Here is a 53,157-nt window from a genome sequence, read left to right on the forward strand (position 1 = left end):
ATTCCTTGTATAGACACCACACTAGAGATTGGCATGCAGACTCTTGGTCCATCCAACACAGCTGGTTTGTTCTCCAGCTGTGAAACAGATCTCTATTTCTTCAATTGGGATGTACATGAGGGGCACACACTCTCAGAGCTGCCATCTTGTGAAGAAGCTCTTGCTGCATGCAGAGGCCACGTATATGTGCTCCACCTGACAACTTCCCTACTTGGGTCCCAACCACCAGCCACCATCAACCACCAAATATCTGAGTGAACCAGGTTTCAGATGATTTCAGACCCCGCCCTTGAGCAGCCCCAGGCTTCGAATCTTCCAGGTGAGGCCCCAGATATGACAGAGCAGAGATAAATCATCCCCACTGTGACTGTGTCTGAATTCCTGATCCACAGAATGGTCAGTAACATATTGCACTTTAAAACTAAGTGCACTATGTATTGTGCATTAGGACCAGATAATTTGTGTGTATCCTTAAACATTTCAGTAACACTCAGATCATCAAGAGGCTCCCACTAGAAGAAGCACACCAGAACCAAGACCGACAAGGGGAAAAGCAAAATCAACTCACACACCTCATCAGGGCATTAACTTGGAGACCAGAGGCAAAGACCTTGCCATTTAAATTATTTCTCTCATTTGTTCTACAGGAATGTGTGTAGCTCAATTCTTATAGGTTAAGCATATGAGTGATGGATTCCACCACAGGAGCTGCATAAGGAGTTGGAGCTTGATAGATGATAAGCTGGTTTTTCTGGAAGGACATGCCAGGGTTTGTATGTGATTGTCCAATGCAGCTAACAGTGAACACACTCAGAGAGCATCGGTCATCCTCCTTGGCAAACATGAATGGCAGGCTCTGGGGAGAGCTGTGCTATGTCAAACGATGGTACAACCACAGCAATACCGCTCAGGATAGTCCACCGCATACACCTGGTGGTCAGTGCCATAGATGTAGTAGACATAAGTCTTTCCTTGGTACCAGTAATGAACTTCTGTGAGGGGGATCAACTCAATGGTCTGGCGCTAAGGAAACAAATAGCCAAGGAAAATGTCAGCGTTCTATTCAAGTCACTCACCTGCTCAAGAACTTTCAGTAGCTCCCTACTGTCTGTGGTATGAAGATCCTGCTCTGGAGTTGGCATTTGATATGGTTTGGCTCTGTGTCCCCACCCAAATCTCACCTTGAGTTATAATAATCTTCATGTGTCATGGGAAGACCCAGTGGGAGGTAACTGAATCATGGGGGTGGGTTTTTCCCATACCATTCTCATGATAGTGAATAAGTCTCATGAGATCTGATGGTTTTATAAAAGGCAGTTCTCCTGCACATGCTCTCTTCTTGCCTTGCCTGCTGCCATGTAAGATGTGCCTTTGCCCTTCCTCCACCTCCCGCCATGATTGTGAGGGCTCCCCAGCCATGTGGAACTGTGAGTCCACTAAACCTCTTTCCTGTACAAATTACCCAGTCTCAGGTATGTCTTTATTAGTAGCATGAGAACAGACTAACACAGCATTCTACAATCTGCTACAATATGCCTTCAATCTGCCTTTCTAGATGTATCTCCTACCGTGCTCCTTCATGCGCCCTAAGCTCTGGCCAAAACTAACTTCTCATCTTTAGCTACCATTTGATTCTGGGTTTCACCAAGTGGGGACAGGCATCCCCAGGGGAGTTCCAGGGTGTATGGACAGTCACCAGCCAAGTAGGACAACTTCCAGAAACATTAATTTTTAGATGGAGTGCTGGGGGACAGTGGAGGAAAAAGTCAGTTTAAACATGTGTATATTAAAACAACCATAGAGGTATTAGGAAGTGGTTTATAACATTTGAATCAAATTTTAAGATAAAACATTGACCCCTAAGACATTTGAAAGTTTAATGGGCTGTGCCAGGCTATTTTCAGGATGGAGACCTCATTCCCTCCCACAGGGTGGTGCTAAGTCGCGCATTCTCTGGCCCCTCCTCTGAGAAGTTACTCAATAACTTTTTGCAATGATGAGGCCCTAAACAGAAACAGCAGCCTAATGTTGGGAGCAAATATTAGGCTCCCATCTGCACTGGCTTCTAGTGTTGTTTTGTTATTGGCAACTACACTACATAGTTGAGGTAGGAATGTTGCTCCTAATCATTTAAGCCAAGCTTTCTTGTGGACTTACTGTGGGTCAAGCTCTGTGCAAAAAGCCCTAAGTTCTTCTGCACAAGCTGCTCTCCTGTCCCAGAGTCAGATTTGGGGACCCAAACCCAGGGAGAGGTGGCATGATTGGGCTGGGGTCAGGCCCTCTTTACTTGCAGGGAATTCTTCCTGTTGGGAAAAGAGCTCCAAGTCCTCTTGCTGTAGTTGATGGCTTGAAGACCCTAGGGAAGAGGCAAACCAGGCCTGGTGGGGGCCTGAGGCTGAAGCCATCTGGCTGTTTCGACTTCTCTCTCCATCCCTAGAAAAACTGCCCTGGCTATCCCTAGAGATCTGGGCAGTGGGGATGTATTTTGAGAGGTAGGCCCCCGTTCTGTCATAAGAAAGGCCAAGGGCAGCACGACATTGCAGAAGGAAGAGGGGAATCAGAATCAGGGCACGAAATTTCCACACAGCTTTCCGTGTGATTTTGTGCTCCAGTTCTCTAGGCCTCAGTTTCCTCATCTGTGAAATGGGAGTAAAAACTCTTATTTCACAGAGTTGTTGAGATAACCGAATAAGACCCTGGCGACTGAGTTTTCTTCATATGCCAGAAACTGGAATCCAAATGACAATTTTGGAAATAAAAGGTGGAAGATGCCTCTTGAAATTTCAGGCAAAGGACCCCAAATAGGGACTAAAGGGCACAAGGAGATGGGAGTCAATGTCAGTGCTCAGAAGGCCTGGACACTGAAGTCAAGGCTACTCTTGTTCCCAGAATTTTCTATTAAGATCCAATGGTGAGCATGGCAATACCACCACTCCCCCGCCCCAACCTCTGCAACCCCCTTGCCTCCATCTGCTTCTAGCTCAAAAAGTCTCCAAGTTTGAGGCCACAAATTGCTCAAGACATCAATTGCCATCAAGTGGTCATCATGTAATTGGCTGTTTATCTGTCTGTGCAGCTCAGCCCCCGCAATAAGCAAATTCCAGGTCTCAGAGTCACGGCCATGGCCAGGAGATGTAATTTAGCCACCTATGCCCTCATGGTTGGATTTCTGTTCTAACTTCTCCATCTTGAATAAAATATTTGCATGAATCTTTGTCTACAGCTCTAGGACCAAAGGCAAAATCAGAAAAAAGATTCAGAAAAGTGACCTCCACTCCCATTATACTCCTTTTTAAAGAAAACTATGTATTTGCCCCCTGGTTTGCCCTTCCTGGCTCCAGGATTTGTTCACAATGGCTTGTATTGGCAGAGGCAGGGCCTCAGGAGACCTGAGTTCTAGTCCTGGACCTGCCACCAACATACTGTGTGACTTGGGACAGGTAACTTCCCCTCCTTGGGCCTCAGTTTCCCCAGCTATCAAAATATTGAAAAACTAGAAAGTTTCATCTAAAAATCTGGACTTCAAACAGTCTGGAAACACTGGGTCTTGTGCCTACAGAAAGCTGAGCATTGACTGGCCCCTTTGAATAAGGCTCTGTCACCGCCTCCTTACTGCCTAGCCCTGGTAGGCATGTAAGTTTGCAGTGTCTGAATTGCTTGATTTCTCAGTCCCCTTCCAGCTCCAAGATGGTCCATATTCATTTAGATAAAATGCATCTTCTCTCTCCTACAAATCAGGGAGATGTGCAGAGAGAGAGAGAGAGAAGGGGAAATGCTCATTGCAAAGGGACATTTTGAGCACCAGGTATCAAACACATTAAGATGGTTTTGCTGCAAAACCCTCTGATGTGCTTTACTGTCTTTTTTCACAGGTGAAGAGAGTGTCTTTGAAGGACGGGAGAAGTGGCTGGCCCAGGGTCATGCTGGGATGCAGGAAATGCAGGATCTCGGCCCAGTCTGCAAGGCTCCCGTCCTGGCTGCTGAGTCCCACTTCATGCAGCTCCAGCAAAAGCATGTTACCAGGCCAAACTCCCACCTTAGGACCCCCTGGCAGGCTGCAGCAACAGTATAAGGGGCCGCTCAGGGCTGCTCCTGGGGATATAGCAGCCACCACCGCCACCTTGTGGCTGTCAGGATACAGCGGCCAAAACCCCAGAGGCTGGGAGAAGACAGGCTCGGGTTTGGGAAGTGCCAGGGCCTCAGAGGCAAGCCAGGCCTGTGACCTTCAAACTCAAGCTTTTCCTTCCCCTATCTGAACACCAGGGAGTCAGAATCAAAATCTCATGACACCACATTCGTGCTTGAAACCCTGCAATCGCTTCCGGGAATAAAAATGCAAACTTCCCCCCTGGCCCAGGGTCCTTCCTTCCTCTGCGTCTTGCATGCCCTACCCTATGCGCTGGGGCCTTAGGTCAGGCCCTAGCCCTTCCCAGGCTCCTCCCCCTGGGACCTCCCTCACTTCCACATCCTCATCCTTCCACTCTGACATTCTCAGGAAAGAGGGCTCAGCAGCCCAGGAAGAGAAGTCAGAGCCAGATGGCCCCTCACCCCCAGCTCACCTGCTGCAGGACGCGGGCACGGGAGGCCAAGGCAGCGCTGTGCTCTGCAATGCCCCTCTGGGAGGCCAGCGAGATGTCCTGCAGGGGGAAGTCCACGATGGGGTACACCTGGGGGAGAGAGCGAGATGCGGACCACCTGGCTGCCGCACCTGGAGCTTTGGAAGTCAATGAGGCTGGCCAGAGCCAGAGAAGAGGGCCGAGAGAAGGCCCCATATGGTGGTCTCAGGAATTTCAAAAACAGGAAAACAGGGGCCTGCAGTCAGAGAGAGAACCCTATCACCTGCAGCCCACTCGATCCCCCAGCTGCGTGCCTCCTGTGTGCCGCGCATCGTGCTAGGTGTGGGGCAAGGCAGTGACCACAGCAGGTGTGGTCCCCATCAGTGTGGACTTGTGGGGTCTGTACATGTGTAGCAGAAGAGGAACTCAGATTCATTTCTCATTTAAACATTCAAATGGCCCACTAAGGGTCAGGCACTCTCTGTGCGCTGTGGATACAAAATGAACCACAAATAAGCCCAGGTGCTTGCACTCAACCTACAGAAAGTCCAGGCACTGGGGCATCTCCTCGGTCCCCAAAGCCCCCTCATCCCCTCCTGCCAGGCTTGAAAGCCTTCCACATATTAAGGGCAAGCGTAGCCCTCCCCTGGGGCTCCCTGTTCTGCCCCTCCTTGTGGAACTGTGGCCCCTCCCTCCACCCTCCTTCTAAGTGTCCACCTGGGCCCAGTGCTGCTGTGGACGCTGAGGGTGAGACAGCAGTCAGAGCTCAGCACCAGGCAGGGTCAGCTCACAGAGCTGCCAGCAGCCAGTGACACCTAGGGATGGGCCCCAGTCTGAGCTGAGCACAGGGGCAGGCCTCTAACTCAAATGGAAGAGCGGGGTACAGGGCTTCTGGTGGGGGGGACGCCTGAGGTGAGCCTTTAAAAAGCCAAATTACTGGAGCAAAGAAAGGGGCTGACACCCCTCCCTACAGCTTGAGGACCCCACTCAGAAGTCTCATTGAAGCCAATCTCTCTGCCAAGGCCAACGGCAAGAGTGAGAAAACCTTTTCTGCTAAGAACCAAATAGTAAATATTTCAGGCTTTCAGACCCTGTAGTCTGTCATTACCCAGCCCTGTCCCACCATCAGGAAAGTGGCCATAGACAACCTGTCAACAAATGGGTGGGACTGTGTTCTAATAAAGCTTTATTGACAAAAGCAGGCAGTGGGCTGGGTGTACCAACCCCTGGCCCACAGGACCCTCTCCTCTGGCTGAAGGCACCTCTCACTTCTGAGCTCCTAGCTCTGCCCTGCTCACTGCCCTCTGCCATTCCTCAAGGCCTCTGCCCCACTGTCCCCTCGCTCCCACACCACAAGGTCCACTCCCCAACTGCCCTGCGTCCAGGTCTGTGCCCAAGGTCACTTCCACAGAGAGGCCTTTTCCACCTCCAGCTGGAATGACACTGCCACCCCTCCCTGCCCCTTACCCTGCCTGAGTGTTTCTCAGTGCCCCTTCACCATCTGACATTGCTGTAAAAGTGTCCATCATAGTCCCCTCACCAGACTGTAAGCTCCATGAGGGCAGGGTCCTTGTTTTATTTGCCATGGTCTACCCAGGGCCTAGAATAGTGCCTAATATAGGAGAAGGGTCTCAAGGTTTGTGGAAGGAAGCAGGGGATGAAAGAGGAAGGAAAAGAGTGGGGAAGAAGGGAGGAGGGAGGGAAAGAGAGAAAGAGGGTAGGAGGAATGAAGAATGGCAGATGGTGGGGGAAGGGGAGGTGGGAAGGACAGAGGGTTGAGTATGTAAAAGTCAAAAGAAAACTGACAGCCCCCAGGCTCCCCATAGCCTCATCCATGTCTGGGGAGCTCTGCTCTTACCCAACCTGTCCTTCCAGGGAATGCAGACTGCACACACAGCCAGCAGCTCCAGGCCCATGAGAGCGGAGTTTCCTTTGTTCCCATCCACAATGCCCTCTTACCACCGAGTTTTCATCCTTAAAGAGGTTTTCTCCTTTGGCTTTAGCAAGGAGCTCCCTGGGGCAGTTGAGCCGATGTTCAGACACAAACTCAAACAGGCTGTTCTTCCTGGAGGGAAGGAGGATGAGGGATGAAAGCACACAGTGGCAGGTTAAGAGCATGGCCTTTGCAATCAGACAGACCTGGGGTTGAGGGCTTGAACTGCTACTGGAGGGACCTTGCAAGAGTTCTGTAACCTCTCTGAGCCTCAGTCTCCTCGTCTGTAAACTGAAGCTAGTAAGGATAGTGACAGTTCAGCTCCATTACCTCATTTCATCTTTGCCTGCAAAGCACTTAGCAAGGTGCCTGATACAGGAGAAACCTTAATGCGTGGAAGCCCTGGCTGACTTAGGGACATAGCAGGATGCTACGGCTCTCTTCCTACAGGAAGGGCTCAGTTGTCGAGTGGCTGCCGCACTGGAAAGTGGTGATGGCAGAATTTGAACTCAGGTCTGTCCGTTCTAAAGCCAGTCGGCATCCCACAACCCCACACTTCCTCTTTCCAGGGAATTCTCCCACTTCTAAGTCCTGGCAGGTTCTTGTACTGTGAAAGCCCCAAACAAGCAGAGTTTCTCTGCAGAAGCCAGTCCAGGGTTAAGTCCCTCAGCCACCCCCACATGCCACAGCATTGAGACACTGCCACATACCACATGATGACAAGCTGGATGAAGTGCAACAGCTTCTTCTCCCCCTTGCAGGTGGCGCAGGTCTTGTTCCCTCTCCCTGAGCAGGTGCTGCATCTGAGAAGGGCACAGAGTCGGTACCCCCAGATCAGCTGCAGGTCCTGGTGGCTTCAAGAGGCTCCCACCTGCACCTCCTTCCTCCTGAAGGTAGACTGTGGTGAGCTTGCATTGTTTGTATCTGCCCACCACCTAGTCCTCCTTCTGCTGGCAGTACCCCAATATCCCTGTGGGGACCACCCTTCCCCCACCCAGCTCACATGGCTCTAGGGCCTACCCAACCCCTTCTGTGACCAGCTTGGGACCTGGGACTGGTCAATGATCTTATTCCATGTCCCTGGTCTCAGTGGCTGATACAAAGATGAGTACATGACCCAGGCGAGTGCAATGAGATCTGCCCCAGGATGTTTGTCAGGACTATCAGGGAAGGGACATCTTTTCTCCTGGCTTGGAGCTACTAGTGGTCTCTTCTGCCACTACAAGGAACCCCCTGCCTGAGAATGAAGACCACACAAAGGAAAGCAGAGTAAGAGGTGAAGATAGATTCCTGGTGGCGTTGTTTAAGCACCTGGATCCAGCTGGGCCTGAAGCCATCCCTGAAATATACCCCTGGTCTTCATTCTTACCTAGGCCTGTAAATTTAATTTTTTGCCAAAGCCAATTTGAATTGGATTCTTTTCACTTGCAAATGAAAGAAAAATAAGCATCTTTTTCCCAGTCAAAGACTGTCTCTACCAACCACAGTGGAAGGTGCACCAAAGCTTCTCCAACTGGCTTGTCAGAAGGATGGCCTGGGCTTTGGTGAGGCAAACATATCATTAACCAACCCAACCTTGAGTATTTTCACTCCTCATGGTTTCCTGTTTCCCTTAAAAATTTATAAATACATTAAAGGATAGGATTTACAAAATGCAATGGCCCAGTGTTTGCAAAGCTGTGAGCAGTGATGAAGCTTTGTTGATTGTTTAGTCAATCAACCAACTTTCCTTGACTCCTCCTCCTCCATTCAGACCCCAAAATGAGTTATAAATAGGGGCTTGCCCAGGACCTGATCCTCAGAGAGTTAAAAATCTGGCCTTTCAGGTGGTTTTTGATATTCACTTCCCCACCCATTGGCGGGAGAGGTCTCCTTTCCTGGTAACCCCGTCCCTGTCTTTCCTCCCTGAAGTGCCTCTTCTTCTCATCCTTTCCACACATATATTGCGTGACAAGTTCCAGCCTTGTCCAGAAATGCCAGGCCTTGAGAAAAGCTCACCTACTCTTCAAATAACCACAGAGCACCTACTATGTGCAAAGCTCTGGGGACACAGCAGTGATGAGACAGACGGGTGCCTATTTGTCTTTCAGATGGGCAGGCAATGAAAAGCCAGAAAACCAGAAAGCACGAGCACTGTGGTGCTGGGAGACACTCCTACCTCCGCCTGCCGGACCCGGCACAGAGCTGACACCTCCGGGACTGCCTGGCTTTGCGCTTGGCTCCGCAGCAGGACGGGCACCGCACCTGCGGACACACCACTGCCTCAGCCCCACCGGCCTCCCAGGAAGCAGGGCCAAGGGCAACCCAAGACCTGGTTCAAATCCCAGCCTGCTGACCTTCCTCCCCCTGGGCCTCAGCCCCTTCATCTGCAAAATGATACGGGGTGAACATGAGGTATCTTTGGATTCTTCCAGTTGCAGCTTTCAGACTCCACTCCTTAAGATCCCTGTTTCTTCTGAGACATCAGCCTCTCCTGCCTCTTCTCTGATCCCCACAAGCCCCCAGACCGGACCCCGACCAAGTGTTGGGAGGAAGCTGGGACAGAGGCACTGGTCAGGGGCCTGGCACTAGAGACAGGGGGCTCCTTTTGAGAAATGGCCCCAGAAAAGGCCTAGGCTGTGCTCCCACAGTTGGCTCATGTGGGCTCCAGATACATTCCAGGGAAAGCCTGAGGGAGGTGGGAGGGGAGGAAGGGACAGAGAAGACAACAGGGAGGGAGCCTGGGAAAGCCACTTGAGGTGGGTGGCAGGAGTGAGGACTTGGGAGGAAAGAGAAAGGCCAGGCGAAGGCCACTGCTGGGACCCACAGGCAGTGCAGGAGTGAGCAGGGGATGCAAACCCAGCAGACGAGGGGTGAAAGGGCTGGTGGAGAAGACAGTTCAGGGTAGCCAGTGTCAGAGCATGGCCAAAGCAAGAGGCTCAAATCAGGACAGCATGTAACATGAAGAGTTTGGTTTTACCCCCTGGGATGATTAATAGGCCTGAAGGTTTCTGAAAAGACAAGTAAAGCCATGACTAATGCCACTGAGGGGCCTGTGCTGGGTTAAATAGTGGCCCTTCCAAGTTCAAGTTTACTGGAATCCCAGAGTGGGACCTCATTTAGAGATAGTCTTTGCAAACGCATTTAGTTAAGATGAGGTCGTGTGATCAGGTAGGGCCTAAATCCCATGATGTGTTCTTATTAGAAGCCCATGTGAAGACAAAAAGCCACGCAGGGAGAAGGCTGGGTGACAAGGGAGGTGGGGACTGAAGTGGCACAGTCACAAGACAAGGAACACCAACGACAGCCCGCAGCTGCCAGAAGCCAGGGAAGAAGAAGGGGATGGCTTCCCTCTCAGTGCCTCCAGAAGAACCAGCCCGGCCCAAACCTTGATTTTGGACTTCTGGCTTTCAGAACTTTGAGATAATAAGTGTCTGGGTTTTTTGTTTGTTTGTTTGTTTTGTTTTGTTTGTTTGTTTGTTTTTGAGACAGTCTTGCTCTGTCACCCAGGCTGGAGTGCAGTGGCACAATCTCAGCTCACTGCAAGCGCCACCTCCTGGGTTCACGCCATTCTCCTGCCTCAGCCTCCTGAGTAGCTGGGACTACAGGCGTCCGCCACCATACTCAGCTAATTTTTAATATATACTTTTTTACAGAGATGGGGTTTCACTGTGTTAGCCAGCAAGGTCTCGATCTCCTGACATGGTGATCTGCCAGCCTTGGCCTCCCAAAGTGCTGGGATTACAGGCGTGAGCCACCATGCCCGGCTGTGTCTGTTGTTTTAAGCCTCCCATTGATGGTCATGGCTTATAGCAGCCAAAGGAAACTAACTCAAGTGTCCTGTCTACTTTGTCTCTCCAAGCCTTCCAAACTTCACCTGCTCAGCACCCACCACCCTGTTCGACAAGCGGAGTCGCTTGTTGGTGTCCCTGGCTGACAGGGACTCCCTGATAAGAAGAACCCCAGGCCTTGTCCTCTTACAGGACCTAGAGGCCAGAGTCAAGCAGGTATTCGTTGTATGTTGGTAGATGGATAAGAAAAGAAGAGAAAAATTAAAATCGAACTGTCAAAGTGAAAGTGTCATTAGAGACCACCCAATCCCACTTTTTCATTTTATAGATGGGAAAATGGAGGCTCAGAAAGGGAGGATGACTTGCCTGAGATGACACAGTTGCTGCAGGGAGCCCCAGGCCACCAACCCAGCCCTCTGTCCCCAGGATCCTCCGCCACCACACCCTCACTGACTCACCCAATGGTTCACAGATGACTCACCGTGCCTGCCCCGTGGCAGCCGCTGCACTTGTACCGCCCACGCCCGTGGCATTTGTGGCATTCCTGAAAGTGCAATGCTCTCCTGGGATCTAGTTTCCCAAGGGCCACTTCTCCCACACCCATGACATCACCATCCAAACTGGAGGTGCAGCGGCTCAGGACCAGGATAGGAGGATGGCACAGGAAAGAAATGGCCCTTCTCATTTGACTACAATTCCAGAAGACTTGACTGCATCAAGAGATTCTGTCACTATTTCCTCTGAGCCCCAGCCCAGTCTGGATGCCAACAAGGGGAGACGTGTCTGGGAGCCCCACATCCTAACTCACACTCTACAGTTTCCTACCGGGCTGAACCGCAAAGGCTGATGGCATTTGCCCATAAGGTAGCTAATGTGGTCTTTGGGAACAGAAGTCATTGAAAAATGGACAGGATTTTTGTGAAAGGCAAAGAGCTAGCTAATAGTATTTAATCACTAATTTAAAATAGCCTTGCCACCCTTGAGAAAGGATTAGAACACTTTCTTGACCTCTCAAAATCCTCTTTGTCTTAGAACTCTATAAAAACTTATAGACCAACATTACACCCTTAAATCCAGTCCGAAAGTGTAAAACAGGCAGCAATCGGAAGAGAACACAATATGAGCTATCTCATTCACGTTTTTGTAATCCACTAGGCTTCTCTCCCTTCATGCCATGATTATATGTCCATAAAGCAGGATGGAATTCAGATTCTGTTTCCTAACTGACTCTCATGGAAAATCCCAGCAGAGTTTTAAGTTTTTATTTTATATAAATTTCATTCAGCACTCCAGCTGCTTAAGCTAAAGTAAATTTTTTTAAAAATGAAAACCACACTCAACCAATCCAGGAATATCACTGCTCACTAAAGCTGGTGACAATTTGTAAATCGGATGATCTGTTTGCTGCCTGAACACTCCCAGATTTGCTTGGAATTTTATTTGGGACTACATTCCATACACCAGGTTTTATTAAATTATGTTTATTTATAACCAAGAAACGAAGCACCGGCCTGATTTTTGGGTTTCCCTTCAAAGGGTGAGTTTGAGGAAACATGCAGTGCCTGGAAAGCCTCTCAGGGAGAAGGGCAAGTTCTCCGGAAATCTTCTTACCTTGACCAGTGATGAGTGAGGGACCTGGAACTTCCTGATGTCTTCCTGAAACATCGGGGGAACCTGAACCTTGATGTCCCAGAGCCTGGGGGAGGCGCCTCTTTGCGGCCCATCCACAGAGCGGTCTGATGCAGAAAGGGGTCATTGTAAGAATGACAAAGGGCAGCAGGGATAAACTTTCATTTATCTAGCAAACAGCAGAGAGCCTTCACTTGGTACCAGACATGAGTCTAGATCAGGGCTACAGGGATGGGTAGTCAAAGCCCCCCTTGGAGGCAGTGATTAAGCAACCAAGATTTAGAGAGAGACAGATCTGGGTTTGACTCCTGGCTCTTTTATGTCCTAGCTGCTTGACTTTAAAGAAGTTTCTTACCCTCTCTGAGCTTCCATTCTCTCATCTCTAAAATGGGGATCGTCATGGCACCTACCATACAAGATGGTAGTGAAAATTAAATGGAAGAATGTGCATAAAATTCTTAGCACCAGGGCTGGCACATACTGAGGGGCTGATAAACAGGAACTGTCATCATTATCGTCACCATCCCCTTCACCATCCCATCCTCCTCCTCTTGCTCTGTTCAAGGAGACAGACAGCACCATCACAATAAGATGTGATAGGATATGATACATGCTTTGGACAAGAGTTTCACAAAGGGCTCTGAAAACTCAGAAGACTGGCCCATTCTGCTGGGAGGGGAGCAGCAGGAGGAGAAATCCTGAAAAGCTTCTTAAAAGAAGTGACACATGAGCTGAGTCTTGAAGAATGGACCTGAGTCTTGAAGAATGGACTGGTAGAGAAAACAGGTAGGACATAGGTCTTCCCAAATAGAGAAACTTAGGCTTCCGGTGGGGGCTCAGCAGAAGGTGGATGGCAAGGGGAACGGGGAGCACAGGGGCTTAGAGGTTTAGGAGGAATTAGGGGTGGCATGAGAGGGTAGGGGAATGTTTAAACACACATGCTGCTTTACAACCTGGCCCCATGTGGCAGCACCAGACTGTAGCAAAAGCAAACGCTTGGCTTTTTCAGGACCTCCTGCCTCCTGGGCAGGAAGAGTTTACTAAGATCAGCACTGGAAAGTCTCTGAGATGAAAGCTCACCCTCTCATTTTGCAGGGAATAAGGAAGCCAAGGCTCCAAGCAGGAGACCATCTTATTTAAAATGACTGCCTGAGCCAAGTCCTGATACTTTCCACCAGCACCCTGACTTATTTGCCCCCAATTAAACTAATTTCAGACAATTCACTTACTAGTAAAGGGTTGAAATGTCCACTCGCTTATCCTGGATTCACTAAAGGTCTCTAGTCGATACTAAAAGGAAAAAAAACAGCATGTTCACATTCGTGCCCCTTATGAAGGCAGAGCATTATGCAAAAAGAGGAAGCTCTTCCCCTGCCAGGGCTCAGTGGGGAAACTGAGAGATCCACGCACAACACCCTCGGCTGCTGGAACTGGCTGACAACAACGATTTCTGTTCCACATGCCCCCAGATGTCTGCCGGGAAGTCAGCCAACCCCAGGAAATCTCCCCTAACAGGCTCAAACTGGAGCTAATTCAGTTCCCCATGAATTTATACAAAGATTCTATGAGACAAGCTTCAAAGTAGTAGCTGTCTTTGATAGCTGGAGGCCCCTGGAATCTATGGCTTTGGGATTTCCCTTGTGGAGGAATTTATCTGCCTGATATCAAAATCTTCCTTCTTGATCTTCATCCACAGAGTGACAGAATGGGAAGAGGTCTTGGACATCCCTTGACCTCTCCTTTTACATATGAGTAAATGAGGGCTCAGAGAGATCAGCTGATTTCCTCGAGGTCACACAGCCACACAATGGCCACTTCTTCCAGATTCCTGCTTTAACCACTGCCTGCAAGGCTCATCTGATTTCTGCGCAATTATGTGCTCCTCAGAGGACGGCTGGATCAGCAACACTAGAAAATGTGAACGTAAAAGCTGCCCCTCTGCTCTGTCAATAGAGGAGACAGAAGTGCCTGCCAGAGGTAGGACTGCCCTGCAGCAATGAATAAATAATTTCTTGGCACAGTCATGATTTGGGGGAGGCAGAGGGAGCTGAAGTCTAGTGGCGGGTAGATGAACCTTTCTCAGCCCATCCCTTGTAGAAGTATGGAGTGAGGACATAGGCTTTGAGGCTACCAAATCTGATTTTGAATCTCACCTCTCTCACTTCTAGCTGCATCTTCTTGGGCAAATCACTTTGCCTCTTTAAATTTCTAATTTCTCATCTGTAAACCAGTGACAGTGATGCTACTGTATAGGGCAGCCATGAGGATTCGACAAGGCGTGTGTGTAGCATGTACTCTATGATGCCTGGCATGTTCAAGTTTGCCAGTGGTGTTTGCTGACACCTGTCCTTTTTTCTTTTTTTTTTTTTTTTTGAGTTGGAATTTCGTTCTTGTTGCTCAGGCTGGAGTGCAATGGCACCATCTCGGCTCACCGCAACCTCACCTTCCCGTTTCAAGCAATTCTCCTACCTCAGCCTCCTGAGTACCTGGAACTACAGGCATGCACCATCACGCCCAGCTAATTTTTGTATTTTTAGTAGAGATGGGTTTTCACTATGTTAGTCAGGCTGTTCTCAAACTCCTGACCTCAGGTGACCCACCTACCTCAGCCTCCCAAAGTGCTGGCATTACAGGTGTGAGCCACCGCACCTGGCCTGACACTTGTTCTTTTTATTATTACTCACAGTCACAGACAAGTCAAGTTGCAGATGGGATTCAACGTCACCATCGTTCACACTCACACACACTGCCCCCAGGACTCCTTTCCCCTGGCTACATCACACAAATAGCCCACCACTGTCCCAAAGCCCCCAGCCCAGCAGCCCCTTGGCCAAGGCCCCCCACCAGCCCTGGCCTCTTACCCTGCAGAGGGTCTGCTGATTCAGCTCCCGGATGACGAGGTCTCCAGCCACTGTGCTGCTGTAGCAGCATTTAGAGTTCACGAAGCTGAGGAGGGCTTCCCGGGCCACCTCCTCCGTCATCACAGGGACTCTGCAGGGGACCAAACAGAGAGGCAGGGATTTCTGGGAAGGGCCCGTGGGCTCATGCAGGCCAGCCAGACTCCTCAATGTGTAGGTGAGAAACTGAGGCCACAGTAGTGGTAAAATGTAAATCCCCAAGCCCCATCCCTGGAGGATCTAGTGCAGTAGGTCTGGGGTGCAGAGGGTGCCCTCTAGGGATCCTGATGCACTGCCAGGGCTGAGATCCTCAAGGAAGGCTTCTGTGCGGCAATAGTGACATAGGAAATGCGCGCAGTCACACAGCACAATCTGAAACTCACCTGTGTTCCAGGAATGAGGACCAGGACCTTTGCTCCTGGGGCCTCCCCAGAGCCTCCAAAGGCGGGAAAAATGTCTGTCCTCCTGGAGAAGGGAAAAGTCAGGGGCTGGACAGCCCAGGCCAAAGGAACAAATATTTGTGTGGTGGAAGAAGGAAAGACTGATTGAATGTGAGAAAGAATAGATGAAGAAAAAGTGATGCATTTAATGCATCTAATGCAAAAAGGATGGGGACTCCAAGACCAGCGCCATCTAGGTCTTAGAGGGACCTGTCGTGGCCATGAACTGTTCATAGACAGAAAGCCTATGCCCTGTTGCTTCCTATTTCCACCTACCCTTGATGAGGGGCTTCCCAGGGTCCCCCAAGGGAAAGGGGAGCTATCTCAGCACCACCTTTTTCCAGAGACATCCCCCCAACCAGCATAAGCCCTAGGAAGAAGCCCAAAGAACCAAGCCCCCTTGGACTTACTGCCTGCTTGAAGAAGCCAGTCATAGCCAGGCAGTCTCTCCAGGAGCTCTGTGGGGGCTGCCAGAGGACTCTCAGCCTCAAAACTGAGGTCTACCACACCTGCAGAAAGACAAGCATTCCTGAGCCTTGGGCAGGGAGGGGAAGGCTGATGAGGGTTTCACAGGAAGCTGAAAAATGAGGGTGGGTGCATTATAAAAAGCCTCACAGTTTAAGCCAGACTCACTCTGGCATCCTTGGGACACAGAATACCTCTGCAGGGCAGGTGGTGGTAGCAGCAGTAATAATAGTGATGAGAAACATCAAGAATGCCAGCTCCTATTTGCTGGGTACCTACTCTGTGAATATGCATTATTGCATTCATGAGTCTGTAATTCACTGTGGTGAATTACAGATGGCCATGTATTCTTTGATGCTTCCTTTCCATTGAACCTAGGAAGATATGTGATTGCCTCAACTAAGAGAATATGGTGGAAGCATTAAAAGATTGCAACTTCTTCTGCCTCATGGAACATTTGTCTTGGAACCCTGAGCTTTAAGTCAGGCTATTGTGCTGGAAGAACCATGAGGAGACCCTAAGACTACATGGAAGGAAGTCCAGTTGAGTTCAGCCTTCCAGTCATCACTGCCAAACCAGCAAAGCCATCCTGGACTCCCCAAGCCATATCAGCCACCTGCTGAATGCCACTGGATAACCCTAATCAACACCATGTGGAGCAGAAGAATCTCCTGGCTGAGCCCTACCCCAATTCCTGACCCACAAAATCATGAGATATAATAATAACATTGTTGTTGTTTTAAGGTACTGAGATGTGGGGTTATTTGTTATGCAGCTTCCTCCAGTGGACAATCTTTGCTCTGGGATTCCTGGCAGACCCGACCAAGACTTTCTTGGAGCCACATGGAGTCTGAGACTACTCCTGCTTAGTCTTCTTCCTTCCCTCTCTCCCTTCATAGATGTCAGACTTGCACTGCAGTCTGAAGACATTCCCTCCTCTTTTCTCTTCACAGGTATCTTCAAGAAACCCCTTGCACATCTAATGCCATCTTGGTGTCTGTTTCATAGTTGACCCAAACTGATACACTAATGCCTTCCCCCATTCTACCAATGAGGAAACTGAGGCTCAGAAAGGTTGTGACTTGCCCAAGATCATACAACCAGCAAGTGGTGGGTGGAGCTGGATTCAAACCTAGACTCGTCTGACTCCAAAGTTCATGTTCTTTCCAAGTACAGACAGTCCCCAACTTAGGATGTTTGGACTTAATTGATTTTTCTGCTTTTTGATGGTGCAAAAGCCATATGCATTCATGATAAACCAAACATCAAATTTTGAATTTGGATCTTTTCCTAGGCTAGCAATAGACAATATGATACACTCTTGTGATGCCAGGCAGTGGCAGTGAACCACAGCTTCCACTTCACCACTGCCTTGTGTATTAAATGCCTTCTTGACTCTTCTGATATTTTCAATTTGTGATAGGTTTATTGGGCCATAACCTCACTGTAGATTGAGTAGTATCTGTACTTTTCATGAGGCAAAACTACGAAAAAATCATTCACTATATATCTGTTTTCAAAACCTCATCCTAGCCTGTCAGGTGTGACATAGATACATAGATAGGTATGGCCCTGAGATGCCAAGGAGGAAAACATAATATAGAAACTGGCCCCTGAAGCACTGGATGGTTCATGAAACACCTTCCCACACCTGTTGCCTCATCCCACACTCCCACCTGAGGGTGTGGAAGGCAGCACTTCTGACCCCACTTGACATGAGGCACATGAGGCTCAGAGAGATTACTCCAGTAATCCTAGGTCACACAGCTGTGGAGTTAGAGCAGGACAGAGGTCCCAGAGGCCTCTGGACCAAGAATTCTAGTTCCAGCCCACTGGGCCACCCCTTAAAACTGTTCCTATAATCCCTCACACTGGGGGACAAGAATCCCTTGGCTCTGTCTAGCAGCCAAGTCAGTCACAGGAGTTGACTTCAAATGGTGCCTGTGAAATGGTCATGGAAGGGGACACTGTCTCAGTCACTGAAGCAAACTCAGGTCAGACTTCCAGCTGAACTGCCCCATCTCCTAGAGCCTTTTTTTTTTTTTTTTTTTTGGTGGGAGGAACCTATTTAAAGACTGTAGCTCTCTCCCTTCACAAAAGCAAAAATAATATGCCCTGTCCTTTCAAGTTTAATAAAAACAAAGACCAGACAATAGCAAGTTTTGTTTTAAATGAGACCAACCTAGGCTGATCTGGAAGTGTAGCTGTCAGCAGGTAAGGAAGGAGGAAATCTTGAAACACATAGCTGAGAATGATACAGGGAGTGAAGTGTCATTAAGACAAATGAACACTCCCTTTTGCCACCTTCCAAATTAGGAATGCCCCTGTCCTCTGAGAATAAGAACTATTATCTGCATCTCTAAGGTTTTTTCTCCTTGCAGAAAACCCACAAAGGAAAGTGGATAGAAGAAGGTTCATGATGTAGAGAGTACCTTTCTAAGCAGGAAAACCCACCTTTGTAAGCAAATGGTTCTGCCAGGAAACAGGGGAGAGATCTGAGATAGATGTGGCTGGGATACAAAGTGACATCATCCCAAAGCTTCAAACTGATGCCTGCCAATGTGCGTTGAAATCTCCAGTGTGACAGTTCATCTGGAATTACTATTAATATCTTGATCCTCAATATTGCTTTGCTTCTAATTAGTTTAGTAGCATTTGAAGCTATGTTAGCCACCAGGGACCCAAGGGTTAGCAACAATTATCTATAAAGAGCCATGTGGTAAATATTTTAGACTTTGCAGGCCGTACAATCTCTGTCTCAGTTACTCAAGTTGGCTGTTGTAGGCTGTTGTAGTGTGAAGCAGCCATAGTCAATACACAATTGAATAAGTGAGTGTGGCTTCGTTCCAAGAAAACTTTGTGAAAATAGGTGGTGGGTCCGATTCGGCTCTCTGAGTCATGTTTGACCCATCCCTGACTTAGACACTCCCCTGTGTGTCTACTTGGACATTCCCCTGGGAATGGGCTTGAGGAGATCAGAAAGGTAGAAGCTGAAACCTGAGCTTTTCTGGGGCAAAGGCCCATGCATGTCCACTGTAGTTTCTGTCAGCTCCATTATCAGAATTAAAGATCAAGTTCAGGGCTGGACTGTAGCCCTGAAATACATGGCCCAAGCAGTGGAGGAAGGAGGGGATGCCCTTAGGACGAATGAACACCCCGTCTCTACCACCTCCCAAATTGAGGATATCCTTGTCCTCTGACAATAAGAAATACTATCTGCATCTCTAAGGTTTTTTCCTGCTGGTAGAAAATCTACAAGGAAGGTAAATAGAAAAAAGTTTCACAGATGTAGAGTGCCTTTGTAATTAGGAAAACACATCTTTTGGAGCCAATGGTCCTGCCACATTTTGACCGGAGTCAGAAACCCAGAGGCAGCATGGTTAGAAACATGGGTTCTGACATGTCACCTTGGGCCCAGGCTCTCCACATGATGTGACACCAGGTAAGCCACACATCCCTGTAGAACTCAACTCCCTCCTTGCAAAACAGAGCAGATGATATTAATACCCAAGCAATGAGACAATGTGTGCATAGTCCTTAGTCCTGTGCCTGGCCTATAACAAAACCCAGTCACTGCCTTGAACCAGAGGAGGGTGGGTCTTCCTCTTTCTTTGTGCTCATTTAAACCAGGAGACAACAGTGAAAATATCAAGCATAGAAAGACTGTCACAGCCCTGTCCCCTGGGAATGGCCCCCCACCCACCCAGAAGTCTTGGGTCTGCTGGGGCATCAATATTCCTCTTGACAAGAAGACAGGGAAATACCATGCAGCTGCAACGTCCTGCTGGAAACCAAACAAAAGGAGCAGGAAGAGGGGAAGAATGAGAGGCGGGAAACTCAGACTCCATTCCTCAACCAGAAGCCACTCTGACCTCTCAGGGCAGCTACAGTTCGTCAGAGCTAAATTAATCTCGCCATTCTGTTATGTACAAAAATAAAGGACTCCAGACTGAACCAAGGAGGATGTGTCATTTCCTGTGCAGATCTTGACGGGCTCAACAGGGAATGTGGACGTCAAGGGGCATTGTGTGACACCCAGCATGGGGCACTCAGAAGGGGCTACCAGCCACATTGCTGTTCCCATGGTGTTGCAGCTGAGTTTCAGGCAGTTGTCCAGCTGGGCCACCCCGCCCTAACACACACATTGTGTCCCATGGCTTCCAAAGGGACAATGTAGGCATGATCTCCTTTGTGCTTCATGATAACCAGTTTTCCCTATTTCAGAGAATGAAATGAGGCTCAAAGATGTGGTTTGGGGCAACTTGCTCACACACGCATGGCAGAGATAGAAATTGCACTTAGAGCTCAGATCCTGTCTCTAAGCCCAGTGACCCTTTTACTTAGCTGAACCCCCTTTGGCTCCATGCAAACAGCATCAACTGAATGCTGAGAAGACTTTGCAAAGACAGTCGCCAAGGTAGTGTTTCAGCTCACCAGTCACAAGATATTTTTCTTTTGTATAGAAAGGAATTTTCCTTGTGGAGAAAGGCATTATTAATGGGTAACTCCTTTAATTTTCTCTTTTTAAAAATGTCATTCCTTTGACTTCAGATGAGAAAGGAAATCAATGTCCTTTGCCCCTAATTCCACATTAATCATCTTAAAAGCACTGAAGTGTGCCCAAAGGGCTTCCCATCACCATCTTACTTGAGTTTGTTTCATACATTGTCTCCTTTGACAGGTGCGAGGGCCCCTTTTGGACAGGGGTCCCTCTCTCGTATAAGAAAAGAATGGCATTCAACACTCAAACAAAGAATGGGAATACAACAGGCACACGTAAGTGTTAGGGGAACAACAAACCTACCACAGTGGGCATATTGTCGATATGCACAAATGCCTCATGATTTGAATTATATTTGAGATGATGCCAAAAACATTCAGGTGGTCAAACTCAGACACACAAAGTACGGTGATGGTTGATAGGGGCTGTGGGGAGAAGGGAATAAGGAATTATTTAATAGAGACAGAATTTCAGATTTACAAGGTGAAAGGAGTTCCAGAGAAGGATGCTGGTCATGGCTGCACAACCATGTCAATGAACAGTACTACTGAAATGTGCACTTAAAAATGGCTAAGATGGTAAATTTTATGTCATGTATATTTTATCACAAATAAAAACAACTTGAGAAAGAGAGAGGTGATCATAAGAGAAAGAAAAGAAAGAAGTTCTGTTTTGCCATAAAGAATAAACAAATAATTGGCCACACTAGTTAAAGGACTTTCTAGCAAGACCAGAAAACCTGATCACATCATCCCCTCACCTAACCCCTGCAGTGACTCACTGTTACCCACAGCTAAGTCCAAGCTCCTGAATTTGGCAGGTAATATCCCTACATTAGATGGCCTTTACCCCCAAGAGAGGAAGAAAGGATTCTCATCTGCCCTCATGCCAGGGAAAAGCCTCCTATGGATGCAGACCAGGGTGAGAGAAGGTAAGGCAGCTAACTGTGGAAGGAGGCAACAGTAGGGAAGAAGAACAGAGAGAAAAAAGGAAGGAGAGAGACAAGGAGAGCAGAAAGAAAGAAGGAAGGAGAAAGGCAAGCCTGCTGGAGAGAGAAGCATGAGTACTTGGTTTGAGAGCCATTGAAAAAATATTTGGAGGAGCAAATGTTCACCATGTGGTGAGACCAACATCAAGAGAAATGGGTGAAGAGTTTTGCTTTAAATTGGGAGAAGTTTTGCTTTAAATTGTGTAGGCCGCCCTGGGTTGCCAAGCAAGAATGCAGCAAATATTGCAATTTTTGTTTTCAATTATTTGAGATTGTTATTTGTCAATATTTTTCAATTATTTGGAATGTGAAATTAATGCTTCTTAGAAAGTGTTGTGATGCCAAGACAGGGCCACACAGGGGCTGGGCTTTCCAGAGGTGCCCTGTGGCTTCATGATACAGACATTTGTACTCACCCTCACACACCCAGTGCCATTTCCCCAGCCCTGGCTGGGGCTGGTCCTGCCCGTGGCACCCCTGGGCACCCCCTCCAGCCTGACTTAGCTTAGACCTCACCATCTCCAAAGGTGTCTGAGTGCAGCTCCCTGTCCTGTGTCCCTTAGCACTCCATTCCACTTCTCCACTGTTGTTTTGCCAAATGACTTTTTAAGAATCCTTTGTAAAACATCCATCTGGGGTCTGTGTCCCCCACCAGACTTGGAGTACCCCAAAGGTAGATCAATGTTTTATTCATCCTCATTTTCCCAGCAATGAGCATGGCACAAAATACTTAACCCACTATGCAGTCTCTGGGGAGGAAAAATCACTCAATTTTTTAGGGCCTTGACTTCCTTTCCCTAAAAGTAGGGCTGAAGGGAGTAGGGTCACTGAGAGGAGCAAATGAGACAATGCATGAGAGGGGACTCTGGAAACTGATTCAGGAGAGCCCTGGGTATCCTGCCTAAGCTGTAACAATTTCATTAAAGCATTTTATTTCTTACTCCTCCCCAAAGTAGATGCTGTATCTTCCCATTAGGGGCTACCAGAGCTACTATCCCCCTCCAGAAGTATGCAGCCTGTGGGAAAGACCAGACGGGCCCCTAGAGGCCAGGGCTGACCTAGCTGGGAAGGCTGCATTCTCGTGGCATGCCTCCATCCAGGGCATGTGTGAAAAACACTGAGATCTCGTATCAGTCGCCACTGCTAATGGCAGCTTGGTCCTTGCCAAGAAGTCCAGCACCCTTTCTGACCGAGATACACGGAGAGACTGAAAGCTAGTCTTGGTACTGAAAGCTTGCCATCCCTAGTCGTGGAAGGCAGTGGCATTCTAATGAACAAGCTTTCTGGGAGCAGAGCTGGCCGGGGTACCAGGGGAGAGTCCCAGCTCCTCAGCACTGGGTCAGGGGTGGTGATGGCAATGTGGCCTCAGATCAGGGCTCTCACTCATGAACTCAACCCTGCCCCCGTCCACAGGGACTCATGCCCAGGAGTAAAAAGGTGCAACCCATGTCTTATAGTCCTAGACCAGAAAAGCTGCCTCCTAGAATTACCAGGGGCTGCATTTATAGACCATCTTACTTGAAGAGGCTCTTGCTCACCATTTCTGGAAGAGTTTCAGTCTGCAACCAAAGAAATAAGTTCCATCACAAGAGATATGGTATACAGAATAAAGGAGGGGTTCTTTTCTCTTCTGCTCTGTGCTAGGATGCTACACTTAAAGAAAAGAGTGATTACATCTGGGACTGTTGAAGAAACAGGATCTGGTTAGGCTAGAAGAGAAAAGACTTACAGGGCTCTTATTTTAAATAGGGAGCAGACATTCTGAGTAGACTTGGGGCTGGAATCAAGACCAAAAAGTAGAAGCTCCAGGTAGAGAGATAGCGAATCACTGTAAGAAAGAACTTTGGACAGTCTTGGCTGTAAAAATAGGACCAGCCCATCACTGGAAGTATGCCAGCCAAAGTGGGAGATGCTGCCCTAGTCAGGGATGCTGTCACAGACAGTCAGCACCTGAGGGTGATGATCAAAGGCCTCTGAGGAGACCTGCACGTGGGTGCCACATCCCAGAATGTTCCTATCCATGCACTTTGGTCCCAAAACATATCACTGCGGGAAGGTTTCCTCCCTCTGAAGTCACTCACATTATAGACCTGAACAGTGAGGGGACAACACTTTAGTGCCTGCAAAGTTAACTCGATTGGACAAAATGGGCAATCACCTCTCCCCTAAACAGGTACATTTAAATTATGTAAGGCCTGTAGCGGGCTCCCTTTCTGACACTTTGGGGGTAAAAAAAGTCTACCTAGTTTCTGATTTCATTAACTTAACTTTTTCTAAAAGCTTCCCTGGGTGCCCCCACACCTTGCAGTGTACCCCAAGTGCTCACCTGAGTTCCATCACATCTGAGACCAGCACTCAGCATGACCCTATGAAAGACTCAGGGTTGCTAGACTTGTAATGGGGCCAAAGATTTCACCTTTCTCTCACCTTGCTCACCAAAAGGCATGAGGTCAAAACAGGAACTTCACAGGAGATAGTATTTCCCATTAACAGCCGTTTACTTTTAAAGTTCTGGGGACCTGATCGTTTCCTAGAGTCAATATTGACTGCATGTCTACTCTGGGCTGGTGATGTATTAGGCACTCACTTTGTGGCCAATGACTCTTTGATCAATCTTGCAAGATGACACCATCCCTTTAAAAAAATTATGGGAAATGAAGTTCAGAGGGGTTAAGTGACTTGAGCAAAGTCACCCAGAATCTAGGAGGCAGAGCATAGGTTTGAGTCCATATCTGACTTAGTCCATTGCTACTATGAGAAACTCTAACCATAAATGGACAGACTGCTAATAAACAGTGTTTTGAAGAAAAAAGATTGCATTAGAATATTATTTGAAGTTTATTAGAATAAGAGTATGGATATACAATTTCCAATATATTAGAGGTCAGATTAAGTCCTCCTCCAATACATGCTAAAATATCTCCAGGCAGTCTTCCACTTCAATATGAACAAAGATTCCAACAAAACTTAAATTGAGCTCTCTAAGTTTAGTATAGGTTAATTTCATATTCTACTTCAGGTCTAAAACTTCAAGCTTTAAGACACCAACATTAAAGACAAGAAAGAGTATTATGCCTGCAAAGACGCTCTGATGTCATCAAGTCTGGTGACTACGAAGGTGTGTTAGTGTCGTGGGTCTCTCTGGATTCAAACAAAAGCTACAGACCTCTGTCTACATTCCCCACAAAGCATGTTCAGAAAACACTTTGCCCACACCCTCGTGGTCCTCAGATTGAGACCTCCTAAACCAATCTCATTTTATAGATGAGAAAATTGCAGCTCAGAGAGGTTAAGTGATTTGCCCAAGATCACACAGCCAATTCAGAGCAGAGTCAGGACTTGAACCCTGGCCTCCCACTTCTCAGTCTCCTGCTCTTCCCCCCGCCCCCCCAACACCATCCCACTGCACTGCCTGTTTCAAATTCAGAATCAAAAATTCCTTTTTGAAAACATAGCACGTTTCTTCCTGAAATATCACTTCCTTCTTCATGTTTTAAATAGCCCTGAGAATCCATTGTATTTCTGTCCTGGTAGTGACAGGATGGGGTCACCTGGGCTATGTTTCATGAGCGATAATGAACGAGCCAGGTCTTTGCCAGAGAAAGATCATGAGTGAAGACTTTTCCCAACCTTTCTGTAGAGTTAACCTCATCTAAGAACTGAATCCAATTGTGACTGAAATAAGAATCCTGAAAATCTCACTTATATTTGGCTGGGAGCAGGAGATACTGTCAACTAGAGAAAAAAAAGGAAAAAGAATATACGGTTTGCACAGTGTCACTGTGATAGAGAGAAAAGTTCTCAACTTCGTCTTTCACCTTCCTTCTCCATTGTCCAAAGGCACATAACAGAAGAAGAGATTGCAAGCTACAGGTAGGTTTTACATATGAGAAGAAGGAAGAAAGGGGTGCTCTCGGCAACCCAGATGCAGACCCAGGACTGCATTTAGGGCAGATGGAAGAGTTTACCCAGTGCTAGCTACAGAGCTTATTAGAAAAAACTATAGATACACAACTTCCAACATATTAGAGGTCAGATTAGGTCCTCCTCAAATGCAGGCTAAAATATCTCCATACAGTCTTCCATGCCATCTTCAAGGCTCTACTTACTGTCATCTTCACTCAGATCCCTGTCCATGGTCCAGACGTCCTGCCAAAGAGATGTCTGCCCTTCTAGTGTGCTTGGACCGATGTGCTCTGATGGACCACCCTCAGGCCCCTCCCAGAACAGCAGGCCCATTGTTACCAGTTTGAATACAACAAAAGGAAACATCTATACCATTCACCATAGCAGCTGCTCGGCACCCAATCTGCCGGGTTCTGGGAGCTCCTCTTCCACAAGAGCCTTCTACTGGCCAAGCTCTTGTGGATGCTTCTAGTTACTCATGTCCTCACTGCACACCTTTGAGAGGGGCACTGGTATCATGCCCATTTTTCTGAGCAGGATGATAGATTCACATCCTCATCAGTCTGACTCTCCAGTCAGAGTGCCTGACCACTGAGCTACTTCGCCCAGCTGTAGGAGGCAGAGTCCTAAGTAGGAGGCAGAGTCCTAAGTATTGTAGGGGGCATGCAGAAAAAAGGTCATAACCACAAGGAGAGTACCTCCCCAAGGGGGATATTATATACAGATACTCAGGCTGGGCAGGGCCTCTGAGGTCTTGAGCAGCACCAGCCTCATCTTCCTGGGGAAGAAACAAAGCTGGGATTGTGAGGCCACACTGCAAAGCCACACGGTACCCCATGGGCAGAGCTGGCTCCCAACCCAGCCACGTGGGCCACTACTGTTCACCACACCAGCCTTGCCCACTGTGAAACATCTTTGGATTTGTAAAAGATCTTTTCCTAAACCTTTTCTATTGGAGTTTGACACCCCTTCAACCTCAGCACTTGGAAGATCATCCTCCTCTGCATGAGTCTAAACACAGAACTTATGAGCTGGTCCCTGAGGCTCTACGGGTCCACTCCTTCCACTGCATTCTTGGTAATCATTCCTCTGCAGCTGAACCTGGGGTTCTCTGGCCAGGGCAATGAAACTGCCCTATGCCTTGACTTCCCTATCCCAGCAATGCACCTGGGATGTGCCATGATATTCCTCAATGACAACCTGGGATTGCCTTCACCAGGGAAGCATCAGGACTATTTTGTCAGTGTCCTAAAGTTTGGCCTGTCTGGAATGGCCACACTGAACACAGAGATGGCTCCCAGCTGCTCCGTAAAGTGCGTGTCTTTATTCTCTCTACTGTCTTCACCCTCGTCACTGAATGCCCATCGCCGATAGCATGCAAGTGCAACTTCAGCATTATTCACAATTTCACAAACACTTTAGGTGACTCAGTCCTCACAAATAGGTTCTTATAGCTGGTAGGAGCACTGGATTTCTGACCCTTGAGAGTCATATAAATTTCATTACTGTGTATACACAAGGAAGACCATGATCCTGAGGAAGAAATGTGGTCTTTTGATACCTTTATACATGAAGCAACGATTTTAAGCCCTTATAGAATTGTCCCCATGGTAAATAGGATTATCATTTGTGTGCCTTTCTCTGTGTGTATATTTTACCCTAAACATGTGTGTGAGCATCCATTTCTGTGTCTGTTTATGCGTGTGTTTGCATATGTGTATATATTTGAGCCAAAACATGATAAATGATAAATTAATGACAGAATACTTGCAATTTAACTAAAACAATATACCACCATTATATCTTGAGTACTTCTTAAGCGCAATATATGCTTACCTAAAACCCTCTTCAGCATTTAAAAGGAACAACCACAGAAAATTCTTTAAATGTCAAATTGAACAAAATGTTAAAGAGAATTGAGCATTACAAGGACCCGAAATCTAGGCTGCAAAAAGGTAGACAACTCTGGGCTGTGTCTTCGTAACCAGGGAGCGGTGATCAGCAGGAATGACAGTCATTTTCTGAAAATTACTTAGGTCACATAATAGTAAGTTAATAAAAAGCTCTTAAAATGCATGGAAGATGAACAAACCAACAGCTAGACCTTTCTAATCTTGCTTTGGCACCAGTACGGAAGTGCTGTCTGCAACAGTGTGCTTGAGTGACTCGGGGCAAATAATGTACCCATCAACACCTGACATCCGTGGTGTCAGCAGGAACAAGCAGCATTAGCTCTAGGACCCATAATAGTGTGAGACTAGTACTGGTCCCTGCCTCTTACTATAATAGAATCAAAGGAGGTTGGGGTCAGGGAAAAGAGGCACCCACGCTGTGCCTGACATCTGACAGTCATTCTGCCTCCCTGCTGTTGACGGAAAAGAGTGGGCTCTGAGAGCTCCTCCTGAACTGGCCCTCAGGGGTCCACGAATATGAATCATTGCACACCTTGTGTACTGCATGTGCTGAGTGCTCATGAAACATTTGTGAAATTAGCACAGCTGTCCAGGAGCTGACTCTATCCATTGATTGCTGTCTGAGAACGTTGTTTGTTCTTGGAAATAAAATCTATGTAATCTCACAGGTGGGTGTCTGTCTTGGGATATGTCATGGCTGCAGGAAGGATTAGGGTACTGCAGAGCTTTAGAAGGGAATCAAGGAACCACGTGGTCGGACTGCAGTTGAACATGATAGTGAGGGAAAAGCCTAGAAGCAAGGCTCAATAACTGTCTTCAAGTATTTAAAGGGGCATGTGGGAAGGCAACAACAGAACAGAATCTCAGGACACCTGTCTTTCCATGAGCAGGCATGTGGAGAGCTGGTCTGGAATGGAGATCATTTTCAGCTGAACAAAGAAATTTTCTGTGAGAAGAGTTTCTTATCTTTGGACTGAGCCCTTCAGAAGAGTATTAAAGCAAAAGCTTGGTGATTAAACGAAGTGGGATGTGGGCAGTAGTAGAACATCACAGTCTATGGCTTCAGAGTCAGGGTAGACTGAGTTCAAAGTCCTAAAGTGGACACGACAGCACTGCAGCCTCTTTCCAGATCATCCCTGAAGGACCGTGGTGAGGAGAGGTACTCCCAGGGGGGCAGAACCTTGAACAGTGCCTGGTCTGGTTATTTCTTTTTGTCTCAGAGACGCCGGCTTCTGTTCAGCTCCTGTTGGATGAAGGTCTCACCCCACCATCTACAGAGCCCTCACTCTCATTCATCCAGTGAATGCTCCCTGCACATCCCCCAGGAACCGGGCCCTTCCTCAGGCCCTCTCAACCCAACTGAACCTAGAGCCACCCAGAACCCCCACAGGAGCCAAGACTACCAACAAAGGAGTTCTGCCCCAAAGGGCCTGGCAGCCACGATAACATTGTTGTTGGCTTATCTGCAGCCTGGGTGGATGGAGACCAGCGGTGCCCATGGCGTGAATCGAATATGGAGTAGAGGAGAATGGGCTTGATACAAATAAGAAACTTGTCCAAGTAAGAGGTCTCAAAACACTGTGCCTGAGCACCCTCCTCTCTCTGGGAGCCAGGGAAACTGGCACATCCCTCCAGGCCCAAGTCGTGGACTTCTAACTGCACAGACAGAAAACAGGGACTGAGATTTTTTGATGCCCCCCAAATACCACAAAGGAAAGGAGATGCTTTCCCAGATGCTTTCTCATTTAAACCTTCACAACAGCTCCGTAAGATAGATATGGTTCTCCTTATAGACGAGAAAACAAGGGCTTAGAGAGGTTGAGTGACTTACCCAAGGTTACACAGCTCTGGTGTGGCAGAACCAGAATGAGAGTAAGTTGGCACCAAGGCCCTAATGTAGATGAAAAACAATTCTGTGCATTATGTGTCATTGTAAGAAGCTGGGGGAAGGAGCGTGGCATGGTTTTTACTGACCTGGCTACTTAGTGGCTTGGCCCGTGTAAGTCTGGCTACCCAATCAGCTGAACGGAAAGCAATGGAGGAAAGCTGAGAAACTATGATGCCTGCAGGCCAGCGGCCTTCAGGAAGGTCACCCTCCACCTTTCCCTTTCCTAACCAAGCCTGAACCTTTGTCTTCTCAACAACAGCAAAGCCACACCAGTGCCCCCAATCCCGAAGTCTTTCTGGAAGCTTCCAATGAGTGCTCACCAAAGCCATACTGTCTTCTGTGACTCTGCCCTAGGCTTCCCTCTGTCACCTCCTCCAGGCCCCAGCACCCCTTCCCTCATCCCCTTGACATAGCTGAGGCCCCTCTTGGAAGCCTCCCAAAATGCAGCTGAGGAAATGATGAAACACAGCACAAAAATTAACCTTGACCCTGGACACATCGCAGCTCCAGGATTCCACCAATCCTGATGCTCCAGGAACCCAACTCACCAACTTTCTTAAGAGACTCTGGCCGGCCCCCACTGTCTAATGACGGCCTGGTTGCCTTCCCCTGGGTGCTTTAGTGAGTGCTGGGCTGCCCTCCCAGGTCCCCTCAGGACTAGAACCTCATCTCCAGTGCCTGACCAAGCCCTTCCCTGACTCACCCTGGGCCTTCATTCAGGGCAGCTCTGAAGAGCTGCCCTGCTCCTGAGCCCCTACCCTCCAACAATGGGCGAGACCCTCATCCTGACTGCAGTGCAACTCAACTCCTCCCTATGCGAAATCCTGCTGCCTTTGCTTCCTCACAGGATTTGATCCCAAAAGGACCCCCAGCTAACTTCCCACACACAAAGTTCCTCCTTCTCAAAGTCTTCTTCCCAAGAACGCTGCCTGCAACAGGAACTTTCACCACATCTCACCACATCCAGGGCCCCAAGGCTCCTGCAGTTCATGGGAATGGCAGGAATTGCATTTCTCCTCATTCCCAGAGCAATTCCCAGGGGCGGGCAAGGTGGGATGGTGGCTCCTCTCCCGCAATCTCTAAATATCAGGGTGTGCCTGTCCATCCGTGCTCACTCCCTCGGTGACCTCCTTCGGTGTGATGGTCGTCCTCACACTGACCATTCCCAATTTCTGCCTCTGCCTGGACCTCTCCTCTGAACTCCCGACTCCTCTATCTGGCTGGGACATCTCCCCTCTGTTGTCTAACAGACACCTCAAGCTCTCTGTGTGTGTTCAACGCTGAACCCCTGGTCTCCACCCGCTTTCACTCCCCCTTTTCCTCATACCCCCATTCAATGTCAGCAAGTCATATAGGCCTGGGTCCCTTCCCAGTCTGCTTCCTTGCTCCCACACGTGCCTGAGTCCCCAGCCCTTCTCACCTGGATTGTTGCAGTCACTTCCTCATGTGTCTGCTAGCTGTTGCCCTGGCCCTGACAAAGCCCATGCTCATCTCAGAACTCAGACTGATCCCTCTACACCTGTAAGTCAGGAGATAGCCCTCCTCTGCTCAACACCCTCTCTGGCTACAAAATCACTTGGACTGAAAGCCAAGTCCTTGCCGTGCTCTGCGAGGGACACTCTGCACCCTTCCTGCCAATATGGCCTCTGCCTGCTTCCCTTCAACCCCACCAGCCTCCTCATCGTTCACTGGTCACACCAAGCACATTCTCACCTCAGGGCCTTTGCACTGGCTGTGCTGGTGACCTGGAATTCCCCTCCAGAACTCCACACAACCTGTTCCCTCACCACCTGCAGGCCTTTGCTCAAATGTCACTCTCCCAGGGAGGCTGTCCCTGGCCCCTATTTAAAATTGAACACCCTGCCGCCACCACCAAATCTCCAGTCTCAAATTTTCTTTCCTGCTTTTGTTTTTCTTCATGGCTCTTACTTCTATCCAACACATTAACTAACTTATTATGTGTTTTGTTCAACACCTGTCATAATCCGGATGCAGGCTACCAAGATAAAAACCCAAAAAGCATATTTTTCTCTGTTTAGTTCCCTGCTGTATACTTAGCACTGTGAATAGGGCCTGGAAAATAATAGATGCTCTATAAATATGTGACGAATGAATAAATAAATAAATATACATTTTTTATTATTAGGCAGGGACTTTATCTTCCCATTGTCCTGGACTTCTAAACAGTTTTCTTCAAAGATATGCTTTGTTCCAACTGTGGGGAAACTGACAGAAAAAAAAAGGCAACTAGTAATTTTTAAATACCAGTTTGTCCCTGTTTCTAGACACTCACTTCTTCAAAAACAGGAATCCAGTCTGAGTGCCGCATTATAAGAATAGCAGGAAGGAGTTCAGTTTGACCATGTAGCTCAAAGACTTAATGAAGGATGCCTCCCTGGAAGCTGGGACTACAGGAAGCTCCATCCCGTGGTTGAAAAACTGACCAGTGACCGTTCCTACTCCATCCGTGGCCTGGACTCTGAAAGACATTTCCCATGGAGCTCTTCTGTGGGTCAACGCAGATGCTCCTGGGGGCTTCAGATTAAACCAACTAAAACAAGTTTCTGTGGTTCTGGCTGCTGTCCTCACTAGGCTAGAAAATGGGAGAGGTTTTAAATCGTGGCTCCTGGCAGGCAGGGAGAACAGAGTGGCTTATTTCCAGCAAAAGGCAAAGATGCTAATCTCATAATGCAGAAGGCTGCCTGCCAGCAATTGCACGCACATTGCACAGTCCCTCCGTTTCTCCCTTCCTTCCTACTAATCTGATCCATTTATCTGCAAAACCAATTTGGAATTTTAAAAGGCCAGTCTATTTGGTCACTGAAATTTTCAAACACAAATTCAATTTGCTTTGCAAGGCACCACCAGCCTTCCCAGGCCACGGGACAACACTAACTTCCAGTCCTTGTGTTTGCAGAGGGTGTTTCTGTCATAAATGTTTCAGGATCCAGCCCACTGCATCTCTCTGCTATCTCAGCAAGAGGGGAGGCAAGTGAGGGAAGCCATCATTGCTGATGGTGAGCACTTGTTGGCACCTCAGAATTCTTCTTGTTCTACTTCTTCACTGTGCACACGGGGAAACCAAGGTCAAGAGAAAGGAAGGGACTTGTCCAGGCTCCCATGGCAGTGAGTAGCAGACCATAGCCCAGGATTTCTTCCAGGACAAATATGCTTTGCATGTTGCCCTGAGGTCCCCAGAGGTGAAGTGACTCCTGAGGCCACACAGAAAATTGGGAGCTGGAGTAGAATGAGGCATCGTGTATTTTTTTCACACATTATTAAGAAGCTTTAGTTCCTTGCAGAGACCTTGATGGGTACCAGAGTGATAAGTAACATCAGACATAGCCCCATTACAGAGTCTCCCATAAAGCCAAAAGTGGCAGAAATGATTTTTTCCTCCATCCCCTGATGTTAGGCCTCCCATCTAATGTCAACTGGAGAGACAGCCCTCAGCAAGGATGGACATGTTCCCACGGTTCCAGCCTAATTCTCTTTTTCCCCGTGCCAGCTCCTCCCCTCCTCTGCCTCTTCACCATCATGCCCAGCCACACATACAGGAAACTCCTAATTATCCTCAACTCCGGTCTCTTATCTTCCCACATACACACACCTGCCAATCTCTCCTCCCTCCATCTCCGTGGCAACTGCCTCAGGCAGGCTTCCACTCACTCCTCCATCCTGGGGTCTCTGCCCCGCTCCGCACCTGCTTAGCACTGCCAGCCAGTGGGAGCTGTTCTACAGCGTGTCCTGCATGCACAGTGATGACCAGGAAACGATGGAGGTCAACCATCCATCTCCAAAAGGAAAATCAAATGATCACATGATCAGGATGACACACAGTGACCACAGTGTGACAGAACTCTCCCACCTTTCCTGTTGAGTCCTTGATCCAAGCACACAGAGTCCTCCTTGGGATGTCTCTGATCTCCCTCCCTCTGCACCTGTACCACAATCTCCCCCAATCCCAGGGTTTCAGGGGCTCTGTGATCAGGAGTAGCCTTATGGACCATTTACAGAAATGACTTTACCAGCTCTGGATTTTTCCCAATAAGACATCCCAAGGCAAGCAAACCTTTGTGTCACTAATAGCAGCTGCTTTCCATGGCATAACCTCAATGCTTATCATGTCTACCCAGACTGTCTTCTATTCCTGCTGCTCAGAGTCTCCCTCCCAAGAAGGCAGGATAAGAGAGAGGAAAGAAAGGGGAAGGGTGGAAAGCTTTTCCTGCCTACTTAGATCTGATTAAGTCTCCTGCTTCAAATCTTCTATGACTCCTTATTACCCTAGGATGAAGTCCAAATCTTCAATCTGCCTCCAAATGGCCTTTCCAGCCTTAGCCTTCACATGTTTTCCCCTGATATACCTATACCAAGTTTTATGCATACAGTTTCCCCTATTTGAAACATTCTCCTACCATTTTCTGCCTGGCAAACTTCTACTCATGCTCCAAGGACCATCTCAGATGCCCTCTCCTCTAGGAAGCCTGACCAGAAACAACTGTTCTCTCCTCTGTGTCTTCAGGCCACTCTCCACAGGGCTATTATTTATGAATATAAGCATGTGACTGACTCCCCCTTTCCCTCAGGCCATCTCCCCAGGAGTGGGGAGGAGACTGGGCTCCTCTTTGTTCTGGGGATCGCCACCTAAATGGCCTGAGGCTCCGCCATTGTACCTGGCTTCCAGAGCCAGTTCCACATCCACTTGGCGAAAGAGAATCCACAACCAAAAACTCAAATGACAGCCACAAGAATGGACACCTTTTTGGATCTAAATTAAGAATCACACGGAGATTTAGTGTCGTCCAACTCAGACCTGGTCATCTATCTGGCTGGACATGAAGCAGGTCAATGTTAATCACAGACCTCAGAGCAAGAGGCAGGGGCCGCAGACGTCATCTGCTTCAAACTCTCTTTCATTGTCCTCTTTTATTTACCTTCATCATTATTTTTTATATTTATAAAAGAAATATCCTAATCCTTAAAAAATCAAAGTTTTGAAAGATTACTAGCTAAAAACTAATGGTCACCCCACTTCCAATGTCCATATGTCTATTTACATGTAAATCTACTGATAAGTGTGCATATACTTAGAATTTTTAAAAAGCATAAATGAAATCATGCTATAAATACTGCTCAATCTTTTTGTTAAAAAAAAACACAAAATACAATATGGATATCTTTCTGTGTCAATAGCACACACAGTTTTATCTTGTTCATTTTATCGTTGCTGTAGTAAATTTTACATTTAGCACAAAATCTGGTTTAAATTCAGGCACTGGGCTAGATACTAATAATATAGAAATAACTAAAATATTGTTCACAAGACTTTTGTTTTTACTGATAATTTTTGAATGAGATTATTTTTCTTTGTGTACATTTTACGAAATTATAACACACATCATTTAAAAAGCATAAATCTTAAGCACACAACTGGATGCATTTTGACAAAGTAAATGTACCCGTGTGACCAAAACTCAGATCGGGAACAGAACATGACCAGTTCTGAAGCCACCTCAGGCCACTTTCCAGTACTCACTCTCCACCTCCCGACCCTCCCACCACACCCAGTGGGAACCATTCCCCTGCCTGTAATACCATGGCTCAGTTTTGCCTGTTGAACTTGATATACTTGGACTCAAACAGCAGGCATTTATATTAGTCAACTCAGGCTGCCATGACCACAGAATGGTGGCTTAAACAACAGAAATGTATTTTCTCACCATTCAGATGGCTGGAATTCCAAAATCAGGGTGCCAGCATGGTTGAGTTCTGGTGAGGGCTCTCATCCTAGCTTGTAGATGGTTGCTTTCTTGCTAGGCTCTCATGTGGAGAGGAGAAAGAGAGCAAGCTCTCTTCTGTCTCTTACAAAGGCACTAATCTCATCCTGGGGACCCCACCCTCACGATCTCATCTAAACCTAATTACATCCTGAAGACCCCATCTCCAAATATCATCACACTGGGGGATAGAGTTTCAACAAATGAATTTTTAACGAAAGAATCTGGCTTCTTTCACTCAACATCATGTTTGTAGAATCACCCACGTCATCTCAGCCTCCTTTATTTCTAACACTTCATAGTTTCCCATTATAGGAATGTATCATGATGTATTTAACCATTCTCTCAATAGACACCCAAATTGTCTCCTATTTCACTACAGTTACACTATTGTGCTTTAAGATAGCCTTGCACTTATGCCTGCACATGTGTATGTGTTTCCATAGGGTAAATTAGTAGGACTAGAACAATATCACCCCACTTTACAGATAGATACTGGAGCTCCAGGGAAAATATAAATACCTCAATGTCTCAGTGGGTGTCTTCCCCAAGGTCTCAGTGTGCGGCCTTCCCAAAATCACAGTATGTGGTCTTCTCCCACAGATCTCAGGGTGTGGCCTCCCCAAGATCACAGTAGGTGGCTTCCCAAGGTCTCAGTGGGTCATTCCTGCCCCCATTAGTCCCCACAACCTCTATCTATTTCATCCCTCTGAAAATATTGACTTGGAATTCATTATGCACACAAACTAGTTGGAATCCCAAACATGCCTTGAATCAATTTTCTGATTGACGTCAATGAATGAGCTGACAGCGTGGAGAGAAAGCACCATTTCTTTGTTCAGAGCCAGTCAGCAAACTGATAACACAGCCTCTCGCTCTTCTGTTTTTGTCAGAAGAATGATTGAAGGTAGAGTAGAAGACTCGGGAGGCAAACACACAGGCCAGGATTTCAAAACCCGTTCTGTTCTATCCTAAGTTCAGAACACTGGGGAATTTTTCAGATATCTCCACTTTTTTTTCTTCTTTTCCTACCACTGTGGAATAGGGGATATCGACTTTCAAAAGAATATTATTCTAACTGAATATAAGCCTGTGTTGCTATGAAAACAAAGTTTCTAGTTGTTGGGTGGTTTGTTCTGTTTTTTAATAATTTGTGTCCCACTTCAACAATAACCAAGGGAATAAGACTTTAAGAAAGAGAGAGAGACAAAGAGAAAGAGAGACCAGGTTTGTGCAAATCTCAAACAGAACACACCCAACTGAAAAGCCTTCATGCTTAGGTTCGAAATTGAGAAACTTAAATCTCTGACAATATATACTCTCCCTCTTTTCCATGTTCTGCTAAAAGCAGCTAATTTTCCCATGAACAAGTCTGGCAGGAAAAGGAACAAAAGGTTTGGTCCAGGACACTTTTTACTATTTATTCCTCTAACATACAGGAAATGAGACCTCCTGGAACCTCGCTGCTGCCTGCCACCTGGCCACCTCTGCCCAGTTTTGTGTTCCAAGCCTGGCACAAAACTTGCTTATGGGTTGATCATTTCAATTCTTGGGCTCTCAGCCCCTCTTGACAGCACCAGGCGGTCGCTGACTGTGACTCAGGGACAGAGCAACAGCCATTCCACAAACAGTCATCATGCCCCACCATGTGCCCTAGGCTGGGGACACCACTGGGAGTGAGGAAGACACAACCTCTGCCCATGTGGAGCCAACATGACGGAAAGGATGAAAAGGCCACATCATCTCATTCAGTCCTCACTACAACCCTGTGAGTTGAGAATTGTTATTAGTCTCAGTATATAAATGAGAAAACTGAGGCACAGGGAGGAAGTGACTTGACCAAGCTCCTATAGGTGGGAAGTGGTGGAGCCAGGATTTGAACGTGGGTTTTTCTGGCTCCCATGATGTGTCTGCCTCCTCTTCCATGGGATTTACCACTCTGTTTCATTTTTTGGTTTGTTTGTTTGTTTGTTTGTTTGTTTGTTTGAGACGGAGTCTCACTCTGTCACCCAGGCTGGAGTGCAGTAGCACAGTCTCAGCTCATTTCAACCTCCACCTCCCAGGTTCAAGCAATTCTCCTACCTCAGCCTCCCGAGTAGCTGGGATACAGGCACGTACCATCACACCAGGCTAATTTTTGTATTTTTAGCAGAGAGGGGATTTCACTCCTCTGGTCTGGAACTCCTGACCTCAAGTGATCCTACTGCCTCGTCCTCCCAAAGTGCTGGGATTACAGGCATGCGCCACTGTGCCTGGCCCACCACCCTGTTTTATAAATACCTCCTTTCTTAGCTCTCTTTCCTGATTGACTCTAGACTTCAGGATAGCGTCTCAGGCATCTTCACATCACTAACACTGCACTTTATGAGTATTTGTTGAATAGGTGGGTGGATGAATAATCAATCCAAAGGGTGGTACAAGTCATGGAAGGTTTGGAGGCAGAGGAGTAATACAAAGTGGCATGAAGAAGCCCAAGACTCAGCCCCTACCCTTAAGCAGCTTTCAACCCAGGTAGGAAGGCACGACATGGACACGTGGAAGGTCTCTAGCACTGACAGGCCGCCCTCCTTAAGGTGTTCCATGCTCACAGACAGTGAGGTCAGATGAGCCCACTCCTGTCTGGGAAGGGGGAGATCAGGAAAGGCTGCCTGGAGGAGGCAAGGTTGACACTGGGCACTGAAGGATGAAAAGAGTCAAGTACGTGGAGAAGAGGAGGGAACAAAGGCTGACTATCAAGACTATGCTCTTTCTGCTACATCCTACAAAGAGGTGAGTACAGAAGGAAGGGAAGGAGGGAAGGAGAAAGGAAGAAAAGCCTTCATTATGGTAACTCAGGGAGGATTCAGTTCTGTAGGCTTTTACACCCTGGCCTCCCTCCTACTATCAGAGAACCAGGCATGGTGCCACCCTTGCTCTCCAGTATGTGTGTGTATCTACAGGCAGTGGGGCTTTCCCAATCTCTTCCCGGCCTCCACACCTTCATAGCCCTGCACGGGCAGGACCACAGGCACCCTTCTCCCCATGATGACTCCAAGGCTGGCTCCTCCCTGTTCTTCACCTGTGTGGGGAGACAGTGAGGGAGGTGAGAAGAGCATCCACTCTGTAGTGAATGGGCCTGGGGTCAAACTGCATCCTAGCTGGGTAACCCTGGGCAGGTCACTTAACCTCTCTGAGCCTCAGCTTCTACATCAGAAAACTGGGGATGTCCCTCATGGAGATATTTATTACAGGCTGAGACAATGACGTATGTAAGCAATTAGCGCAGTGCCTGTGGCTAGCATAATTTCAGTGAGTGGAAGGCATTGCTATGAGTAGGATTGCTGTTATTCATATCGAATAAGGAGGTAAAACTAAGCCTTTATTGCTCCTTGCCTGACCACTTCAGAAACTCTCTCAGTGAGAGTTTCTGGTCTCCTAGTCTCTGGCTAGAGGAGAAAGAGGGGCACTCTGGGCCTTTCTGGAACACCTGGTCACCTTGCCAGGCAGCTGGTCCCCAAGGGGCAGGGTTGTTTGCTTCCCACTTGCTTGCTAGAGACCAGCCTCCATTGGCGACTGGCTTGGGTCGCCAGGCTGGGTGGGGCAGGTGCGTAGACTCTGTGATGCATTCTTGGGCTCCCCAAGGTAAAAATAGTTTTGCTTTGTTCGGCTGAGTGGTTTACACACTCGTTGGCCTGGCAACCTGCCCGCTGGAAAGGCAAAGGCCAGACTATTTCTGGCTGCAAAAACAAGCCCCCGCCAGGCCCCAGCGTCAAGCCTCCAGATAGCAGTATTAATATTCTGCTATCTCATTCTTTCAGGCCACAAAAAAAGAGAAGAAAAAAAGCCCTGTGCCTGCATGACTTCTCCTTCTATTACCCACAGTCACAGCTGCCACAGCTACTGCAGACAATGCCCAGGACTCTCAAATGCCACGTTCCCCCAAACAAAACAAAACAAAATAAAACAAAGTACATAAAGGCTATAGTAGTCATAGTATTAACAATAACATCAACAAAGTACTTACCATACACAAAGCACTATGACAGGCATGTTGCTTCCATGGTATCCTTCGTTCACAGCAACCCTAAGAGGTACATATTACAAGGCCCATTTTCTAGAAAAAGAAACTATGGTTCAGAGAGGTAAAGTCACCTGTCCAGAGTCACACAGTAAAAAATCAGCAAGGCTGAAATTCAAGCCCAGGTCTGACTGACTCCGAAATCCATGCTGTTCCTTGGCACCACTTCTCCTTATACCTTACTAAAGAAAGCATGATTGTTTCATTGTTTTTCTTTGTGGTTTTTTTTTTTTTTTTAAAGTAACAAACCACACTGGGGCATTTTCAGTGGTTTTCTGGTGTCATTTCTCCCAACTTAATTGCCTCCTCTCTTCTTTTCTCGACAAAATCTCCAAGCTTTACTTGTCTCCTGTCTTCCCTTTGGCCCATCAGATTCTCAGGCCTTTGTTCCCTCCGCCTCTCCATCCATCTAACTTTTCCCATCCTTCAGTGCCCTACTCCAGCCTCACTTCCTCCAGGCAGCCTTCCCTGATCTCCCTCTGCCCAGAGCAGAGTGAGCTCCTTTCTTTCTGACCTGTGGTCATGCACACTGTCGACACCTCAGCAGAGGGGGCCTTTCAGAGTTAGAGAATTCCCATGTCCATATGATGTCTTTCCAGCTGGGTTGGAAGATTCTGCTGGAGGCCAGGGGCTGCCTGTGCTTCCGTGTGTCTGCTCACATCAGTCCCCTGACCCAAACCCTCAATGGGCAGGGGATCAAGTATTCATCCATCTACATGAATCATCCGTCTGTCCTTCCATCCATATATTTATTCATTCATTCAATGGGTATTTATTGTGTGCAGTATAAGAGATACGGAGATTCATCAGATACCTGAGGTCAGAAGAGAGAGATAGAAAAGGATTTGGTTAGAACACAGTCAATAAATGCTATGGAAAGTGGCACGGGATCATGGGAATCTTTCCAGGGAAATAGACATCTGAGTTGGATCTTAAAGGGAGAATGGAGTTAATTAGGTAAAACTGGGAAACCATCTTCAGACACGCTCCTAACACACGTCCTCTAGGGTTTAACCTAACATTCTTCCCATCTCGTCCCCATCAGCCACTCAGATCCCAACAGGGAAGCTAGCCCACTCCAGTCAGATCCCAGGAGGCGTGTTCGTTTCCAAGGGACTACACAATCCCTAACAGGCAGGGTTGGGGACCACACAGGAGAGTGTGGTTACCTGGCTAGTTGTAATGGAGTCATTACCACTTGAAAAGGTGAGAGGAAGGAATTTATAGAAATCCAAAAAGAGAGAGATGGTTAGAGACCCCCTTGAGGGCACAGTGACTTTCCATCAAAGGACAAGAGCAGTCCAAGGCAACCTTGCAGGCCAGGAGCCAAGATCAACACCCTGACCTCACTCGCCTCTCATCCACTTGAGGCAGAAACTTAAAATAAATATGCATTTATTCACTCCAAGAAAAGTAACAGGCAACACAAGGGTTAAAAAGAAAAGCACTCTGCCTAGCAAGCTCACTTCAAGGACAGTTATAAGATAACGACGACGTTGTGTAAGAAGCCAAGGCCAAAGGAATGGGCTCTAGACAACCCCCCACCAGAGCAAGGTTGAAGGGAAAAAAAGAGAGAAAGACAAAGTTCTTTACTGTTACTCCTCCTTTCCCTGGCTTCTTAAGTACAACTATGTTTTATAAATGTCTGTATTTAGCCAGTTCTTGTTTTTCTTTCAATGCAGCTACAAGGCCAACAGCTATGCAGGGCCACAAGTTATACTATGCTATGGATTATGTGACCCGTCATATGATTCACTGCTTTTGTTTTGCTCCTGTAAGTCCACTTATAAAAACCCCGCTCAGTCTTTGTTCAATGCTCAGCTTTGTGGATGTGAATCCACTGAGCCGGTGAGTACCTAAAATAAACAATCCTCCTGTTCTCCATATCGGTCTCTCCTGTTCTCAGTTTCCTGCAACACACTCATCTCCCACTGGCACCTCCCATTGGCCAACCCAGACAGAGCAAGGGGACAAGGCCAGGCTGCCAGGACAGTGAGCAGGAAGTGAAGGGTGAAGAGTGACTCTGGAAGGATGGACGAAGCAGTCCAGCCCAGCTGGTCATGCTTTTCTGGCTCTCATGCTCTTGGACTTACTGTCTGACTCCGAAGTCCATGCTGTTTCTTCTAGTCACTGCTCCTTATACTTTACTAAAGAAATATTTTACAATTGTAGGTAACCAGAAACTGTCCCCTGAATCTACTCTTGGCCTTCGCATGCGCCTCTGTGCTCCCATTCACTCTGTTCCCTCTGCCTAGAACTCCCTTGCCCAGCTTCCTAATCCATCAAAATCTCATTCCTCTTTCAAGCCATGCCCAACAACTGCCTTTTCCTGTAACTACTCTGAAAGTATTCACTTTTTAACTTGTATGTCATTCTCTCATGTATCCTTTTCACTCTACACCCATTTGTCTTTGAGCAATTTAAAGTGGGTGCTATGGCTGATTCATCATTAAAATCCTAAATTCTGCCTCCTCTAAGTCATGAACCTGGAAGCTGTCAAAAACTGTGAAAGCGATGAGATTTTACCCTACCTGCAAGCCAACAAATAAGCCTGCCTGTTTCATGGATGCTGACAGAATACGTGAGAGACTCCTGCATCCGAGACAAAGGATTTTATTATCACAGCAACAGCAGTAGCCAGACAATCAGGATTTTTGCACCAGTGCCCTCAGCCTCAGTTTCCAAAGGACCACATGAAGAAAGCCAGGTAATACTGTATATGCAGTGGGTTGCATTACAGAACAGCAATGCTGAGCTTGGGGAACCTGCATGTTTTACAATTGTAAGTAAGCATATGGTTTATGCTGATATGGTTTAGCTGTAGCCTCACCCAAATCTTGAATTGTAGCTCCCATAATTCCCATGTGTTGTAGGAGGGACCCAGTGGGAGATAATTGAATCATGGGGATGGTTTCCCCTCATACTCTTCTTGTGGTGGTGAATAAGTCTCATGAAATCTGATGTTTCCTCTTTTTCTTAGCTCTCATTCTCTCTCTTGTCTGCTTCCATGTAAAACGTGCCTTTTGCCTTCTGCTGTGATTGTGAGGCTGCCCCAGCCATGTGTAACTGTGAGTCCATTAAACCTTCTTTTCTTGATAAATTACCCAGTCTCAGGTGTGTCTTTATCAGCAGCGTGAAAGTGCACTGATACACATGCCCACCTTTGTTCCAATGGGAGACACTCTCTCTGTCTCCCAAGAATGTTTGTTACCCACAGGTAACACAGAACAAAAGGCAAACAGTGCCTCTGCTTGCAAGACATGCAGAAATGAGAGAAGGCCATGGGAAATTGTCCCCTAACAGAACCTGTGTCCCGTACCAGAAGCTGACTGTGAAATATACACCTTTGGTCACACTCTGCCCTCCTGATACCAAACATCAGTACTGAGTATCGAGTCAGAGCCCTGACCTGGTCCCTCCTGAGGTCTCCCTCCCAGTGAATGCCAGGACTCAGAGCGGCGCTACTCACCCCACCTGTGAAGGGAGCATAATGACAGGAACTAGCTCAGACGGTTGTTGAGAAGATGAACTGAGTTTTTCCTGTGAATTACTGAGGCAAGTATACAGTGAGTGCTATGTGTGTTAGCAAAATCAAGGAAGGAGTGAAAGAGGAGGCAGAAGAAGGACAGACACACATAAGTAGAAGTAGACTGAGCACCTAGATCAGAAAAACCTGGCCCTACTCAGAAACAAGGAACAGAGTTACAGCTGTGAAACATCAGAGACCATCATTACCTACACAGCCCTGCTTTCCCCAGGCTCCAACAGGGCCACTTAGGCAGCTGTAATTTCCTACCCCATTGACTCTGGTCTTCATCCGAAATCTGCACTCACAGACAGGGATGTGATGACACCCACATGGCTGAAGATGGCTCCAGGCTCCAGTGGTACTCACTTGGGACAAATTACCCACTAAAAACCTGAGATGAATGAATCACTTTGGAATTTTTCCAAATGCAAAATAAGTACCAAGGTCGCATTGATGCTACTGCTTCTACTATCGTGTAGAGATTGATTTGCTCTCTTCAGCAGGTCTCCTGGATCAAATCATTGGAAGATCACAGTGGCATTAATAAAAACAGCCACTGCCATGAACTGAGCCTGACAATTAACGTGCCAGGCTGAGCCGGGCTTTGCATGCCTGCTCCCGTGTGACCTCCACCATAAATCCAGGGACAGCTATTATCATTATTATCCCCATTTTACAGCTCATAAAGCTAAAGTTCGTGGCACTAAGCAACTTTCCTCAAGTACTAAGCTCAGATGTAAACCCATGTTTGCCCAACCCCAAAATCCAAGCTCTACCATACTGCATTATTCTGCAACAAGGAGCCTTGGAATTCACCTACCCCCTCATGTCTGACATACAGAGAACAGCAATGCATCTGCTGAGCCCAAGGAAGTGCCTGGAACTAAAACTCTTTACTCTGGATTCAGACCCCTGTCTCTCGTCTTTTGTTCCCTGATAGTTTCATCAGGACTTTGTGAGAAACAAACACAAAGCAACATAAAATCACAGAGAAGATTAAGAAGGTGTGGTTGGAAGTCGGGATCAGGTGGGGGCTACAGCAGTGGGGCGAGGTGGGTGGCGTCTGGCTGGGTATGATATCTCCGGCCCAGCCAAGTCCAAGAATTTCAAGGTCAGTTAGAGCAGCAACGTCCAGCAGGGGGTGCTAGGAATGTGTTAACCGATTAACTCAGCCTCCCCTATCCAAAGCTATTGGGATGCCCTGGTCCACAGATGCTCTTACCTTAACAAGGATTTCCCAACAACTGGTTTCCATAGGTACCACAGGGGACACACAGGTAACTGTAGAAGGCACACAGATAAACTTACAAGAAAAATTCTTAATAATGATGCATGTCCTAAGAAAACTTTGTTTTCTTCTAGCTCTACTGGACAAAGGAGGGATTTGCTTTCCGAGTGAGATAAAAATATTTTCCTTGGTTAGAAAGTGAGGGATTCTTTGGCTTGTTAACTTACACAATATAGCTTCTAAGGGAAGCGCTGGGAGACCCAGGTTATTTCTCTCCCGGCCCATGTCAACACGAGGCTTCTGCTGACCCACGCGCCCTGCCAGGACCTCTTAGCAGGTTCTGGACCCCCATGGCTGCTGCAGATCCAGACGGCACACATGGACCTGTGTTTCTGTAGGGAGAGAGGAAGATGGGGAGCCCAAGTGGATTATTTTGAAGCTCCTAGAAAACGACCCTTGATAGAAGGATACAAGGGATGTTACATCTTTCAAGAGCCTCGTGTTCTTCTCAGCAACTTGAGGTCATTGAATCCTTGTCCATTGGGATCAGGCGGCCATCTGGCACAGATCCATGGGGCAGGATTGCCATCGCCATCTTCATGAAGCATGTCCCCTTTCCCTTGGAGCTGTGTATAGCACAGCCCCACAGCCTGCACAGTCACCCTCGGAGGCCCCGATTCGGAGCATTCATTCATCTATCCCCTCTTTCAACAAAATTTCTGAGCAATTAACTTTTTTACCACATTTATGCCTTTAAAAAGCATTTATCCAAAAGTGTAGGGGGGCACAAAACAGCTTTGAACCAGGAAAATGCACCCCATTGTGAGAAACTCAACCATCTCATTTCATGGACGAGGAAAAGATCTTCAGAAGCTATGTACACACTGACGATTACAAACCTGGAGGACAGCAGAGCTGGATCTAAGGCCTAGATCTGGCTCCTGGCTCTGTGCTCTGATCTCTCCTCACCATGCTGCCTTCCAGTGGGCCCTTGGCCCTCACAATACCTCTCATCTATGGAAATGAATCATGATCCTTGCTCCCATTTGACAAAAAACAAATTAAGGCATACAGAAGACAACCTAAACAGGCCATTAAGATCAACACCAGCCCAACTCAAACGTTTCTCAAGAAAGGCATCTCCCGATTCCTGCAAATCATTTCTGGATTTGAATCCTCATCCAAGGCACAGAGTTTTAATTCTCTCTGGTTTCTGGCCCCTGCAGACCCCTCCCTTACAAATGCCTTCCTTAAGAATCACCCTGACGCAAGAACAATCCCTGCTGTCTACACCCACTTCTTTTCCATCAGATTTTCTGCTTCACATTCAACTGCAGGAGTCCTTTTCTGTCGATGTTGTGGAATATTTATTATCAAAAAGGTGAGATGTTGGCTGCAATTATTTTGGGATGTGTATATTTCACTTGCCGTGAAAGAAAGAAGAAAAAGAGGAAAGGAAGAAAAAAAAAGAAAATGGATGAAAGAAATGAATTGGAAGAGAAGGAAGATAAAGAAGAAAAGAGGGTAGAAGGGGAAGAGAGAAGAAAGGAGAAGCAAGGAAGGAGGCAGAGAGGGAGAATGTCCACGAAGAGGACCCTGGGTCATCTTTTAATTTTCCCAGATCAGCCAAAGACAACCACATTAATTAGTATAGTCTGTTGACACAGGGAGAGGTTCATTCTGCAGTCTCTGTCCCTCAGTGTTTGGGTCTGAACCTCAAAATTTAGTGCAACTTCCACGAAATCCTTATTTGGAAGAAAGGGCAGTCTGACTCAGACTGAAGTATTAGTTAAGAAAAAATAAATAAATATTGTTATCAATGAATGTCATTGCAGGGAAAGATCACAGAGGTCACTAAGGGAGCCCTCAAAACCTTCTGCAACCCACAGTCCCTTGCTGTCCATCAACCCAAAAGCCAAACACACAAAACATGCCTTTCATGTCACTTCAAATGTCTTAACAAATTAAATATCATTACTCAAAGCAAAGCAAGGCTGTGGTAATTTTAGATGAAAATGGTTCATTTTCCCTAAAAAGAAAAATAGAATCTTTATTTTAGTCACAAGGTCTCAATTTGCTTGTCTGCCCTGGTTTGTCTTTACTGGTCAAAAGTGGCCATTAGAACATAATCAAGATCATTTTCAACATCAAAGTTGTTGCCGGCTTTTTTTAATGTTGATAAAAATGGGAAATGATGTTCGATAAATGTTTACTTGTGTTCAGAGGATCAAGGAGATCGTTTACTCCCAAAAATCTTGAAAGCCACCTTGATTAAGTTGTCTTAGACTCAAGCCTGAGCTCCCAAAACACCTCTGAGAGATCTGTCAAAGACCGAACACGTGAGAAAGGGTTTCCAATGGGCTTTTCAGACAAAATATCAGAAAAATATGGATTTCTTAAATTCACTCTGCAGACATACTAGACAAAACTGCTTTTTTTCTCCTTGAGAGTAAGACTACCAAATCTAAACACTAAAAAGAAATGTTTAACGCTAATATAATGTATTTATAGATAAATGTGGGCTATAAATTTCTTGACATATGCAATATTGAGAAACAAGATGGATATTTATTTCTCGAAGTTTCACAATTAATATATTCAAAAGTTCAAATATATCTGCTAAGTACGTCAAGTATCTTAGGCTGGGCTCCTAAGATGCAGACCCTCAGGGAAGATGCAGCCACACGAGGTTTATGAAGGAGAAACCTGAAAGGTGTGAGGGAAGAAGAACAAGGAAGGGGGAGGAGGCCAGCTAGGGGACCATTTCTGGAAGGTGCGTGTTTCGGGAAAAACTCTCCCAAACCATGTTTTTCCTCTGCTCTCATACCACCTCAACAATCATCAACACAGAAGACGACATCTGTGACCAAATGCAGGCAGCGGGGCAAGAATTTCCCCACCACCAAGCAGCGGACGCTAGCTGGATGTCCTCCAATTCAATTCCAACACGATTTACCTGGACATAACATCAGATCCCACAGGCTGAATACTCAGTCCCCAAGACTACCCCACTCCAGACACCAATTGCAAGTTCAGGCCTCTGGAACTTCTGACCAATCAGCTACAAGTTGGGATTCCCAAAAGCCCCTCTTTGGGTTTGACCAATTTGCTGGAGCAGCTCACAGAACTCAGGCAAACACATTTACCAGTTTACCACAAAGGACATTACAGAAGATACTGATGAAGAGACGTGTAGGGTGCAGAGCTTCCATACCCTCCCGTGTCACAGGGTGAATCCCAAAATTGGAGTTCAGGCTGGGAGTCCACGCACGTTCTCCCCTTCACACAGAGATTCAGAGCAAGACGACACAGTAAAGTGAAAGCAAGTTTTTTAAGAAAGTGAAGGGATAAAGGGGTGGCTACTCCATCGGCAGAGCAGCAGCATGGGCTGCTGGACTGAATAGACTTATGGTTATTTCTTGATTATATACCAAACAAGGAGTGGATTATTCATGAGTTTTCCAGGAAAGGGGCAGCATATTCCTGGAACTGAGAGTTCCTCTCCCTTTTAGACTATATGGGGTAACTTCTGGACACTGCCATGCCATTCAGAAACTGTCATGGTGCTGGTGGGCATGTCTTTTAGTATGCTAATGCATTATAATTAGTACATAATGGACAGCGAGGACAACCAGAGGTCACTTTTGTCACCATCTTGGTTTTGGCGGGTTTTGGATGGCTTCTTTACCGTACTTAGTTTTATCAGCAGGGTCTTTGTGACCTGTGTCTTGAAAAACCAGTCCCTCCAATTCCAGTCTCACTCATTTGATGGAGTCACTCTGGTTCCAAAGCCTCTGACACCTGGGCGGGCCACCCTCCAGGAACCACCACATGTTCAGAGATCCAAAAGCTCTCAAACCTTGTCCTCCTTTCTTCTTATGGAGGCTTCATTACATAAGCATGATTGATTAAACCATTGGCCACTGGGGATCAACTTGACCTTCACCCCCTCTCCCCTCCTGGGGCTAAAAGTCCCAACCCTCTGATCCTGCCTTGGCCACTCTGGTAATCAGCCCTACCCTGAACCTATCAGACGAAAGACACATAAAAGACAGCACTTTAGAGATCCCAAGGACTTTAGGAGTTGTATGCCAGGAAATGGGAATGCAGACCAAGTAATATTTCACAATATCTCAGCCTATTACACCTGAGAATCTCTTAGCACCCACCCACAGAGGGAGGTGGATGAAAGCATCCAACCAGTAAAAAGACTCAGGCCTTCTCTCCAACCTGGGCAACATAACAAGACCCCATCTCCTTACAAAAATTAATTTTAAATTTTTTTTAAAAAATTAATTAACTAATTAAAAGACCCAGGATCTCCAGGTGAAGCACTGAGAGGATCTGCCACACCCAGCTATGTGGAGAGTTAACATTATTAAAAACATGTAAAGTTCTTTCCCTGGGTATTCCACGAACACAGCAACTGTGGCCTTCATTAATTCCAGCCAGGCTAATTTCCCTGTAGTAAGAAATGAACCTGAGTATTCTAAGATCAGCGTTCAAATCTTTACACACAAAAAAGGCAAACAGGCTGATATTTTAAGACACTATTTTTCACAGGCTGGCTATCTGGATAGCAAGGCTGAGATGCTCTTAGGGAGTTTTTCACTGCAATGCTTGGCAGGAATGTGACATCATAAAATGATTCTCTCTCTTGGATTATTGTCTTAAATGTTTACTGTGAATCTAACATTAATGAAATAGCATCAGTAGACATCCATTCTTTCTTTCTTTCTTTTTTCTCATGAAGCTCATTACTTCAAAGAATTTCAACTATGCTTCAAAGACATCATCAACTTAAGGAGTGCTCTCCAGGGCTTAGGAACAGTTTCTTCTGCACTACAGCATGCATAAACAAGCGGTGAGTACAATTTTCCTTTATTAGGGATGAATTAACCTTGAAATTTGATTTTTTCAGCTCAGTCGTCTTTTCAGCCTTTCACTGAAAAATCCAACAAATCAATATTCTGGAATTTATTTGTAATTTTCTCCCCAAGTGAAGTTTGGGCAGCACTCAAGTTCAGGGATTTCATGAGTCTCTTTAACAATATGGAGTTCTTGTTATTCTTTGTGATTTTAAAAAAAGAAACAGGTTCACATATTATTCATGTTATTTTCACAACCTAGGTAGATTCCTGATTCTACATTTTAGTACCATTCAGCCTCATATGCCAAAGAGAATTGTGCATATAGAGAGAGAAAGAGAGGGGGAGGGAGGGAGGGAAGGAAAGGGAGGAAGGGAAGTAAGAAGGAAGAGAGGAAAGAAGAAAGGGAAAAAGGAAGGAAGGAAGGAGGGAGGGAGGGAGGATATCTTTTAAAGATTTGTTTATGTACCCCAAATGAATCTCACTTGCTCCTTGGCTAGTCTCAGCATACTCTCTCATTCAAATGAAACAATAAAATAAACAGTGGTGGACAACAATTTTAATTATTTGTACTTTGTTGTATTTTTTAAACTGTAAAAGTAATATATCATGTCAAAAGGACACGGGAGCCAACCTAAAAGAGCTCCCAGTGGCCAAAACTGGAACAAAACTGAGCAATAAAATAAGTAACAAAAATATTTTTTATAACCCAAAGAATAAAATAAATAACCATAAGCCAATACTAACATAAAAAAGTGATTGAATAAAAAGTGAGGGAGAACAGAAGAATTCCAGTTAACAAATAGAGACAGAAGAAGGAAAATAGACAAACTTTATCAGAGCAGTACAGCAATAATTGCTGCAAGATTCATCAAAGATAATAAAATTCGTGGACGAAAGTTTAACAAGATATATGATATTAAGAAGAAAAGGGATAAGAAGAAAGAACTTTCCCCAAAATATGTATTATTTACAAAAGGGGAAATAGCAACTTTGAGTGGGGAAAGCAGACACCACCCAATCACATGATCAAGGCTAACACCACCAGTAACAGATGTACCAATAGCACGTACCCCCAATATTCTGAGCAGAGAAGAGCACATCACTACCATGACATTCTTCCCCAAGATCCACAACCTCAATCTGTCAAAGCATGAGAAAACATCAGACAAACCCAAACTGAGGGGCATTCTATAAAATGCCTGACCTGTACTCTTCAAGACTGTCAGGGTCATAAAAGTACAAGTACAGGTTGAGGAACTGTCACAGATTGGAGGAGAACAGGGGGACACGGGACTCAATGTAACGTGGGATTTGGGAACAGAATAAGGACATGAGTGGAAAAACTGGTGAGATCTGAACACAGTCTGCAGTTTACTGAACAGTATTGTCCTGGCATTAATTTCTTGGTTTTGATAAGTGCATCATGTTAACATTAGGGGAAATTGACTATAAGGTTTATGAGAAGTCTCTGTGCAACTCGTCTGTAAGTCTACAATTATTCCAAAATTTAAAAAGTAATATATGCTTATTGTAACAAGTCAAAGCCTACAGGAGGTATAAAACACTTCACTCTCTCTTCCTCACCCCAGGCCCACCCCTTGAAGTGACCAGTTGCTGTTAACCTTAGGGTTCTTTTTCCTTGTAAAGATACTACAGGAACACTTTTTTTATTGTTTTGTTTTGTTTTGTTTTGTTCAAGATGGAGTTTCACTCTTGTTGCCCAGGCTGGAATGCAATGGTGTGATGTTGGTTCACTGCAACCTCCACCTCCTGGGTTCAAGTGATTCTCCTGCCTCAGCCTTCTGAGTAGCTGGGATTACAGGCACGCACCACTACACCTGGCTAGTTTTTGTATTATTGGTAGAGACCGGGTTTCACCATGTTGGCCAAGCTGGTCTCAAACTCCTGACCTCAGGTGATCCACCCGCCTCGGCCTCCCAAAGTGCTGGGATTACAGGCGTGAGCCTCCACGCCCGGCCTGGCACACATTTTTATATATACACACTGATTGGGTTCTTCACTTTTGTTTTTGTTTACTTGATTGTTTTAAAAAATGGGTCATTGTGAAAAGCAAAGGTAAATATTTACTTATTAAGCCTTTAGAGAAGTCTCTTTAAAAAGCTCTAAAAGGAGATTCCAGGATCCTATAGAGGAGGCTTGGAGGATGCCCACAGAAACATGCTGGAACCCTCTTCACCCCCAGTTTCTGAGACTCTCAAAGTCTCTGCTGAAGACCCTTTCCTCTATATCTCCATGATATCCCTTACCTAGCAGGGATTTCCTTTCCCATTTATTCATCAGCACACACCCCCAGCATTCTAAGTACTGTGTTTATTTCACTCGTCTGTGACTGCTTCCCTAGCCTTAAACCTTCTCAGCTCCTGCAAATGCCCCAGTCCACACTGTAGCAGGAGCTTCACCACCAGAGTCCAAAGTAAGTAACAAAGGATCCTTCAAGGTGTCGGGAAGCTGGAAATATACCAATATCTTTGTTCTTGCCACACTGCATTTGACTCAAGTTTCTTTCAAGGCAAGAGGGCTGTGTGGTGGCATTGCTCATCATTTTTAGACATAACCCATCCCAAAGAAATTACATCCCATTCTTTGCAATAAATACGGGTCCAAAATTGATGTGAACCTTGGAGATTTAAGGGAAGGAGGTATTTGCTGCCATAGTCAGCAAACAGCATCCCAAGAGAAGAAGGGAGGCCACAGCAGCGACAAGAGGTCAAGTTGCGCTCTCAGGGTGATAAACAGTGTCACTGATGGCCTTGGAGGCAGCGGTCCCCAGAATCTAGTCATCCTTACAACCAACCAAACAATTGTGACTGTTTATCTCCCTAGACATAGGCAGCGGCAGCCTACAATCTGATGTCTCCCACAGCTCAAGGGAACCTAAAGGCAGATCTGTGAGCCCTTATTCTGATTTCTCTTTGGCAAAGATTCAAGAACAAGTACCTTGCATGAAAAGTGCAAAGAAAACTGGCAGGGGTTAAGAATCGGTACAGGAAAAGGAAGGTGCCAATAAAGGCTGATCAAACCAGCTGCCATTGTGGGTGACGGGCATGTGATCCTCCTGGGGCCCTCTAGGAGGCAGTGTCCAGCACTCATGGGAGAGGTCAAAAAGATGTCCTCAGGATACTTGCTTCTGATACTTGGTCATAGCAACCACAAAAAAAATTAAACTCAGTTTCACACAAGTCAGTCCCCATCTTACATGGTTGCTGTGAGAGTTAAACAGCTAATGCATACAAAGTCCCTAAACTAGAGCTCGGCATTTAAAATACCCTCCACCCTACAGAAATAAATTACACAAACCGTTTATTGAAATATATATATAATATATTTAATATATAATATATGCATTATATATTATATATATTATGTATTATATGTATTATATATATATTTTGTGTGTGTGTGTGTAATTTAGAGACGTTTTGGTTATCTGACAAGGTCATTTATATGAAAGTGCTTACCCACCCAAGGCTGCTGGAAAAATGAGTTGCCACACGCATAATGGAGCCTCTCAGAGCTTCTGCAGGTGCCAAGCAGTGGCTGCGGAAAGTGACGATGGGGCTGGATTGTTCTGAGGATACACCTGGAGCAATTTTCCAAAGACAGAATATGTGCTGGATTCTACTTTCCATTTGAAAGCCATCTCAGTGGGTGGAATGAGCATCCCTTCTTTAAGAAATCAATAAAGGGGGGAAAGTTTCATATTTTGAATAAGTATTGGAAAGGGGAAATCACATATTTTGAATAAGTAATCTATTTCACTCATACCTACCGGCCGTTTATTTTCATGGCATTAGTGGGAGCAGGTGAAATTGACAAGGTTCTAGCAATGATGAAACCAGGCCCAGAACTGAAAGGGAAGTGCTGTTTATCGAGTTCCATCACAAGCATAGTATTTGGATTGTCTGAATGAATCCTCAAAGTGACACTTTGAAATAAATACCTGTACTGTGATTTTCCACAGAATTCAACTCAGAAAGGTATCATGCATATAAAGTGCTTAACGAAGTGTTAGCACACAGTGACCATGCAACATGTTGTAATTATACTTAGGATTCCTCACCAAGGTGTCACAGCTAGTGCGGGGGCAGAGCCAGGATGTTTTGAACACACGCATCTGGCTCCCAATGCCATGTGTTTCTCAGTACTTCAGAGACCAGTCTTCCTCATTCCTCTGTCCCCACATTCACCTGATAAATATTTTGGGAGCACCTACTTCATGTTCATCCCCAGTGGCACCTCATTATTTGCAAAGTCCTCTCAAGTTAGCCATCTCCGTTGCTTCTCAATCTTGTATGGTAAGCAGAGTAGAAATTGCTCTCTGCACTTTACAAATGAGGAAACTGAGGCTCCAGAAAGTTCTGGGAGGTGCTCAGAATTCTTAGATACCTTTCCCTCAGCACTCACATGCCCACCACACCACACACACACACACATCCCAGTCACCTGAGGTTAGGGTCATTCATTTTTTTCTTCAGTTGTGGAAATACTATCCATTAATCCTATAAAACTAGAAGATTGTTAAAGCTTTGATAAAGAAAAATTAGATTTTCTGGTAAGCACACTTCCCAGAGGCAGCTAGTGTCAACATCTTTGTGTATTTCAAAGGTAGTAGATTGGTAGACCAAAGGCCAAAGCCAAACTACATAATTTTTATTTGGCCAATACAGTGCTTTTAAAAGTGTAAACTATTACCAGCATTTAGGGAATTTCACATACATATCAGGATTTCTAACCTCCATTAAGAAACTTGAAGAGCTGAGGGGGCGGAGCAAGATGGCCGAATAGGAA

The 53,157-nt window shown here is 46.5% G+C and overlaps 1 protein-coding gene across 2 annotated transcripts; it reads right to left on the bottom strand.

Moving 5' to 3' along the window:
* Positions 1 to 408: 408 nt before the first annotated feature.
* Positions 409 to 32,637, bottom strand: SSUH2 (ssu-2 homolog (C. elegans)). 2 transcript variants are annotated; one of them, XM_011961276.1, is made up of 12 exons: positions 32,556 to 32,637; positions 15,636 to 15,734; positions 15,169 to 15,250; positions 14,750 to 14,879; positions 13,118 to 13,178; positions 11,871 to 11,995; positions 10,741 to 10,803; positions 8,648 to 8,733; positions 7,200 to 7,292; positions 6,516 to 6,621; positions 4,560 to 4,667; positions 409 to 1,023 (listed from the first exon to the last, which is right to left on the bottom strand). In XM_011961276.1, the coding sequence occupies exons 4-12, from the start codon at positions 14,867 to 14,869 to the stop codon at positions 877 to 879; spliced, it is 909 nt and encodes a 302-aa protein (XP_011816666.1). In that variant the 5' UTR covers positions 14,870 to 14,879; positions 15,169 to 15,250; positions 15,636 to 15,734; positions 32,556 to 32,637; the 3' UTR covers positions 409 to 876. The 2 variants fall into 2 exon arrangements, with proteins under 2 accessions (XP_011816666.1, XP_011816665.1); XM_011961275.1 differs by lacking the exon at positions 32,556 to 32,637 and adding an exon at positions 25,289 to 25,350.
* Positions 32,638 to 53,157: the final 20,520 nt, after the last annotated feature.

Source organism: Colobus angolensis, unplaced genomic scaffold, assembly GCF_000951035.1.
Source record: "Colobus angolensis palliatus isolate OR3802 unplaced genomic scaffold, Cang.pa_1.0 Scaffold544, whole genome shotgun sequence".
NCBI classification, from domain to species: domain Eukaryota; kingdom Metazoa; phylum Chordata; class Mammalia; order Primates; family Cercopithecidae; genus Colobus; species Colobus angolensis.

Coding starts and splice junctions, on each gene's coding strand:
- SSUH2 (XM_011961275.1), bottom strand. CDS start 25,316: ATGGACAGGGATCTGAGTGAAGATGACA. Junction 7,293..8,647: donor GCCGGGTCCGGCAGGCGGAG/GTAGGAGTGTCT, acceptor TGCCCTTCTCAG/ATGCAGCACCTGCTCAGGGA. Junction 1,024..4,559: donor GTGCCCGCGTCCTGCAGCAG/GTGAGCTGGGGG, acceptor TTGTTTCCTTAG/CGCCAGACCATTGAGTTGAT.